Source organism: Aulonocara stuartgranti (genome assembly GCF_965226115.1).
Source record: "Aulonocara stuartgranti genome assembly, chromosome: 8".
Taxonomy (NCBI): domain Eukaryota; kingdom Metazoa; phylum Chordata; class Actinopteri; order Cichliformes; family Cichlidae; genus Aulonocara; species Aulonocara stuartgranti.
The window spans coordinates 26,384,851-26,446,391 of NC_138959.1; the positions used below are offsets into that span (position 1 = coordinate 26,384,851).

Consider the following 61,541-nt stretch of genomic DNA (forward strand, 5'->3'; position numbering starts at 1 on the left):
AATGCAGATGAAATAGACTAAAAATAGAAAGTTATCACTGGAGGTCTAAGTTGTCACCAGTGGGAACCCCAAACCTAATCTCAACTGTAACCTCAGGCAATCGTGATATGACATGCGAATTTTTGCTTTGATTAAACTGTTCTAAGTCTTGATATGATCAGTGAAGAAAGAAAATAATTGTGATTGTATTGTTGGGAAAAACAACAACAATAAACAAAAATTGCTAAAATAAAGTCAAATAAAATCTTCGTTTAATGCAGTATATTGATATAAATAAACATGCTAAATAATAAATGTATCATAAAGATATAAAATTTATATAGCTGCAATATCAGTGTCTTTTATCAGTCCCCAACTAAACTTTAAAGCATTGTCATTCTTTTGATTCGTATCGCTTTTATTTATTTATTTATCATTTTATCATTTTTGCAGCATATTGTAAAGAAAAGTAGCTTTTTTTATTACAGATTTCTCAGGACTGTTTGTTTCATCACTCACACACACACATAGTCGACATCAGTGTCCCAAGACATGCTTCATCTATATCGACTATATCGATTCTTCTTCAGCTGCTGCTCCCGAGCTGCCCTCTTGTTTCCGGAGAGACGCGCATTCATAAATCCTACACTTACACTGTACTCATCGAGTCTTCTTATTTATGCCCCATTAATTAGGTATTACTGCAATAAACTGCCTGTCCCTGATTATAAATTGGTACACTGTTTGTTGTTTACCTGCTAAAGTTTTCAGCATTTTTGCAATAGTGTCATCATGCTAATTTGCTCTTTTTAGTAAATCTCACCCTGAGTAGCACACTCTGTTCTCCATATTTAGCTCACAATAGTTTGAATCATCAGACGGAGAGACTTAGAAAAGGAGCTTCTGGTTCATTCAATGACATTTATGATTCAGTACAGTCAGTTCAGCTGGAGTTCACTAAGAACTGAATGTGTCCTCAGACACCAAACTTTGACAGAGAAACAAAAAGAGACAGTGGGGTTAAACCAACAAACCATTCATCAGTTTATCTGGGTGTAAACTCATGTGTTCATAGACACATAAACTCTCCAGTCTACACTTACAGCAACTCAGAGAGACAAACTTGAATTAGGCTATTTTCTCTTTCCCACATTTTAACACAGCCACACATGAAAGTAAGCGTAAACAAAAATGAAAGAATGAAAAAATCTCATGCATAGTCAGAAGGCAACAAACAAAACACCCATGGGGCCCAAACAAAGGGAAGGCTTTCACTGGCTTGTAACTGCCTGTGCTTGAGGTTATCAAAAGGGTAGAACAAAAGCCTGAAAAGAGAGAAAAAAGTTATGGTTGTTGTTTGCTGTTTTTCTCACATGTGACCTAGGTTCTTGGGGCTTGTTAGGCCTAACTTTGTACTCAGAGCTTGACCCAAAAAAGTTAGGAAGGACCAAAATGCGCCCACATATGAGAACGTCTTGGGGGAGCATAGTTGCCAGTCAGGGATCACTTGGTAATCTTTTACAGTGCTTCTGCACCATCAATTTGTAGCTTACTCACTACTTAGCATAAGAAAATCTTTGGTCGTCCCACGGCTTCTTATAACTGAGGCAAAATCCCACGAAGCAAAAATACTTTCACAAGTTAAAAGCTGAAAAGATATTGACAATGACTTAGGTTGATGTCTAGAGAACATTGAAATTTAGTTAAAGGGTAAAATATATAAACTGATTTTCTTAGGTTGTTGGAAAAAACACAAAAACAAACTTGTTTGCATCTGCATTTAGTTCAAATGTGAAAAGGACACTTTCTTTCATCGCAACCTCAAACGGCCACCAGATTTAAACCTCGAACCTTGTGGCTAATCGCAGCAACACTGCGACACTGACATGTAGGAAATAGTTTTGGCTCACACGGATGCAACAAACAATAACAAAAACTCCTTTAAGAAACACAATTTACACATAGAGGTATAAATTAATGGTCAAAATCTAGAGAAAGTCACTGTTATTGTTGTTTCCTCCCACTGGAATAATCGAACTTCTTTCAGGGCTGTTTTGGGGAGACAAAGACCGTCATCTCTTTGATAGTTTCCTTCTCTTTAATTGAACTATGTTTAGTGAAGTTGTTCAAACATGCTCATCTTACACATATATACGACTACATGTATCTTTTTTGTGGATTTTTGGTTTACAGGGCCCTGTTTCAGAAAGCCGGTTTAGTGCAAACTCTGAGTAAGTATACCCTGAGTTAACGAAAACTCTGGGTTTTCGGTTTCACAAAGCGAGTTTAGATTAATTCTGAGCGAGTTACTATGACGACACACTCCGTGAAGCTAACCTGCCCCCTAGCAGGTTTACTTCAACTAACCCTGACCTTCTCCGCCTCTTTGTCGGAAACCTGACTGTAGGAAGTGTCAGACATGGCGTGCCCCTTCCTTGAAGAGCCAGTAGATGTTGAAGCCCAAATTCTCCGCAGAGCTCTCCGCCGGGAGAGAGTGATTAGAGCGCGTTTGGACATTTTATCATTTCCTGATGATTTTCTGTGTGAACGTTACCGTTTTTCAGCACAATCTCTAATTCATTTGAATAACAACTTCAGGCCTAATATTGCTCATGTGACACATCGCGGACATTCTCTCAGTTCTGTACATATTATTTGTATTGCACTTCGGTTTTTTGCAAACGCGAGCTTTCTGTATAATATTGGTGACGCTGAGCACGTTTCCAAGGCTACCGTCTGTCGGGCAGTCAGGAATGTTACAGTTGCACTGAAACGTCTCCTGTACTCGTCTGTGGTGTTCCCCGGTCATAGACCCACAAGATTTATCAAAGAGGGATTCCACAAAATTGCAGGTAGCAGGATGAACAAAACTTAATGTATGATGTGGTGATACTTGAACTACTACTTAAATTTTACATTTATTGTCAGGGTTCCCAGGCGTGATTGGCTGTACAGATGGCACTCACATTCCAATCATTGCTCCTTCAGTAAATGAAGGAGACTATGTGAACAGGAAGTCTTTCCACAGCATTGATGTACAGGTACATAGCTCCCTGTAGCATTTCAAACTAACAAATTATTTCATCATAGTAATGGATGCTAATTTGTGTTCTCTGCACTGTGAAGATCATATGTGATGCTGCCAACATTATCACAAATGTGGAAGCCAAGTGGCCAGGCTCTGTTCATGACTCTGTACATTCACTTTTTTGTGAATGTACACTGAGCACAAAATTTGGACATGGTGAGTTGAAAATACTTTAAAATATATAAAGACCAATTGCTACAGGGACATTTGAACTGAAGTGTATCCTTCTGTCTTAGGAGAGTTCACTGGCTACTTGCTTGGTGATAGGGGGTATCCATGTTTACCCTATTTGCTTACCCCTTACCCTGACCCTGAACCGGTCCCACAGCAGCGATATAATCTGGCTAATTGCAGGACAAGAGCCAGAGTTGAAATGACTATCGGAACGTTTAAGGCCCGGTTCCAGTGCCTTCAAAGACTCAGGGTCACCCCAGAAAGGGCATGTGACATTATTGTGGCATGTGTGATTCTTCACAACATTGCCACAATTAGAGGAGAACACTGTCCTTCTGAACCAAACATCAGCAGTGATCCAAACCATGAACATCCTGACCCTCCCACGGACATACAAGATGGAAGAGCAGTCAGAGACACCATATGTCACAATCATTTCCTTTGACCCATCACCTCAACATGTTGAAAGAAGAATAAACAGATTTTTTTGTTCAACTGGCTTTATTGGTCGCCTGTATTTCCTGTACGCAAAGTATTAATAAGTATATTATTATGTTGTTCAAACACTGAAATAATTCGTCCATCTCTGACCACTTCACCCACCCTTAACTGATGTTCCAGCAGTAAAATCTCAATCTTGGTCTTTTGGATCTGCTGCTTGAAGTGTTCCATTTCCAAGTCAGATTTTTTTATTTTCTTGATCAAATGGGTCTTGTACAGCTGCTTTACAGGGAGCTATTGAAACACAGAAAATAGCATTGACATTCATAGTACATGCCTACTTAGGTTGGTTGTAAATCAGTGCTGAACATCCTACTGAGGAAAGGTTTGTTGGAGAAGTGGCTGGACCCTCTTCCTCTTCATTTCCATCATCACTCTGTTAGAGACATAGAAAGTCCATGGTTTTATTATAGTACCACATTTTATTCAATTGTTATATTTTCCATTGTAAGATGTAAACCTCATAAAGTGTCTCTGTTGCTTCCTCCTCTGTAACAGCTGTCAATGTTTCTTCATTATTTTCCTGTAGTAAAGAAATTAACAACATTGCTGTTCTACTGCAAACTCATATAATCTGTGGAGTATTAAGAGTACTCACAACTGCATGTTGGTCTGGCTCAACAGGAGGCTGCACCAGATGCAGTACACCATCACCATCAACTGATAGAATATGAGGTTTATACAGGTCACTTATAACTTACAAGGGACCAAATGGCAATTAACAAACATACCAATCACCTTACACTTCATTGTCATTATGCTCTCAAACACAGCCAAGACTGAGGGAAGGCAAAATCAGTAGGAAAATAACTTCACTACAAAATAATTCATTATGGTAAAGAGTTTATCAAATGAATGAGTAGCACTGCAAAGGTGACTGTGAAGAAAGGATGTATGCACATCATGTATTATTTTGAATTTACCTCTTATGTAGGCACTTGTGTCTTGTGGGGTTATTGACTCAGAGGATGTCCCCGCAGAGATGCCTTCAGCCACAGGGTGCCCACTGGTTTGGCTGAGGGCCAACTGCTCAGCCTCTGTGAGTGGTGGTGGTGGAGGACCCCCACCTGTTTTTCGGGCCTCTGCTTTTTTTCTGTTGGCTATAACGGGTCACATTTGAGCATACAGAGTAAGCAAATATGTACTTGTAATGTGCTCAGATAATTTCAATAAGTGCTTACAGAAAGAAAATTAATGTAGCCTCTAACTGCAATTGATTTACATCGGACAAACAGACCAAGCACTATGGCTCATAATACAATTACACCTCACCTGTTTGGACTATATTTTTATATTTCATTTTTACTTGCTGCCAGGAACGTTTGGGGCCTGTTGGGTTGCACCTGCGCTCACATCACATCACAAAATAAAATGTATGAAATAAAAAATAAAATAAAATATAATAAAATAACGTGTTAAATGGGTGGAAATCCCTAGATCAATGTTTAAATTAACACTCACGCATTGACTCTGTCGGCTATGTTTTGCCATGCATGCTCCCTTTCTTTTGCAGCTGAAGCTGTGTTACTTTTTTTCCGCAAAATTTGCATGTTATCGGCATATGCTGCCATCAGAATTTCGGCCTCAAGCGCTGTAAGATATATTGACCGCGCCTTCTTTCCCTCCGTCTCCATGGTGACTCGCTTAATCTGTGCTCCACTAATCAGGGCTTTATGTATCCTCGTGTGCGTGCTTAACTTGGGGTTAAAGCAACTCCGCGTTGACTGAACTAATTGTTATCAGCCTTTCTGAAACCGAATATTCCGAGTTGGACAGTTCGGGGTTACTTGACCCTGAGTATCGTTTTTCACTCTGAGTTTTCTAAATCGGCTTCCTGAAATAGGGCCCAGGTAAAAGTTCTTATTTCTAAAATAATGTGGTCACAGCTCGAGCATTTTACAGAATTGACCATCACTTCATGTCACGCTTGCAAACTTAGTGATTTTGTCAGTAACACCTCTTTCGTAGCTTCAACACCTAACAAAATGGCAAGTTTATTTGAATAGCACATTTCATTATACTCATATAAAATGTGCTCATATAAAAAGTTAACCTACACGCAAACACAAAGACACACACACACTCAGCTGCTGAGTGTAGGCTTGTGATAATGAAAAGGTTTTGAGTCTGTTTTTGAATGCATGTACAGATTTGATTGACTTCAGGACAGCAGGCAGCTTGTTCCAGAGAGCAGGACCACAGTCACTGAAAGCACCCCCCCCTCCCCAACTTGGCTTAAATTCTGGGAACCGTTAAAAAGTCCGTACCTGAAAGGTCTGACTGGGTTACAGACGTTGAGCAAGTCAGAGATGTAGTGGGAGGCCAAGCCATTTAGAGCTTTATGAATAGAAGGATTTTGGAGGTAATTCTATATTAAACTGGGAGCCAATGAAGTGAGTTCAGTCATATTTCTGTGTACATGTAAAGACTCTCGCTGCTGCTGAACAAGCTCAAGCCGTCACATTAATGTTCATTCTCACAGATTTGGTAGAGGTTGAAAATTCAACCTTTCAGTTGGGCTTCCAGTTTCTTTCTGAGTCAAAGAAAGCCGGAGCAGCCAGAAAGAGAGCTGAGTGGTGGCACTGGTGAGATCTAATAGTGCTGCGTTTGTGAAGTGGAATCTGTCTGTGTTTACTGTGCAGGAAGCAACCAAAGGTCGAATCTACAAGGCAGATGACCACTTTCTGGTACGTTAAATGTCAGTTCTCAAAAATCAAAAGTAAGTGGCGAGAAAGTCAGATCTGCATGCAGCCAACAGACAGAAGTCAAAGCATCACATTGCAAAGACATCAGTCACTAAGTAAAAGAGAACATTAGGCCTTTGTGAGGTGCTACTGATTCTGTTTTGCCCTCACAGACTCAAAGTAGCCTCTGGTGCTTCTAACATCTAACTTATTTACTTGTAAATAACACCAAGAGAAACATCATTATCTTTAACATATCCAATCCATGTTGTATCAGATTTCTGCCTATTTGCTAAAACTGGTTATTTTATCTGATGGTGACTTTGTCAGCAGCATCATTTTTACAGCAACAGAAATGACAAACAGCTGTAAGGTTCTCAATTATCCAATATGGTGAAATTGCACTGTTTATGAATTTGAAGCTGCAAATTAAAAGCTGTGAAAATACACTTGTTCACTTATTCCACCATTTCTCCACACCTCCCACACCTACACTACCTCCCACCTTTACAAACCAGTCAGAATTTTTTTCCACTCCCCACATCAAAAATTGATAACCGATAGGTGTCCGGCTGAAAATGCTCATAATTCTGCCTCTCACTGCTCGTGTGTTCCAAGGTGAGGTGGGAGAAACCCATCAAATTCCATCAGATCATTGAATTTGCTGGTATTCCAATGTGATTTAGTTTGTATTTGTTAGCAGAAGTATGAAATGTGCAAAGAAATCCGACGTGGACAGCAAACTGTACCGGCGATAATTAGGGATGAATAAACACACATCTGCCTTGATGAATGAATGAACACGCCCCCGAGAGAGCGCAACTTTATTTACAGCCACCTAATACATACATACATTATGTATCAAGTGAACATCAAAAAGAACACATCCCATTGGCCGTTTCCATCATTTGAGAGCATTTTATTTTCTTCATGTCAACAGTATTACTTTATGATACAAAACACAGTTGGAATTATTGTGTTTTGCCAAGTTTTGGTTAAATGTGCACATGGCCCGAAGGAATTGGAGGCGGTGTTCATGCTTGGTTGGCTTATTAGTTCAGAAGGCTCTGAATTAGTCAGTGCTCTTTAAAGTTTCCCCTTTAACAATGTCATACTGTTACACCTTTCTATGTGTTAACGTCAGAGTTTTTGTTCAAGAATGGGATACATACTGTCACCCACATTTTATCAATCCAAGTGGTGAACTGTAATCCCTCTTTTCGTAAGCGCAATTTTCTCGCCTTTAGGTTTCTGACACTTAATATCACTTGCATTTACAGTGTAGTTTCCCCAAGACATTGTTATATGTTTCTGTCCTTGGTATCAGACGTTTTCAGAATAGCAATGTGCCCAGAGTGCTTTCAGGGGAAAACAGACTAAAATCTATTAATCTTTTTCTTGCCAAAGGTATAAACAGAGTACAGAACATACTTTGTGTTGGCTGATATTTAATTAAAGGCCTACAGCCGCTCCTTAGGGAACACCAGACAACATAAAGAATGCATCTGAATTTATCAAGGTCCATATGAGTATTCACTGTCAAAGAGCAGTGACTTACAGTGATGTGGTCAGAATGCATTAGTTTGTGTTTGTGAATAATCAGAAATCAATAACTCATTTCATTTGAGGAGAGAATAGGTTTGGTTTCTCCAAGTCTGTCAGAAAATAGCGCACAACAGAGCTGAGAACTGTTGCAACATTAGAGGTGCTGATTGGTGAACCAAACATCAAGCATGGGACTGAAAAATGAAACCAGTAAGAATTGTAGTTCTTCCAACTTATTATGGGCTCCCTTGTTAAAATGTCAAAGTAAACAGCATTTAAAAGAAATAATACAGTGCTAGATGTACTGTATATACATAACTTACCCATTTGGATACTTGGCTTCTTTGACTGACATGTATACTGTTACATGTAGATGTAGAGCCAGTCTCAAGTGCATTAGCTGATAACTAAGTATTCCACTTCCTCCAAAAGCAGTAACTTCCAAAACCAATTTCTGTGGATATGTCCATCTTTTATGTTTGTTTGTTTATTTGTTTTGTTGTGAGTATGTTGTGAGTTAGCATCTATAGATTCACAGCTAAAGATCAGAGAGAAGGCCAAGCTATTAATTTTCAAAACATTAAAAAAGCAGGCATATAATAAGGTGAATGGGATGCACATGGCTTTCAACACATCAGGAATAATGCTCTTATGAGATGATGAGGTTAAATAATTGTTGGCCTGTGCTGTAATTTCAGTATCTTTCAGGTGTCTCCTCACAGCCTCCCTTCACCTCTCTGACTTCAGCCAGTAGGTTTAATATGTAAACCACCTCCTGTAATGCACCTTGACATTGTGTGGGTGTACAGCTCATTTTCTCTCTCTGCCCCTGTAACATACTCCTATTTTTATGCTAATCCTTTGGCCAGACGTTCACAAGATCCCCCAGAGAGGATAACGTGCTCCCAGAAACAATACACTGGAAGATAGAAACACACACAAATTTAATTCAATTCAATTCAATTGTATTTATATAGCGCCAAATCACAACAAAAGTCGCCTCAAGGCGCTTCATAGATACAGAGAAAAACCCAACAATCATATGACCCCCTTATGAGCAAGCACTTTGGCGTCAGTGGGAAGGAAAAACTCCCTTTTAACAGGAAGAAACCTCCGGCAGAACCAGGCTCAGGGAGGGGCGGGGCCATCTGCGGCGACTGGTTGGGGTGAGAGAAGGAAGACAGGATAAAAGACATGCTGTGGAAGAGAGACAGAGGTTAATAACAGATATGATTCGATGCAGAGAGGTCTGTTAATACATAGTGAGTGAGAAAGGTGACTGGAAAGGAAAAACTCAATGCATCATGGGAATCCCCCGGCAGCCTATGTCTATTGCAGCATAACTAAGGGAGGATTCAGGGTCACCTGGTCCAGCCCTAACTATATGCTTTAGCAAAAAGGAAAGTTTTAAGCCTAATCTTAAAAGTAGAGATAGTGTCTGTCTCCCGAATCCAAACTGGAAGCTGGTTCCACAGAAGAGGGGCCTGAAAACTGAAGGCTCTGCCTCCCATTCTACTTTTAAATACTCTAGGAACAACAAGTAGGCCTGCAGAGCGAGAGGGAAGTGCTCTAACAGGGTGATCTGGTACTACAAGGTCATTAAGATAAGATGGGGCCTGATTATTTAAGACCTTGTATGTGAGGAGCAGGATTTTGAATTCAATTCTGGATTTAACAGGAAGCCAATGAAGGGAAGCAAAAACAGGAGAAATATGCTCTCTCTTTCTAGTCCCTGTCAGGACTCTTGCTGCAGCATTTTGGATCAGCTGAAGGCTTTTCAGTGAGTTTTTAGGACATCCTGATAATAATGAATTACAGTCGTCCAGCCTGGAAGTAATAAATGCATGAACTAGATTTTCAGCATCACTCTGAGACAGGATATTTCTAATTTTAGAGATGTTGAACAAATGGAGGAACACAGTCTTACATATTTGTTTAATATGTGCGTTGAAGGACATATCCTGGTCAAAAATGACTCCAAGGTTCCTCACAGTGTTACTGGAGGCCAAGGTAATGCCATCCAGAGTAAGAATCTGCTTAGATACCATATTTCTAAGCTTTTCAGGGCCGAGTACAATAACCTCAGTTTTATCTGAATTAAGAAGCAGAAAGTTAGCGGCCATCCAGGTCTTTATGTCTTTAAGACATTCCTGCAGTTTAACTAATTGGTGTGTGTTATCTGGCTTCATGGACAGATAGAGCTGGGTGTCATCTGCAAAGCAGTGAAAATGTATGCTATGTCTTCTAATGATAAAAATTTTATTTGTGAAGAAGTTCATGAAGTCATTACTAGTTAACGTTAAAGGGATGGTTGGCTCAAAAGAGCTCTGACTTTTTGTCAGCCTGGCTACAGTGCTGAAGAGAAACCTGGGGTTGTTCTTATTTTCTTCAATCAGTGATGAATAGTAAGATGTTCTGGCTTTGCGGAGGGCTTTCTTATAAAGCAGCAAACTATTTCTCCAGGCTAAATGATGATCCTCTAAATTTGTGACACGCCATTTCCTCTCCATCTTACGAGTCATCTGCTTTAGGCTACGTGTTTGAGAATTATACCACGGAGTCAGGTACTTCTGATTAGAAACCTTAGTTTTCACAGGAGCTACAGTATCCAGAGTCGTACGTAGTGAGGAGGTAAAATTATTAACAAGATAATCGACCTCTGTTGGAGTAGCGTTCAGGTAGCTGCTCTGCTCTATGTTGGTACAGGGCATTGAAGATGATAACAGTGGGTGGATTATATTATTCTTAAACTTAGTTACAGCGCTTTCAGAAAGACATCTACTTTGATAAAGTCTACTCTCCACCGCTGTGTAATCAATTATTGTAAATGTAAATGTTATCAGGAAATGATCAGACAGGGGAGGGTTTTCAGGAAACACTGTTAAATGCTCAGTTTCTATGCCATATGTTAAAACAAGATCTAGAGTGTGATTAAAGTGGTGGGTGGATTATTTTTACATTTAAACACGTCATACTACAACACCTGCAGTCAAAGGAGCTTGCAAAGAAAAGAGTCTGGACTTCTTTAAGTTGCTTGAAGACGTTTCACCTCTCATCCAAGAAGCTTCTTCAGTTCTAAGGTCAAATGGTGGGGAGTCCCAGATTTAAACCTAGTGGGAGTAACCCCCCACAGAGGGACAAAAGGACCCCCGATGATCCTCTAATCGCCTGAGCCAAGGTGTGAAACTGGGTGTGGGTCCCAATCAGCCAAGGATTGGGACCCACACCCACCCACACTTAATGTTTTATTGTATTTCAGATTATAGCTTCATAATAATTACAGGACATTAGACTACTTGTTCTTGTTGCTTAATAATACAGAATTATCATATAGAAATAAAAAACCTGAAGTTGTGCACTATTTCAACACGCTGCCTGCCTGCAGCACTAAAGGACTCCGTGAGAGACGTCTGTCTCGCCCTAGCAGCACCTGTCCCTCTCCTCCTCTTCAGTTTGCTTCAACATAAGCTCGTCATATTCTGTGATATGATTTACTGTGAGGTGTTTGACAAGGTTAGTGGTGTTGCCACAACACCTCACTGTCTTGCCACATGTATCGCAAACTGCATCTTGGCTGTTTGTGGAGGTAAAATATGTCCACACATGACTCAGCTTATGCTCAGCCATTGTTGTGAGTGCGCACACCAAGGGCCTGCGACACATTTATACAGCCGTATTTCGCACATGACTATGAAAGGCGGAAGAGGAAGTAGTTCCTTCCAAGTTACATGATCCCAATGATTACCTCAAATTACTAAAATATCAATATTTTAATTTGAGAATCGATTCTAGAACATAAATTACTTGTATCGAAAGAATCAATATTTCAATATCGATCCGCCCACCACTAAGAAACACCAAAGGAATTTTCAAAATTCTTTTAAAAGAGAGTTTTCAAACACAAGCAAGGCAGTCTGAGATTACTTGACAACATTAAGGCCCAAGGCCAAAGACACCAGCAAGGCTCAGACTTTAGCCACTCAACGCGTAGGTCCAGATAAAATCACAGAAAGAAACTTGACTAAAATCAGTCTCATTTTGCTGCTGACCACAGAAAGACCGTGTTGTGACTACCAAAGTCCGATCACAGAAACTTGCTCTGGCAACAGTATGTCAAGGGCTCACGTTTTTCAGTTTTCACAGCTGGTTGCACTGTGGTTTACAATTCCATCTTGCATCCTATTGCAGATATGCAAAGGTAACGATGCAGATAATACAATACACACAGATGCTTTCATACTATTTTACTATTTTTCAGTTGTAGGAAAAATGTTGTAATACTTTTAAAACAGTTATGCCAGAAATGAAAGATAATGTAAGTTATCGACTGCAAAATAAATGCATGTGTGTGTTCTGGATCATACAGACCCTGTTTGCAGAAAGTTGTTTGTATGATAAACTTTTCACCTCAGTAATTCTTAGCCGTTCAGATGAATGTTCAAAGCTGCAGGATGTTAAAGCCATTCCCACATGTTTCTCTAAGACTTATCAGCAAGGATGCAGTTACTTTCATATCAAGCCAGCAGAACACGGGTCACTGCCTCTGAATGGAGAAACTGCAATCTACTGAGAATCTACTGAATGATAAATGAACAAATTCCTTTTATGACTGAAATATGATTGTTTGTATGTGAATTTCATTACATATCATACCAAGTCAGTCCACACTGATGACTTGGTATGATAATTCTTGTATTTATTTCTCCATTATTAACCTTTTCTGTTCTTTTTTACAACATGAAATTATGATGGAAAATATACAAAATATTCACATAAATATTCAAGTTTAAAGATTAAAACAGCTTAACGTTTTTTCCTGTTAGTTGCACTGAGTATAAAGTGACTCAGAAAAGTTGATCCACACATTTTCACATTAAAAGCTAGTTTATAATATCTGGATTATGATTATCACAGCTAGAAATACAGTCTCAACAGTTGAGGTCAGTTGGAGCAGCTCAAATGAAACAATGAATAAACAGAGTTTAGTCAAGCAATGTCTTGGACTTGCACTGTAACTGCCTACAAACCAGTTCTCTTGTGTAAAGTTATATAATTAAGCAAACAGAGGCAAAAACACATTTAGGACAAGTGATCAAGTTATGAAATAAACTCTTTCAAAGGTAGGAGACAAGATTTTTACATTAATTATTTTAAAATATTCGAGTCTTACAGAACATCAGCATACCTGGAACAGTTATTTATTAACTCAATTAGGGTTCTTCGTCTGGGGAAAATAACCTGTTGAGCTGCGTCTCCTTCAGATTCAACCACAAACATGCATCCCTCTTTTTGCCCCGTTCTATATACACTGTTTTTATGCAACTCCTCTTTTCATAGGTTTTACAATGCATTCATTACATTGACTTGCTCTTAAATTATTTTTAACTTTTCACTATTTTTTCAAGCTGTTTTAACAAAAACAAAACAAAAAAAGCCCAAAAACCCCTCAATCCACAACCCTTAATTGGATAAGCAGAAAAAAATGGATGGATGGACAAGACCCAGCTGTACATTTGCATCTAAAGGGCAAAGGTCACTTTCGAAGATGCCATTGTCCACATTTTGGACAGAGAAGACAGATGGTTTGACAGAGGAGTAAAAGAAGCCATCAATGTCCACTGTGAAGGACCATTTTGAGATCCGTTCCCAGGCGCCCACTCACATCATCTGTCACATCTCAACAGGTCACATGATAGGGTGAGGCTGATAATGACCCCCACCCTTTTTCATACCTTTGCTCATTTGATGAGGCACATGATCAATAGTGGGTCAACAAACCTTTTAGGGGACAATTCCCACTAAGGCTAGATAGCTGGGACCATTGGGCTTAGAACTGAAGAAGCGTCTCTGATAAGAGAAATTTTTATTCAACGCTTTATTATTTTTGTTACATCTGATTGTTTTGGTATTCCAGCCTTAATAAAAGGTATAATTGATTTAAACAAAAACGTAAGCTTCTCCTGTGAGATTTGATGATTAAGCAGGATAGCGTTGAACAGTACAGTAACCATGACGTTTAACGATGAGCTGATGATTTTTGTCCTTTTGTTGCTTTTTTATTTAACCGTTGGTTTGTTCAGACAGATGACAGAAAGACAATACCTTCAGAATTTCATTGATGATCAGCTGATCCAACCCAATCCAGCTCCCACTGAGTGTGGTAGGAACGAACAGATTGCTCTTTTTTGCCCTTTTTCCCATACAGAAACATAAGCGATGAACTAAATTCTACATTCAGAAATCTGAAGAAGTGAGAAACATGTTTTCATATTTTGCACTTACATCATGTTTTCTATTGCAATGGCTATGTATTCTTTGCATCATCTTTGTGTCACGTATTTATGAACTAAATTAATTGAAAACTACAGAAAAACTACAAAAATTATAAGTTGAGATTTTCTTTTGTAATTTTTGAATTAATTGTGAAAAGGTTCTTTTATTGCTGCACCCCTAAGTGGTCACACCTACATCCAAACCCACTAAGACTTAAACATTGCCTCCATACAAAAGTAATAACATTAAATACAGAGACTGGAATGTGGATCTGATCAGAACTGACAAAAGTTGGAGCACAGCTCAGGATTTATAATTCACATTCACTGCATTAAATTGTATGAAGCAAAAACATCAATTAATGATGCAATATTAAGAGGAGTTTCAGAAGTAGCAACAGCTTGAGGAACGCCATTTCCAATCTACATAACATTTTATAATCTCCTATTCAAAGACTACAGCTGACATGAATAATTTCCTCATGTCAAATATGTCAAAACATGCCACAATTTTCTGTGTAGAATGTCAAGAGCAGACACAGTCATGAACATACACAGCTCTGACTCATCTTGCCTTATTCATAAACCCCACACTTTGATTGCAAACACGTTGTGGTTTAATATATGAAAAAGCTAGATGATATATGACTGACCCATTTTCCAGTCTAGCCTGAGTAAGTCATCTAATTCATTCATAAAAAATTCCTGCTTGGAAAATAGGGCAGCTTTTTGCATCACATTATTTTGTAGACTCGGCAAGACCAGACTCTATATAAACGACTTTTTTGCAAAGCAAAGTCAGTATTGAAGCCTTTTTTCTTTTAATGACCTGCTTTCACATTTTTTTTAAAATTGTTATATTTTATATAATTTGTATCTTGTATTTTACATATTAATTGCTTTAAGTGGCACTTGTTGTGCTGTGTTGGGAGAAACACAAACAGTAATAACTAAATCACTGCCTCTAAGTATGTGTTTTGGCTAGCAGTGATTATGGCCACTGCAAAACAAGACAATGTAAATGTGAGAACCCAAAAACATGCAGAACCCAAAGCTCACAAAGGAACAAAAAGTCAAGCTTAAAAAAAAATCAAAAATACGAGGCGCAAAAAGGCATATAGAAAAACAAAACCAACAGGGAAACAACTAATATTTTGACATATTTAAAAGTTTCTGGACACCGGCCCTTTAAAAAAAAGAAGTAAGTTATAATTTAAGGGGTTTTTGTAACTTCGAAATAGTGAAGGTATGTACTACCAGCAAAAGCTTTTGTGTTTCTGTGCATGGAGTGAAACTGTGGAACAGTTTGAATATGGAATTGAAGCAATGTCCAAACATAAAGCCGTTCAAAAAGAGTTAAAAAGATATGATCTTTTATCGAGTGGAAAAAAGTTAGCGTTCATCCTCCAGCTTCACTGTGCTAATGTGTTTATATTATGCTAACCATAGCTGTGTAGCTAGCCACCACATTATTATATACCAATTAGCCCAACTTCAGTAACCCTATAAATGTCACTACTGTTTAGTTTTCTGTCTTCATTTATGTACAGAGTGATAGCAGAGCTGCACTTTTTAATTTTTTAGAAATTTCTCAGTCAGAACATGGTGTATAATATAATCCTTTCTGTCATCGTTGTATTTTTACTCAGTTGTATATAGTATTTGTATTTGTATTCTATTTTTATCTTATTGTATATTTATTTTATTTTATTCTACTGTATATAGCATTTTATTTTATTCTATTCTGTACAGTTGTGTACTGTATTTATTCTTATTGTATTCTAATTTTTGCCTCATAACTTTTGCACTGTCCACTCCTGCTGTGACAAAACAAATTTCCCACGTGTGGGACTAATAAAGGTTATCTTATCTTATCTTATCTTATCTTCAGATGGAAACTAGTGAACTCCCCCACCTCCAATTGCCGTCTCACAGAGAATCTACTTTGGAAATCACTATCTAAACTGCAAGCTTTTATAATACAATATAAACCACACTTGCTATTAACTGTTGTATCACTCAAAACCGATTAAATCCAGCTTCAGGTTTTAAACTATGAAAAAAGACTATATGACTATATTCATATACAAGTAAATGATGGATGTAGCCAATGTTGATGGCTTGTGAAGTCACCCTGTGAATAAGAAGATACTAGCTAATGAATAACCCCTGGTTTTTTCTCATTTCTGTAAACACTAATGATCGCAATTAATGATATAACCTTACTTTTTCATCCGAGACATGTAAACAACTGTCAACAAAAGTGTTGTTGTTTTTCGGTCAGAGGCGATGGCCTCCGTTGCTGATGACAAAGGATGCAGCAGTAAAGTCTGCACTGACTTCACTTGTTAGCTTCCGTGTGTCCATCTTTTATATACAGTCTGAAACTCAGGTGACTGTTTCCTCGCGGCTGCGTGCAGCGGGGCTAGGGGAGGGTCTGTGCTGACGGACGTGGGTTACTGACCTGGTAGCCTGGCTGCCCCTGGGTGGGTCCGGGATGGGCGTGAGGTTCTGGGGGCGCTCCGTCTCTGGGCTGGGACCCGGACCGGGCCTCGGGGGCTTGGGTCCTGGTTGGTGTGTTGCCGGGGTTGTGGGCGGGTGGGTGCATGGGGGCCCAGCCCTGGAGCAGGGTGCCGCCGGTGCGTCGAGCCACCTGGGGGGCTCTTCAACTGGTGGGGGAGATTGTCACATCTTGCAGGAGCTTTCCTCTCCTCAGGAGCTGCCTCTGCAGGAGGGGGAGATACAGGAGAGGTGGAGGAAGATCTCAGCCTGGGTGTTTATTGTCTTATGTAGTCTGGAAGATGAGTGGATGGTGGGGTGGGTGCAGTTTTCTCTGTGGTGGGGTTGGGTGGACTGTCCCGGGCTCTGTGGGGCCGGGCGGCGCTGCTGCACTGGGCCCGGTCTGGATGGGCCTGGGCCCCCTTTCCCTGGCGGGTCGCGGAGTATGGGGGTGCCTACTGGGGTCAGCGGGGGAGCTGGCCCCAGGGAGGGGTCACCTGCCCCTCCCTTCCTTCCCTCCCCATCTCCAGCTGCCTCCCTCTTCCCGCTCCACCACAACCACCCACACATGCAGGGCCTTGGAGTAGGGGTATGTCACCAGGGTGCAGAGGAGGCTACCCCCCCCCCCCCCCCCCCTGTCCCCTTCTGGCTGCCTCTGCCTCAATTTTATCCCACAACTTAGACATTCACATTACTCACACTCTCATTACACATACATATAGGATCTTGGGGGTGGGCACGATACACGGAGTCCAAAGTACCATCAGGGTGTACACCCCACCCCTGGCATCGTTGCCCACCTCTCAATTTTAAATACACGTAGACATTGAGGGCTAGCAGGAGGGACCATGCGCTTACCTGCTGCTCTCTGGCAGGTAGCTCCAAGCCCTCCTGGGTTTTAAATGCACCTTAGAACACACATGCATCAACACTACAATGAGCGGGTGGAGGGAGGTTCGGAGTCTTCTCTCACCCCCGTTCTCTGCGACCTGCTGGAGCAGGGGGGCTAGGACTAGGAGGAGGAGTTGGCCGTCCGACTGCGGTCTGGAGTGTGGAGCCTTCCTGCTGCTGCGGACCCACCTGGGTCTGGGTGCAGTTCCCCCCTCCAGGGGCGGGGGCACCTAGACCCGGTTTGTAGAGTACGCTTGGGGAGTGTGATCGTGTGTACAACGTCTCTTTATGTCTGTCTCCACGTTGGTTGAGTGTGGAGTAAGTGCATATGAGAGCATGAGGGTGGGAATGGATGTTTGTATCTGTGTGTGCCTGTATGTCTGTGTCTATATGTCAGGTTGGGTGTCAGGCGCCACCTCTCTGGGGACATCTCAGGCCCTCCAAGGTTTGGAGGCCTATCTCCCCCTACCACCACTTCCCCTGCCAGTGGCGGACTCCCTCAGACATCGGTGCGTTGGTGGTTCTTTGTGTCCGGGGATGGGCGTCCAGGTACACACCGGCTCACTCCTTGGCGGCCGCTTATCGGGGCCTGGAGCCTGGGGCTCGCTCGGGCCACTTCGGAGGTGGGGTGCCCCCGGCCTCTCGGCCTGGGGCTCGGTCACTCAGGCGCAGCTGGCTGCCGGCGGAGCTCACGGGCGCGTCACTGCAACTCCCCCTGGCTTCTGCTCCACGGCTGCTGAGTGATCCCTCATCTGGGACTCTCCTCAGCTCTTTCCGGGACAGTGGCGCAGCTGCCCCTCTGTTGGTCTTCCTTGGTCTCTTGTGTTCTGGGGGCCTCTGGATGTCTGGAGTTTTGATCTCCTCCACACCTGCTTCACGCCCTGGAGGACGGGGCTGTGGCCCCCCCACACCCTCTAGCAGATTATTACATGAAGGAACCTTTTAAAAAACAAAAAACAAGCACGTCCATGCTCACAGGTGTACACACGGGTGATCACACCCACAAACTACACCCTTTTTGGCTCCTACCTCAAAGCACACTGTGTTCTGTTGATCTTATGTGCTGCACAATAATGTTTAACATTTAGTATTTACTGTCATATTCCCATATATCATTGTGATGTTGTTTATTCTATTACTCTTGTTCTCTTCTGCTTGCTTTCTTTTTTCTTTCTCAGCAGGTGATCCAGGTGATTGATATATGCATTTTTTTTTCTCTGCCCGTTCTGTTGGTTTTTGTTTTTTGCCCTTCTCCCCCGTCCCTCTTCTCAGCTGTTTCTCTTTCCCTCTTTCTTTCTCCCCTTCTTTCCCCCAGTCAAGTCTGTCCCGTATTCAGTAAGTGAAAATAAAATAAACAATAAAAGGTGAATCAAATGGACCATTACGGCAAGGCTGGGATGGTCAGTTTGGTAAAGTAAATCCGTTGGGCATCTTTCTTTGCCTTTAGACAACAATTCTGATGGCAAAAGAGCCAAACGGGACAGGCCAAAAAAAAAAAATATATATATATATATATATATATATATATATATACAGTCTGAAACACAATACAAAATGAAATTCAGCAATTGTTAATATTTATGTGTGAGAAATGTTTTCTATGACAAGCCCCATTAAATCACATCTGACTAAGAAGGCTGAAAGTAAGACAGGATTATATGCACATATTTTTTTTGGTGAGATCAAATACATTGATCCATTCTACCCATAATTCACCATAATTTGTTTTTCTTTACACCTTATTGGTCTTAATCTGACTTTCATCTTTTTGCAGCTCTTTCTCAGGTTGAATAAGATTCCAGCCTTTTCTCCTAAACTTTTGCACCTGACCTTCAGTTAGAAGGTCTTTCGGTTGTTTAGCTCTCAAGTGCTGAGTTTTAATTTTCATCTTGAAGCAAAAGCAGCACTGATTTCTGTACACTAATCAAGTGTGCGCTGGACTCTCTTCCAAAATCCCGAATAAGTAAAAATAACTGTGAACTCTTCTACGCTAATAAACCAGAAGAATACTTTTTGTCACACTTCCTCCAGAGATCAAGTAACTGTGCCTCCAGGCCAATATGTTAACACCTCTCCATGCACATCATACCTCAAGCTCAGCTTATTCATCAAGTGTTAACCCTCAACTCTATATTAGGGGTCTGACCTTCTTAGATTCATAGATCTTGCATGTGACTATTAATTTACTTTACACACACACACACACACACACACACACACACACACACACACACTACTTAATACCTTTCGTTCTAATCTGCTATTCACTTTACTGTATGTATGTTTATTTAGTCATCAAGTCTATTTTAGAAGTCCTCAAGATGTGTTCTTTGCTGCTAATTGTAATGACTACAATTAAATTCACAGACACATAAACTCACAGACTGTGTGTGGTGCTGAAGATATTACCTTTGATAACTTTCAGAAGCTGCGTATAATTACTCATTAAACTGGATAATTAGGACATAATCGAGTGTGGGCAATTTAAATGTCAAAAAAATAAGGGCCGGGTTATAGATCATTCTATTTTTATAGGACTGATGAAGTGACGTTACATGCGGTGGTGACACACATGCCGAGATTTGAGGATGTTACAGCGACACACTGCAGCTCTACAGCCCAGAGCCAGTGAGTGGGGTAACACTGCCCCCTTCAGGTGACATCACCATCCAAACAGAAATAGGGTTTTTCGGTGGACTGTTTAAGTTGCATCACTTATGTTTTTTTCCCCCCACATTGACTTGTTGGTCTTAGATACTAAATGGGCAATAAAAAAAGAAGGAAAACAGTAAAAACAGAGATACACAGAAAAAATGCATTTCAGTTTCCCAGCAGAAGGTTCCTTTATCCATCTATTTGCTAAAATTGCTTATTCGTTCAGCCAAATGTTGATCTGGATCCCTTGTAGAGAATGAAGATGGGACTTTGCTAATTTCTCTGTTTTGTTTTTCATCTTATTTTTCCTCCTGTGGCTACAAAATCCATGTCAGAATCACTTCAACTCCTTAAATGCATCTGGAGGAGGAAGAAAAGCTATATTCAAGAATGTACAAGTGTTTCCAATGTGAAAATACTTTTACTCATCAGGCATGAAAGACTGGTGGAATATACAAAGCATAGCTGGAGGAAGTCTCTACAAACAACTATGAGCAACTGAACGAATGAGTTAAAAAAAAATAAAGAAAAAAGATGCAATTGTCATGAATATGAGAGAAAATATGGTGGAACGCAAAAAAATATTTTATCCAATCAGTTTCAATACAGCCCCGCACATCTCATCAGTATATGGCGTGAGCATGTGTGTGTTTCTTACTGGAAAAAACAAATTCTACAGACTCAAAACCTTTAAATTATTTCAAAATATATGTTCCATGGAATCATGTCACAATATCTGAGCCATAAATTTATTCTGAATGGGTTTTTTTTTTTTTTATTTAAAAGCACATAAAAACATAATAAAATATCACCATTATCTCTTATAAATAGTGGCAATTGACAGAAGTGCATGAAATGTTCAGAGAGTTCATGATATTAGCTAAATGGCTGCAGCAAATATTTAGAAAAAGCTGATTCTGCTGAGTTTTTAGCAGAGGATTGGAAACCAGCATATGGTGAAGCTCATACTCAGACAGTGAATCTACATTTCAAATTAAAGGTTTACCCAAAATATCATGCCCTCCTGTTTTGTATTCAGAAGAAGGTAATCTTTTTCTTTTCTTTTTTTGTTTTAAAGGCAAAAAATAAAATCGTTTTGGCATTTACAGACTGTTCAAAGTAAGAATAAAAGGGAGAGTAATTTATGACTAATTATTGTTGTTTTTCTTCAGTTATGTGCTCGGCACGCAGTCCTAGAGCAAAAATATTCCCAGTGCTTTAAAATTCAAAATTCTAATACAAGCTACCATATACATATACACCGTATAATACCAGTGACTACATTGATAATTAATTCTGAAATGTAATTCTTTTCTTACCAGCTAATCTATTTTAGGTCACCAATTTTATGATTTGAGAATAAAATTATGCTCTGGAAGGAAACTATATTCTGCATTCAGTCGCTATATTAACCCAACTGAAATCTTTTTTATCAGACAATGCATTCTGTTTTGTCTGAAGTACATTAGGGGGCACTGTGGCCCCTGATATAACCAAAACAGATGTCATCATGGAGAGTTTCAGAGCTGCGTGAAATAAACAAACTGAGTGCAGCTGACCTTTAAGTGATGCCATGGGAGAAATCTGTCAGTTGATGTTAAGCCCTCACGGCTTCCTGTGAAGTTTTTGTTTGGAAACAGGAATTTTCCACTCGAGCAGTAAGGTGTGAAAGACGAGAGCACGAAGAAACGCTGCTCTTAACTAAATTGACATGGCTAATTCAGTGCAGCAGCAAAGGAGCGTTTGAGAGGGTTAAACACTGATATATGAAACCACTACAGGTCTGCACATCATCTCCTTTAACGTGGCTGCTGGTGTGGGATCTTATCTTCTGTCATTATGTAATGGGAAGGAGCTCTTCACAGGATCTGTAATCCTTCTACAAGAAAGCAGAGCTCAGCTCCACCGACCAGTCTAAATGGAGGGATTCCTGCGAGTAGACACGTCCTTAGTCACATCTATAGTCGGGGTCATGTTCTGGGACAAACTGAGTCTAGTAAGAAGGATGAGAGAAAGAAAAAGAAGCAGCTTTCCTGTTTCTAAGTGGAAGACACTTGTGGCCAAATGTGGGCAGGATCGGAGAAACGATACAAACATATCTTGAGCATGGAGTTTGGACTCAGGCCGAGAACAGGGAGAAAATTGATAGTGTTTATGTTTGGGAATTCTGAAGGGATGTAGAATGTGTGTTGATTTCTGTCAGCGCTGTTCATTGCACATTTTTTGCAGGCATCTCAGTGAAGTTTAATGGAGAACATATAAGATGTTGCAAGTCTGTGTTGGAATCAGACAGTTGGCTAAAATCTATTTTGTCCAATGTTAAAAACCTGCTTTCCTTTTAGAACATGTGCAGAGCAAGTTGCAGTGTAAATGGAAAAGAGATGATCTTTTTTCATTTTCTCAGTTTTTGTGCATGATTTTAAATGTCATAAAATGAGATGTGAAAAATTTTAAATGTATAAAGTGTAATTGTGCAGCTTGGTTTTTAATCACGCCATAACATTTTCAGTCTTGTTGTTCCAATTCCTGCTCTTTTAAAGCAATTTTCTGATGTCAAAAACAAAACAATATTCATTTTTGTTTTTGTTTTTTCATTTGTAAAAAAGTTGCTCTCAACTATTTGTATGAAAGTTGGACTTTAACAGGACGATTATGGGCAAGTGCCTGTGACAAAAAGAAGTAAACCAGAATACACTGGTTTGATCCACAAGCAAGGCCTTGCTTCAAAAATACAGCATCTGGATCAGAGCATATTTTGCTCCAATACGTCCAATATAAGGTTTAGCATTAATGGTGCCTTCGGATGTTGTCACAGTTGTGGTTGGACGGGTCATGGGTATGAATGCCATGGCAATTTTGGGCTTGAACTGGTCTTTTTCCAGGATGTAATCACTGTTCAGAAAACCCTGTTCTAATTTCTAACATTTGTAAACAACTGCTGATTCCAAGATCATCATTTCAAACTGTTTTAGCACAAGTTACTACCAAGGTCTAAAAAAGGCTCCAAACAATCACCCCCAGATAAAAGGAAATTGGTTAAAACAATTTGAAAACTGCTGGAACACTAGTGTGACTGTCCACAGCGAAGCCAGATTTATATTGCCGAGAGGATGTCACACACAAAAGGAGTCCTTGCTTCAAAACTGACAAAAAATTGCAGCTAGACAAGGCAAATACCTTCTGGAGAGAGGTTTTATGGTCACATTAAACAAATATGTAAGACTGGTTTCTTCCATTTGAACAATATTTCTAAAATTAATTCAATTCAATTCAATTTTATTTATATAGCGCCAAATCACAACATAAGTCGCCTCAAGGCGCTTCATAGATACAGAAAAAAACCCAACAATCATATGACCCCCCTATGAGCAAGCACTTTGGCGACAGTGGGAAGGAAAAACTCCCTTTTAACAGGAAGAAACCTCCGGCAGAACCAGGCTCAGGGAGGGGCGGGGCCATCTGCTGCGACCGGTTGGGGTGAGAGAAGGAAGACAGGATAAAAGACATGCTGTGGAAGAGAGACAGAGGTTAATAACAGATATGATTCAATGCAGAGAGGTCTGTTAATACATAGTGAGTGAGTAAAGGTGACTGGAAAGGAAAAACTCAATGCATCATGGGAATCCCCCGGCAGCCTACGTCTATTGCAGCATAACTAAGGGAGGATTCAGGGTCACCTGGTCCAGCCCTAACTATATGCTTTAGCAAAAAGGAAAGTTTTAAGCCTAATCTTGAAAGTAGAGATAGTGTCTGTCTCCCGAATCCAAACTGGAAGCTGGTTCCACAGAAGAGGGGCCTGAAAGCTGAAGGCTCTGCCTCCCATTCTACTTTTAAATACTCTAGGAACAACAAGTAGGCCTGCAGAGCGAGAGCAAAGTGCTCTAATAGGGTGATATGGTACTACAAGGTCATTAAGATAAGATGGGGCCTGATTATTTAAGACCTTGTATGTGAGGAGCAGGATTTTGAATTCAATTCTGGATTTAACAGGAAGCCAATGAAGGGAAGCCAAAACAGAAGAAACATGCTCTCTCTTTCTAGTCCCTGTCAGGACTCTTGCTGCAGCATTTTGGATTAGCTGAAGGCTTTTCAGTGAGTTTTTAGGACATCCTGATAATAATGAATTACAGTAGTCCAGCCTGGAAGTAATAAATGCATGAACTAGTTTTTCAGCATCACTCTGAGACAGGATATTTCTAATTTTAGAGATGTTGCGCAAATGTATATAAGTATATAAGTGCATATGAGAGCATGAGGGTGGGAATGGATGTTTGTATCTGTGTGCGCCTGTATTTCTGTGTCTATATGTCAGGTTGGGTGTCAGGCGCCACCTCTCTGGGGACATCTTAGGCCCTCCAAGGTTTGGAGGCCTATCTCCCCCTACCACCACTTCCCTGCCAGTGGCGGACTCCCTCAGACATCGGTGCGTTGGTGGTTCTTTGTGTCTGGGGATGGGCGTCCAGGTACACACCGGCTCACTCCTTGGCGGCCGCTTATCGGGGCCTGGAGCCTGGGGCTCGCTCGGGCCACTTCAGAGGTGGGGTGCCCCCGGCCTCTCGGCCTGGGGCTCGGTCACTCAGGCACGGCTGGCTGCCGGCGGAGCACACGGGCGCGTCACTGCAACTCCCCCTGGCTTCTGCTCCGCGGCTGCTGAGTGAGCCCTCATCTGGGACTCTCCTCAGCTCTTTCTGGGACAGTGGCGCGGCTGCCCCTCTGTTGGTCTTCCTTGGTCTGTTGTGTTCTGGGGGCCTCTGGATGTCTGGAGTTTTGATCTCCTCCATACCTGCTTCATGCCCTGGAGGACGGGGCTGTGGCCCCCCCACACCCTCTAGCAGATCATTACATGAAGGAACCTTTTTTTAAAAAAAAAACAAGCGCGTGGACAGATAGAGCTGGGTGTCATCTGCATAGCAGTGAAAATGTATGCTATGTCTTCTAATGATGCTGCCTAAGGGAAGCATGTATAATGTAAACAGAATTGGTCCTAGCACTGAACCCTGTGGAACTCCATAATTAACCTCAGTGTGTGAAGAGGACTCTCCATTTACATGAACAAACTGGAGTCTATTAGATAGATATGATACAAACCACTGCAGTGCAGTACCTGTAATACCTACAGCATGTTCTAATCGCTCTAATAGGATATTATGGTCAACAGTATCGAATGCTGCACTAAGGTCTAGCAGGACAAGCACAGAGATGAGTCCACTGTCAGAGGCCATAAGAAGATCATTTGTAACCTTCACTAAAGCTGTTTCTGTGCTGTGATGAGCTCTGAAACCTGACTGAAACTCTTCAAATAAGCCATTCCTCTGCAGATGATCTGTTAGCTGTTTGACAACTACTCTTTCAAGGATGTTTGATATGAAAGGAAGGTTGGAGATTGGCCTATAATTAGCTAAGACTGCTGGGTCTAGAGATGCTTTTTGAGTAAAGGTTTAACTACACCCAGCTTGAAGGCCTGAGGTACATAGCCGATCATTAGAGATAGGTTGATCATATTTAAGATCGAAGAATTAATTAATGGCAGGACTTCTTTGAGCAGTTTTGTAGGAATGGGGTCTAAAAGACACGTTGATGGTTTGGAGGAAGTAATTATTGAAGTTAACTCAGAAAGATCAATTAGAGAAAAAGAGTCTAACTTAACATCAATGGTACTAAAGTAGCTGTAGATAATATTACATCTGTGGGATGATTACTGGTAATTTTTTCTCTAATGATAAAAATTTTATTTGTGAAGAAGTTCATGAAGTCATTACTGGTTAACGTTAAAGGGATTGTTGGCTCAAAAGAGCTCTGACTTTTTGTCAGCCTGGCTACAGTGCTGAAGAGAAACCTGGGGTTGTTCTTATTTACTTCAATCAGTGACGAATAGTAAGATGTTCTGGCTTTGCGGAGGGCTTTCTTATAAAGCAGCAAACTATTTCTCCAGGCTAAATGATGATCCTCTAAATTTGTGACACGCCATTTCCTCTCCAGATTACGAGTCATCTGCTTTAGGCTACGTGTTTGAGAATTATACCACGGAGTCAGGTACTTCTGATTAGAGACCTTAGTTTTCAGAGGAGCTACAGTATCCAGAGTCGTAGATTAGGCAAGGCAAGGCAAGGCAAGTTTATTTGTATAGCACAATTCAACAACAAGGTGATTCAAAGTGCTTTTGATTAGAAACATCCTGTCTCAAAGTGATGGTAAAAAAGTAGTTCCAGCATTTGTTACTTCTTGGTTGGACTATTGTAATTCATTATTATCAGGTTGTCCTAAAAGTTTCCCTGAAAAGGCTTCAGTTAATCCAAAAGTGTATTGACAGGGACTATAAAAAAAGATCACATTTACGTCTCTTAATTGGCTCACTGTTAAATCTAGAATTTGATTTAAAATCTTTTATCTCATGCAAAGGTTCTTTGAATACTAGGCCCCATATTTATAAGAAAGAAAAAAAGAGGAGAAAAAGTGGAGAAAAAATGAAGTTTTGAAGATTTTGAAAATGTGAAGTTTTCAATGTGTTACTATTGACAAGACTCAGGAGAACAGTGTAATGAAAACAGAAAAAGACATATTCTAATCAAGGTCAGTTAAGATCATGGTTAGAGTTGACGCTGTCACCAATAATGACTTAGACCTCAAAGGGTTAATGCAGTTCATCTATTTTAATTGTATTTATATCTAAACCATCAGCTTGCCTTAAACACAACAAAAGTGTTTCTTTACACAGACAAAAGTCTGGATGCAAACCTCAAGTCTTTGGATCGAGGGTTTCATGTTTTCTACAAGGATCTAGCCAAAACACAACTGACATGACAAATATTCTGACACTGAGGTCAAAACTTCACTAATCCCCTCTTTTACAAAGTTGTAATTTGTGTACGACTGCCTCCATGCCAGAACAAAGAGGAGTGTGGAATATTGTTAGTGAGACTAACAGCACTGAAAAATTGCATTTCTCAAATTCAGTTTCCATTTGCCTTTCCGGAGAAATATCTTTGTTCTCCTGGATGATCCGCAGACCTCACTGTAAAAGGGTTTTGTTGGAAGTACTTTCTATTAGAAATATAGTCCTATCAACACTGCTGACAGCTAAGTAACCAGAAGCTTTTTTTGTAAAGGAATCGTGGCACAGTCACATTTCATCACAAACAAAATTCCACTCACATTTATTGTACTCACAACAACATTTCATTAAAATAGTAATTTGGGTTGTGCTTTTTCATCAGTCTGTTTTATGTGAAGTTACAGTATGCGAACAAATATAGAAAATAACCACAATAAAGGTTTTGAGCATTCAGTGTCATGTTTGTTGTGACAATTTGGTATTGAAACAGTTTTGATATCTCTTTCAAAAGCCATTATTCTCTTGTAGCATTTTTCCCCCCAGTCGTTTATTGGCATCCAACTGGAGAATTAATACCACCAACAGGGTCTTGAATAATCAGGTCCCATCTTATCTTAAAGAACTCACAAAACAACAGAGCACTTTGATCTCGGACTGCAGACTTATTTGTGGTTCCTAGAGTGTTTACAAGTAGAATGGGAGGTAGAGCCTCCAGCTTCCAGGCCCCTCTTCTGCTCCCAGTTTGGATTCCCTCCCCTTTTAAGATTAGGCTTAAAACATTCCTTTTGATAAAGCTTATGATAAAAGCTGGATCAGGTGACCCTGAACCCTCCCCTAGTTATCCTGCAATAAGCATAGGTTGCTGGGGCTTTGCCATTTTTCAGTCACCTGTTTTCACTCCATCTTTTACACCATGTTGCATTTAATCATTAGTTATTAATAATCTTTGGCTCGCCTGTCCCTGAGCCTGGATCTGACTGAGATTTCTTCCTGTAAAAAAAGAGTGTTTTTCCTTTCCTGTTGCCAGATGCTTGCTCTTAAGGGGTCGTTGTTGGGATTTTCTTAAAATTCTTGCAGGGTCTTTACCTTACAATAAAAGCATGTTGAGGTGACATTTTACGTAGGTAGGTAGGTAGATAATTAATTCTAGCACTGCCAGAGTTTTTAAAAACTAATTCTGTAAACTCTGCACATCAAATATTAGGTGTCACTTTCTCCTTGCACCAGCATCCAAGGCTTGGATGCGTTCCTTCGACATTTTAGTTACCCCTCTCTGATTCCCATGTTTGACAGAGTTTCTGGTCTCTCTCACTGTTAAACTGGACTCCAGGCTGACACTTCACCATCACTCTCCACGCTAAACCCACCGAGGTTGACAAGTTCTGGAGTTTATCAGCCACACAAGCAAGGATGGTGGTAATTATTAGCTTTAATATTTAAAGGCCCTGTGTATATACTATTTGTTGGATTGATACAGTAGCATGAATGTTACTAAAATGCTATATGTTGATCAGAATATGTTCACTTATGAAGTCAGGGACTTTTAGTGGCTCTAATCAAAATAGACATTGGTTGTTTTGTGACGCTATGAGTCTATGTTTCAGAGTTACTTACAGATTTCCATTCATCGATCCCTTTTCTTGTTTGCTTAACCAAAGCTGGTTGAGTGAGTCTCTCAGTCCAAACCATCTCACCTGGCTCCATTTGAGGCGAAGGGCAGCGGCTCAATTCCAAACTCCCTCTGAATGTCCAAGCTCCTCATCCCAGCTCTAATGCCCAGCCACATTATGGAGGGAATTAATTTCAGTCACTTTTATCCATTTCAGCCAAACATCTTTAAACCAACTACTTTTTTAGCACGACCTCGGTGGATGGATTATTTAAAAAAAATGAATTATTTTGGAACCTATAAGAACAGCAGTTCCCGTTGGAGGAGGAGGTCGTGGTACAGTTCCAAACAAACTCCAGAGCGACTCATTTATGGTTCGCTTGAAGTTGAATTGGATTTTTCTCTTTGTGAAAACAAACCAAATGATGGGGAAAGCTAAGTTTATAAACTCATCAATTACAAGAGTAAATGAACTATAAGTGTGAAAAAGCCTGAACTCTTAAATTTCACTGGGAACTCTTGCCATACTTCAAAACATGAGTGATTGAGGGATTGTGAGATTGATTGTGGGTTGAAAAGGGGTACTGTCTTGTGTCTACTACCATTCAACTGGTTATCACCAGTCAACCCCTTTCTTTTGTCAGTGCCCCTGACAAAAAGGGGGGAGGTACTGTCTTTTTCAGGGGTACTAACAAAGTTGACTGGTTATCACTAAATATTTCTTGGACTCTGACTCACACCCTGGGATTTGCCAATAAGTGTGTAAGTGGTACGAGACGCAATGCGCAAAGAAATGGAAAAACCCACAGCACATTTTAGCTCCTTAGCACTTAAAGCCAGCATTGAATAGATTGATACTTGCATTCATAGAACTTGAAATACAACAAATAATTATCATTATAGCTCAGATCTGACCACAGTGACCTTGCAGCTGCATTGAATCAATTATACCTTAATGACTTGTTTGCTTCATGTGTTTGACATTCTCCTCCAGAAGCAGCATTGAGTTGCATCTCCAAGCTTTGCTATGAGTGTTGTTAGGTCTGGCCTCAGCTTACAGAACAAACAAAACAGAGGAACATTTCTGCACTGAAACAGCGGGCCAAGAAGTGTCCGGCAATGTTGAGTGTGTGTACATAAAGCTGCCATGAGAAGCAGATAAACGTTTAAAATATTAATTATTTGATCGTTATCTCCCGGCTGGAGCAAAACAGAATGCAGTCTAAGAGTGCAAAAGTATGTGAAAGATATTTTCTGGCAAATACACAAAACAGATAACCAGTCTCAGAAATGTAGAGAACTAACTACTAGTATCAGAGGTTATGTAATTTTTTATTTAATATTCCACATGGAGGCCTCTTCTTACCCAAACTAAAGCTTTCACCGGCCTGAATATGTCCTAGTTATCACTCCATGTCTCCATGTCAACAACTTTTTATGAACCCTCTTCTAAATATAAACTACACTCATGAATAAACATGTCTGATTACAATATTTACTCTGCTAATAAATAATCCTTAATGATTTTTAATCTACAACTTTCTTTCTAAATAACTTGCTCATAAAAACATATCCAAGTGTATGCATTAATTCATGCATGAGCACGAGTAATTAATAGTGGTAAAGTTCTATTGTGAATGCCACAGTGTGAGGTTTTATTTAAGGACTCTTTGTCTGGTGCTGAGACTGTGTTTTGGGAGAATGTAAATGGATGATAAATCTTTGAAGTACAGAGCTGACAACCTTCCCAAAACCCTCCTCCTCTCTGTTTTCCTAAACCAGAGCTAATCTCTCCTTTCATCTCGAGCATGGGGGCGCTGACAAAAACATATATTACTAACAGAGCATGTGTGAACAGTAAATGTATGAATCTATGGGGGATTGGGGAGGGAGAAGATGATATGAAGAAATAACAGGTATTTTTCATTTTGCCAGCTTAAGGACATATAGAGCTGCTGAAAAGGAATTAGAGGGTTGAGTCCTGTGTCACAGACCTGTTAACAGCGTCAATGGCCAATATTATGTCCCACCGCAGGATCCTGGCTACTATTGAAAAGCGCCTTCAGCTATTAGAAAAAACAAATCTGTCCATGAGCTATTAAGTAAGCTAGCACTGTTAGAGAAAACAGAAACCATCAGTTTCCATCAGTGTAGGAAAAGTACCAGCTGATCTGAGATGTATATTTAGATCCCCCTTGTTCCTCCTACAGTATCCTCGGCCTTATATTTACTTACTCCGTGTGTAACAGGTAATGAGTCAGAACAGGAAGTGTGGTGTCATGACTACCTAAGTCAAGGATTTCTCTGTTAGCTTAGTCATTCATCTTCATTAGCTCATTCCAATGAAACTCAACAACTGAAATTATGCGCTGCATGTTTCTATACTAGGACCAAAACACAAGCACTTAAAGGGCCAGTACTCTGCTAAGTGGTAAGCCATTTTCACATGGGAACTTAGGGTAAAATCAGGAGAATTCGTTTAGGTTAGGTCACTGCTCAAAGATGCCCTTTCCCAAAACACACACTGATTCTATTCATGCTTATTATGGAAAGAATTTATAGGCGTAGCCAGGTGCCTTCTAATTGGTTGGTCACAGAATCTCATCTCTGCTTTTCATGTATGATATGTTTCTGTTGGCTTCATCAGGTGGTGGCCTCCAGCTCACACTGTAGTGGTTCACAACCAAGTGTGAAAGAAATTAGAATCGGCACCTCCAAGTCTGATGCCATCGTCCACAGCCGTAAAAGGGTGATGTCCACTCCAGGTCAGGGCCGAGTTACCTGCCCCAAGTGGAGGAGTTTAAGTGAAGGGAGCTTTGGGTGGTGACCAAAAGAACAAGAGTGTGGATGTAAGCTGCGGACATGAGCTTTCTCCGAAGGGTAGCTGGCCTCTCCCTTAGCGATAAGGTGAGGAGTTTAGCCATCCTTGAGGGGCTCAGAGTAGAGCCGCTACTTCTCCACATCCAAAGGAGCCAGCTGAGGTAGTTCGGGCATCCTACAAGGATGCCTCCTGGGTGAGGCCCCAGGGGAAGAGCCAGGACACGCTAGAGAGATTATATCTCTCAGAATGCCTTGGTGTTCCTCTGGACAGGCTGGAGATGGTGGCTGGGGAGAGGGTGGTCTGGGCTTCTCTGCTTAAGCTGCTGCCCCTGGATAAGCAGAAGAAGATGGATGTAACAATGATGGATAGAATATAATGTATTAATTTTGGGGTGAAACTGTATAGCAAGACTTAATCATTTTGGTGAACTGGTTGGTTAAATATAATTGAAAGAAAGAAAAAAAGGTTCATAATTTTATTTTAAGGGTCTTCCTGCATGTTTGCATTTTTTCTTTTCAAAATAATAACAGTGAAACACACCAGATTTTCCACTAATTATCAATATATACCAATATAGCTCTATCTACACCAAACAGTTTTCTTTAAAATAAAAGTGATTTACTTTGCTTCTGGCTCATATAAGTAAAAGAAATAATGAACAAATGGGTTTCTGAGACTAGAATCAGATCAAAAACTTCCTTTTTCTGCGAACTTGACCGTCGGGGTTGGCTATTACCTTGATGCGGTTCTAATGCTGTTTTCCGGCTACCAAATGATGCAGTGCCTGTAGCTGTGTGGAGTGTTGACCCAGGCAAACCCATAGACAGGATGTTCTAGAGCATCCCCGGGCTACAGCGGGCTCTTTTGCTGCAGCCTCACCCTATTTGTTTTTCCAGTTGAGAGCTACCATTTGCTCCCACCATCTATCCCTCTCTGCCCAGCCATCACTCTGGATTAGCAAGAATGTAAATGCAAGGAGGATGTGTGCACATGTTCTGTACATGGGTTTGGACATTTACAAGCTGAGTACTTCAAATACATAATATTTAACATAGGTAATATTTCAAATATTCCCTGCATTAAAGTATCACAACCGATACAGTATATGAAAAGTAATATAAAAATAATTATATTCAGTTAATGAGCACATGACTTAACAGGTTATGTGCTGTATTCACATATATCTATAATTTTCTGCCTCAGGGCTTTTAAATAAGTGTCTTTAAAGCATCCTAACACTATGCTGCCTCCTTACTAAGAAATGTTTGTACTCTTTACCTGAAAAAAGACCAGATCTCCAACTCCCGAGCACAGTACTGCAGGCACTCAGGCTTTAGAGATCCAAACAGTTTATGCGGCAGCACTGCAACCTGTTTAAGCTTCCACATAGCACCTGTCCTGTCTGGTAAACCATTTGCAGGAGAGCGTAAACATTTGCAGGGCTGTGTTTGCCTAATACGTGTAAGAATGACACCCATCTCCATCTCTACCTCACCCCGCTACTATGTTTCTAAAAGGCGAGCTTCAGCTGAGGTGCTGGTGTGGAGAGATACATTAATCACCGTGCCTGACCTCCTTCAACCTTCTCTTGAAATTCACTCCGTGAATTTATGGCTGCTTGTTTGGGACTGAAAGTCAAATTTATCAAAAATGTTGTTAACATAAGGTCAGTTTGATTCATGGGAAAACAGGATATGTTGTGTAATTATATTTCTTTCTCAACCTTTTTAGCTTATTTTAAATGTTTAAATGAGGTTTTAAGGAATAATATAAATGACTATTTACGTTATGACAGTATAACTTGGAATCCTTGGAAAGTGCAACACAGTCAGAAGATAAATGGCATTTCTTAGGAGCTGAGAAAATAGTCAGATCATTTATATATCCCCAAAGTCAAAGTCTGTGATTGAAAATAGCGTGTTTCCAACACTGCTGTAAGAGTTGTTAAAACACTTTTGGGAAGTAATTAATCAAATTCTAAACTAACTGACAATGATCCTGAGGATACTGTAAAGTACGGTGGCCCTGAGAGGCCAAACAGACTGCAACTTAAGAAAACACCAGCAATAAGAAAAATGCTGCAAAAGCACACAAAACACAACGGAAATAGGAAAAAAGAAAACAGAAATAGGAAAAAAGAGATTTCCAAAAGCACAAGGGAAGTGTTTCTGGGGAGACAATAACCCGACGGACCAGCTGCAGGAACCAAAATATGCTAAGAATTGCACTGGGAGACACTTAAAAGAAGCTGAGGATCTATCAGTTTTGTGAGGAAAGAAAAGATGAGAGGTAAGTGTGTTAGACTAAAAATCCATCATCAGCGTTATATGATAAAACACGCCTACCATGTTTTGGGTTCCTGCAACTGGTCTGTCCGGTTATTGTCTCCCCAGAAACACTTCCCTTGTGTTTTTTCCTATTTCCGTTGTCATGTTTCCTATTTTGTTTTGTGTGCTTTTGCAGGGTTTTTCTTATTGCTGGTGTTTCCTTAAGTTGCAGTCCGTTTGGCCTCTCAGGGCCACTGTAGTAAAGAGGACCAACTTCCTGAAAGTTTATGTCAGCATGGTGCCACACATGCATTCATTTATGCAGCACACTCACTATAACTGACAGAAATTTCACATGAATGTTTTTCACACCTTATGACACAAAGAAATTTAAAGCTAGTCTGGCCAGTGTTAAAATATACTGAAACTCTGAGAATTAGCACCTAAATCCGTTCCTCACAGTTTTGTTGAGCATTTTATCATTTTTCAGTTAAATTACTTTGGTTTTATGACTCTGGCATTTATATTTTTTTGATAATTAGTAAGACAAGAATTGGACTTCGAATGATATAATCAGATGAAACATATCTTTCAAATGAATATTTCTGTTGCTCTTTGTCTGCTGAATGAAGAAAACGGAATTTGCTAGCACTTTAGCCGTAATGCCTATAGATATAGTATAGATAGATAACATGCTTTAACTTAGTCTGTTACCACAAACTGGACAATTGAATTAATAAATGAAACTTTCTTTGTACTTTTAATTCAGCTTTTATATTTTTATGAATACTTTTTACTTTTTTATGAGTTCATAATTTGTTTCATTTATTATTGGCTTGTACCAGCATAAGAATGCGATGATACTCATAGATAACATAGACTGTGACATCACCCACTAGTTTTTGAAGCCCCGTTTAGAAGCATCAGTTTAGGCCTCTAAATGTTGAGAATGTAAAATTCTCGCAAATATTTTGTTAGTTGAAAATTACTGTGTCATTTCACAGGAGAATTTTGCATGGGCTTTTTGGTAGCTCAAAATGAACACAGATACTGAATATACAGTGAATAATACTGTTTTACCTCAGACACACAGCTAGACGCTGCTCTGGGTCAATCAGCTCTTTAAAATTTTTCCTCTGCCTCCATAGATGTGGTCCCAACTCTGCCAACAGGAGCTCAAGCCCCCCCCCCCCACTGAAAATCTCCTTGCTGCTGAGCTGTTGTTTGGAAACAACCAACCAAGCTCATCATCGCTTGATGTCTCCCTATTTTTTTTCATTGTGCAGGATGTTTTTGCAGAAATGCTATGGATGCAGTGTTTATACATATTCCATGACAAGTTTGCATCCAAAAATATTCAGAATTTCATGTTGTTTTTTTCACAAAACATAAATAATATGACAGTGTAATATAAATAGTATTAACCTATATATTTCCCATTGTTAGCATCTTGGTGTTTTGGTGGTGGAGGCGATGAGAGAAAGTTGAAAATGTCGGCCAAACAAGAAACACATTTGTTTATTTAAAAATCTCCTCCAGTCACTTTCTCATGTCCTGTTGTTCTTTACTGTGCAGTAATTGACAGGTGCCATGGTTACCTGGAGCCCTGTACACCGCCCCTCTAATTTTGCTCTCGCTTTCTCTCTCTCTTCTGCGCCCAGGTCTTTGTGTGATTGGGCTTTGAGAGCAGGTGTGATCGGGGGCTGCAGCAACTGCATCATCACACCTGTGTGTCATTGCCTCTGCCTAACTGGCTTTTGAGCTATTCGTTGTCAGGCTGTTCAGCTTGGCTTTGTGGTAATTTAGGGCTTGTAAGTCTAAATATTCAGAATTGTTGTTTTCCGGGTGATTCACACTCTCATCTCCCAGGAATCCCTGATTGTGCGTCCCTTCAGTTTGCTGCCTTTGTCAGAACCTCATCTCATGGATTTACTTCAGTTTGGACTTTGAACTATGTAATTCACCCTTCCAGCTTCATTGTCTCAAGGGAGCCAGAGACTGTGCTCCTCAGTTGACTCACTGAAACTGCAGGTATATTGACTTTCTTATTCAAACCAGAGTTTGTGAATTAAACCTTTGAACTGTCCTGTGACTATCATGACAACAGCAGTCACTGCTGACCACCACAACCACATCTAACACCTTCACATACACACCTAACCTCTGTTTTCAAATGTCTAGAAAAGAGTGTCCTGTTGCAATCAGTCGTAAATCCTTAACAGATCATTTAGCATGCATTTACACTATCAATATGTTTGTGTTTTATGGGTAAATGTATGCATGGTTTGTATTTTACTGATTTCAATTCTGGATATGTAACCAGCAGTGTATTTCCTAAAACTAAAATAGAAAATTGGACTTACTAGAATGGGATTTATACAGTTATTTTATCCATTTTACTCCACTGCCTTTACTAGTAGATCGCTATCTCACAATCACTTTCTTGGTAAAAGACTCAAAGTGGCTCTCAGGTTTAGTGAAGCTCTCATAAATGGAACCAGAGCACAAACCATGGGAGAGGTTTCGACCATTAAGTGGGTTTGAAATGGCCACATTTGAACTCTCACATTACCTCTTCAACAGCCTCTTCTCTTCCTGCTGTCCAGCTATAAATGAGAATCCCTCCACACCAGTACCCTAAGGCCATACGTCTGCTGCTTGAGACCGCACACTGCTATTTAAATCTTTCAAATTGCACTGAAAATTCTGATGTATTTTTCCTCTAGTCTAAACCTAATCTCTACTGTCTGCAGGCACATAGTGTGCACATTCAGCCACAGCTCTGTATTGCCAAGCTTACAAAGCTGGAATAAAAGGATCTTACTGTTAGTTTGCATGTCATGATCATAAATAATGCAAAGCTTGGTGCACTATGTCATCCTGAAAGAATACACACAGATAGATAGATAGATAGATAGATAGATAGATAGATAACTCGATATATATATCCCGATAGATGTATAAGTATTTTCTCTAAAATGGATTCTGTCACGTTCATATTACAGTAAAATTCTAAAGTAACATGTAACAAATACACAAATCTGAGGTTTTTCCTTGAAGTTGAAAATAGGTAAATATCCCATTCTGAGTCACTTTGCTGCCTGGGATATCTCTTGATTTCACCTTCCTTTTGTTAGATAATTTTGGTGATTATATTTGTATATGTGTGGTGTGAGATTACATACACACTCAAACGGCCTGTAAACGGCCGTTGAAGATCGTCCTAAAGCATCTCAATAGGATTTAAGTCCAGACTTCAACTAAGCCGCTCCAAAACCTTTTTGTTTGTTTGTTTGTTTGTTTGTTTGTTTGTTTGTTTGTTTGTTTGTTTTAGCTATTCAGAGGTGGACCTGCTGGTCTGTTTTCTATCATCGTCCTGCTGCATAACCCAAGTGCACTTGCTCTTCAGGACAGAAAGTGATGGCTGGAAAATTCTCCTTCAGGATTTTGTGGTAATAAACAGAATTCATGATCCCATCAGTTGCAGCAAGTTGTTCAGCAAAGTGCTGCAGACATCACACTACCTATTATTTTAAATGTCAATAATCATCTTATTTTTTATTTTTTAAATATTTTTTATTTATTTTATATTTTTTTTTTTTATTTATTATTTTTTAACATGTTCAATGTATCATTTCTGGCATGTCAAGTGTACAGCACTTTGTGTTCAGCTGGGGGCTGATCTGAAAGTGCTTTATAAATAAATTGCTTGCTTGCTACCTCCACCATGTTTGGTGCTCTTGGTCTCTTTTTCTGAAAGGCTGTAAAAGTTTTATGCCAGATGTAACAGGACTCAAACCTTCCAAAAGGTAACTTTTGTCTTATCAGTTCACAAAATATTTTTCCTAAAATCTTAGGGAAAATCATAGCCTCTTTCTTGTGGTTGTGTCATGATTACTGGCCTCAACTGAGACAAGTGGCATCTGCAGCTCTTTAGATGTTCTCCATAGTTCTTTTGTGACCTCGTGGATGAGTCATTCATGCGCTCTTGTAGTAATTTTAGTAGGCCGGCTGCTCCTGGGAAGGTTCACCACTGTTCCAAGTTTTCTCCAAGTTTGTGAATAATCACTCTTACTGTGGAGTAAACTGAAGTCTTTGTTGCGTAGCTGTTTCTTTAGATTGTGGCTTTTAGCCTGGTTCCCTTGTCAGACAGTAATCTCTCCTAGGTGTGGCTAGTGAAATTGAGCTTTCCAACAAATGTGGTTAATCACAGTTAATCTATGATTGGTCACAACTTTTTTTACTTCAGTCTGGCAGGTTTGGATAGCTTTTTTCCCTTAATAAATGAAATCAGATTTTTAAAACTGCATTTCTTCGTTTAAAATCAAAATGTTCTGAAACATGTAACTGCTTCTAAAATACAATTAACTAAGAGGTCACAAAAGAGCAACTGCTTTTTCACAGGACTGTACGTGCATGCGTACATACAGCTTTAATACATCATCAAGCGCCTTGAGGCAGCTGTTGTTGTAAATTGGTGCTATTAAATAAAATCAAATTGAACTGAACTGAAATGGAATTTATTTGTCAGTGAGAAAATTCAGAATGCAATTATTAGGTTATGAAATAAGAATTCATCATATGCAAGGTTTTTTGTGATCCGTGTGATGTAATAAAATTTTATCTCTCGTTTTGTTTAAGTTTTTTCTATCTGCTGTAAAAAGTCATGAGAAAGTTGTGGCTTAATTAGCTAATTGGTTAGTCAACTAATACTGTTACTACTTCCTTTCTGATTGTGAAATTAGCTTTTGTCAAGTAAAAATAAATTACGCAAGGCGATTTATTCTTAATGATATACTGAGATGGGTTTTTAATGCACCAACCCTGGCTCTTTGCTCTCTAATTTGCTCGTCTGTGTTTGGCTTCTGTGGATGTTAGTTTACACTAGATCCCCATTAGTGTCAGAAATGCTGGGTGATGCCCAGTTACTGTTTGAGCTAGTTAGACAGAAGGGAGCAGTTGTGTCTTCTCTTTTTGTCACAAGTTAAGGTGGTATTTGCTTGTGCTTGTATGTGCATTGTGATTTTTTTCAGTGCATATGCGCATGAAATCCCAGTGAATGCTGGTACAACAGTGTGTGACCAGTTTACTCCTGTGTGATCAGTTTTCCTGGACAACAAAGTTAGTTCATTTATACTCTTCTGGGGCCTTATCTTCATTGGTTAGGGGAGGACTGGGTGGGAGAGGCAATCTGTCGGTGAGGATCCACAGGCGTGTTCAGCTGCTCTGTATCTATAGGGAGCACAGACAGATCCACCTCAGTCCCAGAGCTCTTCGTGAACAGATGAGAACTTGGTTTTACCCTCCATGAAATCTGTTATTAAAAAGTAATATAGTAGCTAATTGAAGAACTAGAGTGGAAGCATTTGCTGGATCTAAGGAACTCTAAGGATAACTGGTATAGGTGGGAGACCAGCTTTGAGCACAATTCTTTCAAATCATCCTTCCGTCGTAACAAAATTTTCGGAGTTTCTTGGAAGGAGGTCAGGTTCAAATCCACTCTTTTTGATGCAGTGAAGCTGGAACAGCAGTGCAAAAAAGGAAGTACGGCGCTAAAGCAAGGATGAGTGAGAGGCCCGACAAGCCAAAGCGAAAGGCATGAGGTGGCAGGAAAGCCAAGAGACCAGACACCAATTGATTTCAATGTGAACACAGAGCCATGCCGGCTCCAATGCCAGCCTGGAACAAGAGGACCAAACTCCTGCTCACACTGCTCTTTATCATCTACAGCCATCAGGTAAACTGTACATACACACACATTTGAGGCTTTTCTGTGAAATTATAACCAGACAGAAAAGCAGTATTTATCACTGAGTGTGAGAGCTGCGTCACACTTAATGGAAACGTCTTCTATATTTGATTCAAACGATCATTTTGCAGCACAAAATAACAGTAACAATGACAGCTAACAGTTGTCTGTGGAGACATCTATAATGCATTGTGTGATCCGTCGGGCTTTTATGTATTTTCTGCAGCGTTTACTTGCCTTTAGCAACGTGCTCAACCAACTTGCTATTCTTGAAAGGATAATCTAGATTTATTGTTGTTGTTGTTGTTGTTGTTGAAAGAACTTAAAGCAAAGCTAACATCTGAGTCCTTGAAAGGTTTTGGGTTTTTTAGGGGGGTTGGAGCCTTTGTTTGAGTTTAAAGGAGGTTTAGGCCCACAGGAGACAAGAGAGAAGACAGTGAGACAGCTATTCCTTATATTCCTCTGGATGGGTTTTTGACAAGACAACCCTCAGAGAGTCAAAACGCTCTCTATCAGCTGGCTCACATGGGACATTCTGAGCGGCACAGGCGGTTGCCTAGTTCAGCTGTTGCTCTCATTTTGATGTGAAGCTTGGAAGTGTTCAACCAAGATAAGATAGGTGAGCTAGATATCATCTATAAAAGACGGGGTCTCAAATACAGGAAATGCTGACGTCTCACTAATGAAAGCAAATTAAGGGGGAATTATAATTCACTCTGTATATGTCACTGAGGCCGGAATAAATACACAGGTGTGTGTTTGCATTGCTGAAGGCATGGCACTAATGCAGTGAGCCAGGTTGATAAATTGCATGTATCAATTGAAGATTAAACTAAGATGAAAATGTTCCCTCAGTCACAGATGCTGCTCCTGATTAAATACTCCCACCAAGTGGATAAAAAAGGATACTGCAACAGTGCCTTCATCTGCAGGCTGCAGATACTGTGAAAGATTCAATCTTGCAATCATTAAATTAAATAGACAATTCAATTAAATGACTGTAGCTAACTGTAAATCGCTTTAATTTAATCAGCAATGAACGAATGAATAAATAAACTTTCATAATATTGAACAACTGATTGAATTTTCACTTAATTTGAAGCAAAATTAATTAGCAAAAACTTAAAATTAAACTGTGCTCCTTTCATAAACTCCTTCTGAATAACTTAATATGGTAAATATGCAATGATTACACAGGATACTAAGCATTCACTTAAATACATAAATGAATCATATGATGATGACGCCTCAGATCAGGAAACATTTTTCCAATCATCGGTTGTCGTTGCCTTCTCGTTGACTGGAGTGGTACACTGGGTGGTCTTCAGGTGTTGCAGCCGTTTTAAGGATCAATGCATTGTGTGTGCTCTTTGGCATACAGTCCTGTCAGCTCAATGCACGCTAGCCATTCTCCTCTGGCATCAATAAGGCGTTTTTGCACAGAGAACTACTGCTTACTAAATATTTTCTTGAGATGATTATGCAGGAACGTCTCAGCAGATCAAAAGTTCTTTTCACCAACAACCATGGCACATTCAGAGTCCCTAATTTGCCTTTGTCCACGTTCTGATGCTGGGTTTGACCTTCAGCAGGTTCTGTTTTCCATGTCTACATGTTTAAAAGCATTGATGTGCTGCAGTGTAATCGACTGATTAGATATTTGTATTAACAAACTTGGCTCATCCCAGTGTCAGCTGAAAAACATATGCAATATATAGTACGTCACATGGTTGCTTGGAAATAGCCTCCAGGCTGGTCCATGCAGACCAGACAGTAGTTTCACCCCTCTGGTCTCCTAATGGGGTTTTTTGGTGGACAATTTATACTAAGTTTACTCATAGAAAACCCATGTAGACACCTCAAAACGATTGTTGGACCTGTAGGCACACACAGTCATGTTTGCTGGCACATTATTAATAATAAGAAAATGCCACTAACAAAACACGATTGTTGTAAAGGACATGAAAACAAAGAAAATGTTTGTGTCACAGAAGGTGTTTCAAACCTCATTAAAATGAAGATTAAACTGAATCTTATTGATGCACTTTTATACATGTTATCCCTGTTGGCCTTCCTGAGCTTGGTTAGAGGTTCTTTTTTAAAATGCTGCACTTAAAAATATTTAAAACCTCCGAAATTGAACTACAACAATCTGAAGAAACAACACCATAACTTCATGTTCTAGACATCTACATTTGGTATTGTGTTGAACTAATATCTTAAGTTTAAAACTCATCTTTACTTTCATGTAACACAAGTGTGTGCCATAAGATGGTGCAGTTAGTCAGTTAGAGAAGTCATTAGGAAAACATCCTTATGTGTAAGCGTGCCTTGGTAAAAGAAAAAGACAGCGTCTCACATCTGGGCACACCCATAATTAAACAATTTTAGTAAATGGCCTGTATTTGTATAGCGCTTTACACATCCATTCACACACACACACACACACACACTGGTGATGGCAGCTACATTGTAGCCACAGCCGCCCTGGGGAGCACTGACAGAGGCGAGGCTGCCGGACACTGGCTGCCACCGGGCCCTCTGACCACCACCAGTAGGCAGTGTCTTGCCCAAGGACACAATGACCGAGACTGTCCAAGCCGGGGCTCGAACCGGCAACCTTCCGATTACAAGGCGAACTCCCAACTCTTGAGTCACAAATCGCCCCTAACTGAAAGTTACTTTTAAAATGATGGGTTGTCTTTTCTTCTCGTGATTAACTATATTCCAAAATGTTATTCACACAACCTGTCTGTTAGACTTTTAATTAAATTTTAACTGTTATTTTTTAATTTTTGTTGTAGTGGGCAAATTTGAGAGAGTTTGGAGTCCATGAATTTCATTACCAATAAAGATGTTCCCCTGATAAAAACCAATAAGTCAAATGATCAGCGTTTTGTACGATGTACTGTTTATGTGGTCTTTTATATAAGCATCTTAAACAATTCTTTCCCAGATATCATCCTGAGCGAAAACATATCAAATAACAGTTTTTCTCTCACTTCTTTCTCCATCTGAATGGAAGGTAACAGGTTCACTGCTTGAAAGTCTGATTGCTAAGCGGAATGAATACTCGAAGAACTGCAATAAAACTCTGGTAGCGAGTGCACTCTCAATAACTGGTAAGCCTTCTGCAAGTCTTCATATTTGTCATTTTTTATTACCTTTACAAAATCCTCAAGCATTATTTTTATTGCAGGAAACTACTGCAAAGGAGCGTTTGACATGTTTGTGTGTTGGCCCCACTCTTCTCCTGGAAATGTGTCCGTCCCCTGTCCGTCTTTCTTACCGTGGATCAGTGACGGTAATGTTGTTTTATCCGAAACAAATCACATACACATTACAGTGCATTTAAATGTCAAAATCAAAACAGCTAATTACACAGTCACACTTTAAACGTGAAAAAGAAGAAACATAGTCACAGTATTATTGCCTAATGGTCATAATAAACTCTTGGAACTCTGTCCTGAGCTGTAACCCACTGTTACACAATTTAAAATGCTTCTTCTCTTAAATATACACTGAAATAACATTTTTCATGTTTTTGCCAATAGTTGTAGGTTAATAAAGAATTCTTGTATTCTTTATTAACCATGGAAAAAAGCACAGGTTGCATTTAGGGCTGTCATAATGCCACAATTTCACTTCACAATGATCGGAGTAAATTTGTCGTTATTTTATGTTTGTGTGTATGTGTGTGTTTAAAGTGCATGTATTTTTTTTGTGCAATCTCAAGTCAGTTTTATTCAAGTTGAATTTTCCATGGAATTATTTTCTCGATAGTAAGACAGGGGGAACTATACATGCAGAAGTAATTCAAAATCACCCAGCTTCAAATAACCATTGTTATAACTCAGCACGATTCAATTTTGATATAATTTCATGCTAAATTGTTGAACTGTAAGTGACACAGTCCCTTAGGGGAAAATAAATGTTAGCATAGACTGCTACCCCTCTAATTTTGGACATCAGATGACATTTTTCCAGTATGTCCCTCATATTTAGAAACTTTATGAAAGACTGAATATAAAGATGTGCCCTGAAGTACTTTAACATTTCACATTTCTTAAATCTACCACCAGAAAATGATACAGAATATATCACAATGAAGTTTGAATTCTTGACCTCTTCTTCCAAGGAGAAGAACTGCCTACCCAGAATAAATACAAAACAATAAACGTAAAGTAATTATCTCCCCTCCAAGTCAGCCTTTTTTCTCACTGAGCTGTCAGAGGAAATAATGCCCATCCATGTTTCTTCCATTTACCTCCAGACAATTCTAGGAGCGCACATAGAGAATGCTTGGAAAATGGGAGATGGCGACAAATGGAGAACTCCTCCGAGCCCTGGAGGGATGTCTCAGAGTGTGAGGAGCACCATTACTTTAAAGACAAGGTGAGGGAAAGGGTGTGTATTACATAGTTTCCCTTTAGGTTTTAACGCTGAAAGCGAGGTCTCTATTTTGCAATTTGTTTCTTTCTCTAGGCGTAAAAGTTCTAGAAAGACTATAAGGGATTATTTTCTTGATTGTCCTTAATCAGAATTTTTGTGCTAAAGAAGTGTAGCATTGCCTCCGTCAGTTTTATTGTGTAATTATATCTTTTTCCAGGAGGATGAAATGCTGCGCCATACAGCCCTCAGGCTCATCTCTGTCATTGGCTACTCCTTGTCTTTGGTGTCTCTCATATTAGCCACTCTGCTAATGGGCATGCTAAGGTTTGAAACAATTTTTTAATGTTCAGAAAAATAAAGTTTATAAAGATTTATGACAACTTTGGTATTAACTTTGAACCTTTGGTCATCAGATCTTGTGTATGATTACATGATAACATTTTTTACTAGATCATTATAGAGTCGAGCTGCCAACTGTAGACCGTAGTTCACATGTATAGAGCTGCCATATTTAGTAAACCTGGCATGCTTGCTTTATGTAAAGGAAACAAAAGCTGGAAGTTTTTTAACAGATCTCCACAGACTTCAGTTGCAATATGGATGCTACATTTTGGCACTACATTTGGATGGTAACTGAAGATATCCTTTAGGCCTAAAAACATCTACAACATTCTGCTTCCACTCGGCAGGATACAGCTTCTATAATTCTGTTATACCACTAGCAAAATATAGGATGGACTTATTAACTTCAACTGCATTGATTTTATGCAGAGGATTACAGGACTTGACAGTTACCCACTAGGAAGAGATATTTACAAGCCTGTGGAGACAAGTTATCATTTTTAATTACATTAAAAGCCACAAACATTTCCATGTACCTGTGAGAACCAAGAGCATTTTTCATTTCCACTTATGTTATGTCATGTGCCCTCAGTAATGCTTTTACAGTTGCACAAGAAGGATCAATGGCTTTTTCAAATTGCTTCTGTATCTTCTTACCAGGAAGCTCCACTGTACCAGGAACTACATCCATATGAATCTGTTTGTGTCATTCATCCTGAGAGCTGCAGCTATCCTTTCTAAGGAGATCATAATGCACATCATGTATTCCAACCTACCAAAGGACGACCCTGGATGGAACACCTACTCGAGCTCTCCGGTACACTAACCATGGTGTTTTTTCTAAAGACTGTTAATAATGTCTTCTTATTTGTTTCTGGTTTTCAGTGGATACAGTTCTGAGACTAATCTACCTGAAACTTACACTTTAACAGATAGTGATAATGTGCAGATTGTCCAAGGTGTGCATGGAGTACTTTGTGGCCTGTAACTACTTCTGGCTTTTGGTGGAGGCCATTTTCCTTCATACGCTGCTCTTCACTGCTGTGCTGACCAAGAGGTGTCTGCTGAAGAAATACATGCTGCTAGGATGGGGTGAGTCAGACATGAACTATTTGTGTGTATGCTTTTATATTAGGAAGTAACCTGAGCCCAAAGCTCACTTTTGTCCAGATAAGTCAAGGACGTGGCCATATTAACATGTTCACACAAGAATGAACAAACAAATGAACATGGTAGCATGGAGAGAGGTTAGCCAACTATGGCTCGTGGATCTGAGAGCAGACCACAGCAACCTCCCTGAACAGGGTCCATAAACCATCACAGTGACAGACATCCAAGAAAGGTTTGCCAGTATGAAGAGTTGGACAGCACCAGGCCCTGACATGGGTCACACTTATGGCTGAAGAAGCTGACTGGGGTTACATGAAGGGACCGATGGAATCTTCGATACCAAACATCCACATTGACGGCGAAATAATGTAGCTCAGTGCTCCAACTTTCGGAAGAAGGGAATGCTCTCATAGCTAGAGATTGATGAGGTACAACACACATGCTACAGCAAGGGGGAGCCAGGATGGCAGGTCAGGGGAGAGATAGCATCACCCCCACCCGAGATTGGGTACCAAGCCCAAAGTGTGAATGAAGAAGGATTGTTGAGTATGAGAGGAACTGACCTGAAAGACAGAATCATGGCAAAGCTTGAAACGTGGATCCTCCAAGACTACGTGAAGTACCCTCAGAAGACCTACTAGATGGTGTGAATGCAGCACGATGGACAACTAACAAGCTGATCTACACTACGGCAGCAGTGATCAGTGAGATGCTTGGCTACAAGTTGAACAGCCACAAGGAGCAATACCCTCCATGGAGAATGCGACTAGAGGCTAAGATCAAGGTAGCACGGGGGGAGATTAGCCAACTATGGCTCGTGGATCTGAGACAAGACCACATCAACCTCCCAGAACAGGGTCCAGTAACCATTACAGTCACAGATATCCAAGAAAGGGTTGCCAGTATAAAGAACTGGATCAAGGCAGTATATGGTTGAATTAAATGTTAAGTTAGGTATTTCATCATGTTAACTCCACAATGGTGCAGTGGTTAACTAAGGTTCTGGGTTTGAGTCTGCTTGCTCTCTGTGGAGTTAGCATGTTGTCTCTGTGGTTGCATCGGTTCTCTCCATGTGGGTAAAAACTGAATGGGTTTCATCTGTTAGCAGGATTATTTGTCCAAGTCAGAAACATTTCCCGTGGCAGTGAAGGTTTCATGCACTTGTAGTGCTTCAAAACTGTGAGCAATAGCGTCTTCTTGTGTAGTTTGATTCATGTGCACTTAAGTGTGATCTGTTAATCTGAAATGCTCCAGTTTCAACTACCATCTCATGTCATTGGTGTTTCAGGAACTCCGGCCTTGTTTGTGACACCATGGACAGTGGTCAAGATTTTATATGAAAACACAGAGTAAGTCTCTCAATACATGTTTTATATTAAAATAATCAGTTTAACAGACTGCTGCTTGACTCGTAAACCCTTTATTCCTTAGATGCTGGTCCATTATTAACAGAGGGTTCTGGTGGATCATAAAGGGCCCGATCACTTTATCAGTGTTAGTAAGTCAAGTTTCTCAACAACCTCTACACACTTTTCAAAGAACCATAGCACAGTCACATTGGTTACAGATATGTCATGTGGCTCCAGTGGTGCTTAATTAATTAGTTACTTTCCCCCTAATTTTCTCCATGTAATGGTTTATGCCTCGTGTTGGCATGTGATATGATGCTACTATAGTCACAAGTATGAATGATATTAGCCATCTTCTTACTTTGAAGCATTTCCAACACACTTTTAGTCTTTTTTAATGTGCATTTCATTTAAACCTGCTTTTGTTGTATATTGCAGGTTATTTTCTTTATCTTCATTAAGATTCTGATGTTGCTGCTGTCCAAGCTGAAAGCAGATCAGGTGAAATTTACCGACTACAGATACAGGTATTTAAGATTTTACTGCTTCCCTGTCTAAATGTCAGGAAACAAGCTTGACCTTGAGAACTGTTTCCAAAGTCTTATTCTTAAACTGGTACAGCAGACTCCTGGCTTACCATTTAAATGTTAATCACTCACCATGTGCAGCACAAATTCAAATGTCACCCCCACAGCTCTGACCATAAATGTCACACCACGAGGGAAAATCATGCATATAAATGTACACACAGGTTATATAATGTTTCTTATTCCCTTAGATTTAAAAAGAGCAAAGGATAACTCCACTCTAAAAATGCTCATACTCATTCTCAATGATAAATGTATTTGTTTATGGACTTTAGCTTGGCCAGAGCAACACTGGTGCTGATTCCTCTGCTTGGAATCCATGAAGTAGTCTTCACTGTGCTGATAGACGAGTGTGTAGATGGAAGCAGTCGCTATGCTCGGAACTTTGTCAACCTCACCCTCAGCTCATTCCAGGTAACACCACTAATACAAATTATCCACCTGATGAGAATTTTATTTTGTTCTAAAACTGCATTATAACTGCTATTTGTTGCGTACAATCTTTTTTAGGGGTTCTTGGTAGCTGTTCTGTACTGCTTTGCTAATGGAGAGGTATGTTTTTCTTTTGTCAGTTACAATAAATGCAGTTTTGATATCAGGAAAATTGTATAGTAAGAACTGAAAACTTAACAAAAAAATAAATTTAAAATGCACAAGTTCTTGCTTTGTTGCCTGAAAGCTTTAAAGCTTCTTTCTTCAGTTTCTGCAGTTTAGCAGACCACATACCTGCTTGTACTTCATAATATAACCCCAGCTTGTAGTAGGCTACATTAGCCTCTATGGTCTGAGGTTCTCTGAGCTTCTATAGTGACATATCACTGAACAAGGTAAAGACTGACAAGATAGTATCCTCATTAAAAAAAATCATGAGGCGCACAACTAATCAAAATAACACCAAAGTGGAGCGTGCAAGAACAATTGTTCACAAGGGAAAGTGGTGACCATAAACCGTGAACTACCACAGCCCCCTCGCCCCAACTAATAACACTTGAAACCAACAAATGAGATAATTGGCCGGTCAGAGGAGTGTAACGGATGCATATAAGAAATACATGGGCCATTTTTAAATTATACTAAATGTCTGTGAAGGTTCTCAGTCATCCAGGTCATCGTAGTCTAAGGTGCTTGGAAAAAAAGTGTCTGGACTTCTTTAAGTTTCTTGAAGACATTTCATCCGAGAAGCTTCTTCAGTTCTAAGAGCAACAGTCCCACAGTTTAAGCCCTATGAGAGTGTCCCCCAACAGGGTCATGGACCCCCTATTGATCCTCTACCTAATCACACAAGGTGTGAAAACAGATGTGGGTCACAATCAGCCGAGGTTTCGGGTGAACCCATTGTGAAACCTAGCCCCACCCTATCATGTGATTTATTGAGGTCAAATGGCCCAAGACACACAAAAATTTGTAGCCCAACTTTGGTTAGAGGTTTCTAAAAAATCTTGTGAATGTGACAGCTCAAGAATTAAGTCGCCTAAGATTTTCAACTTGATGCTATTGGTGCATCTAATAAAAAATGTTGGACAAGATTAAATTGCAGTGACATTGATCTCAAGGCCAGAAATCAGAGGTTACGTTTTCTGAAAATCTTGTGATTTTAAAAAAACTTGCGTACAAGGCAGTCAGTAACTTGCAGCAACTCCAAAAAGTATAAATCCGAAGCTACGTGCCATTATGTACATGTATGTAAATATATGCCTAATGGACTGCTATAACTGGGAACCTTTATCTTTAGGTACAAGCTGAACTAAAAAAGCGCTGGCAGCTCTTCTTGTTCACCAACCACTTCAAGGTCAGGACCTGTTTTCGGGGAATGCCCCTGAAGCACCTGTGGAAATGTACTCGAGGACATCATCCGCGGTGCTCTCGGCAAAGTGACTCCTATGACGAGGGCGGCATTTCAACAATGCACCCCCACCTGCTCCAGGTGGCTGTGCACGGCAGAGGCAGAGTACTCGGAAAAGGAGACGTTAAGGGTCAAGCGCTGAATGGCTATGATGTGACAGGACTTGAGTTCCTCACCAGGAAGAGTCTATCCAGTAGCGATGGTGAGATGACGCTTGGGGAAACCATGGAAGAGATTCTGGAAGAGAGTGAATTCTGATATACATACGTTTTCAAGATTGGATCACCAACCAGAAAACTTGTTTGTTTCAGAGCAGTGGTCCAAATCCTCAGTCCCCAGGCCTTCGCTGACTAAGGGGACACCAAGGTAGACATAACTGCACAATGGGCAGGAAGTTTAAATGTATGGAGAAGAGGTTAACAGACACCCTGTGAGAAAACGTTTGCATTGAGATTGTAATTCGAGCATTCTTCGAAATAAAATAGATTTTTTTTCATTCAGGGTGAATTTTACAAACTTGCAGTATAGAACGTGTTTACTCTAAATTCACCAGAAGACAATTTATCCTGCTGCATTCCCAGCCACTAAGATACACAAGCTTCATCCATGGCTATAAATCCATTAATCAGATTCTTATGTACTTACAGTATTCAGTGAATTCCACACAATTGCAGGCACGTAATGTTCACCTTTGATATTAGTACTCGCACAGTTAAAGTTATCCTATACACAAACAGCAGTGTTAAGCATTTCTCTGTTTTATTTACACAATATAATATGTCAGGCCAGTTATAAATATCCATATGATACATTTGGATTGAATTGTGTGTATAAATACAATGTATTTGTTGTTTTAATGTGAATATGTGCAGAATGTTTTGCAGGCTTTTCATGTTTTCTATTCTTGTGAAGCTCAAAATGTATCAAAGGTGATGTACAGGTACAGTAAAACTATAAGATGATTTGTACATGTAGTGTCACAAAATATGATACTGATCATATATAGAAATAAAACGGCAGTTAAAGTGTAGTTGTGTGCTTCTTCTCTCACTATCTGGGCCTGAGACACTGCGGTTACATTTTCCAAACAGATTCAGTTACACTGAAATGGAATTTCATGCATGTGCTTGAAGAGTCATGTGAAGTGACACAGAGAGTGCACAGTCTCATAGTTTCATTTATTGATTTATGTTCATGGACACAAATTTTCCTTTTTCCCGTGTACACTTACATGGTAAAGGGCTGCCATGGAGACTAAAGTCAGTTTGTGAGATATAAACAAAATTATTTTTATCATGTTCACAGACATGAACTGTAGTGCTTCAAGTCTGAAAGAGCCGCACAGTCCACCCCAGGAGTCGGGAGGAGCGGTAGCAGCTTGAATCACACACAGGACCACACTTGGGGTTCTTATACTTGAACTTTATTTAGATTGGAATGAAGTGGTGACTGAAAGTAACTACATAATATGACATCAAAGCAAAGTAACCATAGAAGGATTCAAAACAACAACAAAGAAGTTAAAATTGACAAAAATGATTTTATGACGGGAGTATTCACGGTGTGCTGCATTCACAAGTCACTGAATTCATATAAGCTACAAACTCACAGCTGACACTTGTTCCTGTGTGACGTTCCTCAAATAAGTCAGAACTGACCTGGCCTTGGCTTTTGTGTTCTGATGTGGTAAGGCACTGATAAAACACACATTCCCAGACACAAACCCAGAGAATAGGTTGATCAGTGTGTTTGAATACCTACTGTATATGTAACAGGTTTGGATTTTTCCCCCTAAATAATAAATACCTTCATTTAGAAACTGCATATTGTGTTTACTTGTGTTATCTTTGTCTAATATTCAAATTTGTTTAATGGTCTCAAACATTTAAGTGTGACCAACATGCAAAAAAAAAGAGGGAAAGCAGCAAATACTTTGTCAGTGTTTGTACAGTAACATGTAGCTTGGCATTAGTGTCTGTGGCCACTCATTGTGAGAACGAAAATTCCCAGCCTACTGTCAGAATTACCCTTTTCCAACACTGTTACTTGCACTACTACCATTACTTGACCAACACCTAGTTTTAACCATAAAGATGGAAGAATAGAAGCTAGTTATTTTGGCTCTTGTCTATTATATTTCTCCCTTCCTTTCTTTTATGTGCCTTTTTTCACTCTTATGTGTATCCATTCAGTCTGAGCCCAGATTTAGGCCTCTTACCACCAATAAATGTTGCTGACAGCCAACATAAGTGGCATTTCTTTTAGTAGTTCTAGCTGTTAATTACATCGCCCTCAGCACAAAATCCAATTTGCACCAAATTTCATACAGTTCTACTCCAACAGTTATAAAACAGCCAGCACTCAGCATCGGTTCAGCACCATCTACGTTTAAGTGGTTTCAGATCGTTCCTTCCAGCTATAATTTCCATCTGATTTTAATCATAAAGAATGACGGTGCTACACCTGATTTACACCTACTTTCCTATAAATCTTGACACACCTTCACTTTGCCTGTAGCATCGCCCTCCATGGTGCAACCATTTTCATCAGAGGTTTATCATTCCATAAACTAGCATTACAAACATGTCTGCAGAAATAGCTTTCTGTTCATTCACAAGCGTTCCTGTGGGCTGAGAACATAAAAAGCAACAACAAAAAAACATTAACAACAGAGAAGGCCCAGCAAGAGCCATGGTATACATACAGGTTACCCAAAATAGTTAAAGCCGGAAAAGTCGTCATGAACTGGGCATAGCAAAGTGACAACTTTGCTATAGGAAGAGGAATCTTGCAGATTTTGTCAACCTGCGATTAGTCTGACACCAATGACTGACAGTTTGTTCATCTAAATACACCCCAGTACATTTGGGCACAGTTCAGTGCATAAGTCTTGCACCATGGCTAAATCAATAGCCCTGGATGCATAACGCCCCCAACGAAAAAAATTCCCTTCCCTCTGGTAAAGTCTGTGTAGGTTTGACTAGATGGTTTTGGATACCCTGGAAATGCTCTCTAGGCTTCTGGTACAGGTTCATGTGCTTGTAAAATTGCACTCTTCAAGTTTTTGTAAATTAGACCTTGGGAAACAGGGGAAAGCAAGCCCCCTGAGCCTTACTTGCTAACTGTAACTGCAACATTAGTAGCAGTTTAGTAGCTTTACGCTCAAACCTAGCAAAGTAAATATCAACATCTGCCTCAGAAAACACAAGAGTCACATTGCTATTTTTAATGAAGTTAAATGGTTATAAACACCCTGGTGCACCAGGAATCATAGCATCAGAGGCTTTAACCACTTAAGTGCCAACTTTCTCCCTCTTGTCTTTCTGAAGACATGCTAAACACACTCTCAGTCTAGCATCCACCCAGGCAGCTAAGATAGAGCTTTTACCCTCTGATGCTCATTAGCAAACACAATGACTGGTTAGTGGCATTAAATGACTGGAGAATCCTACAGGTGGCAGTAATGCATCGTTCTGGATGTTAGCTGCTGTTAAGCATCAAAGAAGAACTGCACGCTAAGCTACAAGCACAAAATCAGATTGTTATATGCACACAAATTAAAATGCAACAACACCTTTCCACAGACCTACCTGTCTTCCGGAGCAGGCTTGAGACATCTTTATAGACAATTTCAGCTTGTTGAGAATAGATTCCTTAATATACATCAGAGTTAAAGAGAATATAGTTTGGGATTGCTTTTAATATTACAATATGGCGGTTAATGGGTATACAAAATAGAAAATAGGCCTGGAATGGGAACAAAGAACTGGGGTACAGGGCAGAAGGACGATCAACCCCCACCCCCAGGGCAGGAAGCAAGAGTTACTGAGGGTGAGGAGCAGACCATTGCCAATGGACACTACCTTAAAAGGAGATGGGGGTCAGCACCCCTGGCCACTGTACCTGTGTATTTTCATTGTGGGGGTGTTTACTGTAGGAGTAGGTGACCAGAGGTTATACCTGCAACTGCTGTGTGGAATTCTTTAGATCAGCCTTTAGAATAGGACTGCCGTGTGCTGATCTCCAGATGCATCTGTAAGGAAAATGGGTCATAAAAGGATTGTGTAAAACATGGAAACATCTCTGCGTGATTTCTACCAAGACAAAAAGAATTGGAGAGAGAGACCGGCGTTGTCCCTTTTCACAAGCTTTACATCATGTTCATTTTTTTCGTCTTGTGAAGGTTTGCCAGTTTAATGATTAGTCAGGGGTAACTATTAAATATATACGTTATATTTATTGAAAACAACTTTTTACCACATTTACCATACATACCAATGTTCTGAATTATAGGCGCTTGAAGTACACAAGAGGGGTTGTGTACTTTAAGTGCCTATTAAATATACTAAAGTAATGGTGTAAAAAAAAAATCTGGCTGATTTTGAGGGGGTCAGATAGCAGGCCACCACAGGGTGCTGCTCACTTTAAAACATATAAAGCAGAAATGATGGTTCTGAAACTCATAATTTTAAAACCAACTGTAAAGTTTCCATCAGAATAAAATATTACAGCTTCTACAGTAATATTTCAGAGGTCAGGGTTATTGTACTTCCTGTTTCTGTTGATTATCTATTTCCTGGATTAGACAGAGTAAGCAGTAAACAGTGTCTCATTAACCATTGCGGATTAGTTGAAGCAGAGCACGCTCACTACACTGGGATTAGATGCTGGAATTAATCACACAGCTTTAAGGCAATCTGGTTGAGGAACCCACACATATATACATAATGATGGTTTTAAGATCACCACAATGCAAAGAAGGAATCACAGGGCTTCAGTGTGGCACTCACATCACAGAGTCATGCAGGACTTATAAAGCGGAAGCAGCTACACACACTAATGACACTGTGGCAAAGTAATCCTACTCCAGAAGGAAACCAAACACAGCATTACACTGCAGTATGTGATTAAAACAGCTTTCCCTATTAAATCAGTCGAAATGAAGCAAACAAATGAAGCATTTAGAAGTTTTCTCAGGGGGATGTTGTTTCACAATTAAACTAAATGACACAGCCAGGAGAAACTGCAAGACCACTCTAAAATTGTTGTAAGACAAAGTTCTTAATATATAACAACAGAGACCAAATATTTCTCAGCATTTCCTTCCATAGTTTAGAAGAACATGTAGGTTAGCTTTTGAATTGATTCTTTCTCTCTGTGCCTTTGTGACTTTCCTCTTAGTGCTCTAGTTTGCTTCCAGAGTTCAAAGACATGCATGGTATATTAACTGGTGCATGTGAGAGTGTGAATGCTTGTTTGTCTTACTGTGTTCACCCGAGGGGAGAACAGGACGGATGGATGACTTTATGCTCTTGTCTTTGAGTTATTTTCTAAGCCTGCCGTTCGTAATTCATACACTGTATTCCGTGCATGCTTGGTTGTCAGATGATCATTGTTTTTTAAATAACTCCCAGACGTCTTCTTCCTCTTATTCCTGTGTATCTCAGGTAATGCTGACCGCATCCTATTAGTCATTGCTGGCACCAGACATCAACATGGGGGATGATTACGTGAAATAGGGTTTATTTGTGTTTAAGCTTGTGGCTTTATTGACTTTGCTGACAGTGCTATACTGCTATTGGCAGGATGACTGGATACCAGCAACTAAATGTGGGGGAAAGAGTCTTGTTTGTGTTGTAAAGTGTTATATAACATTAGGTTTCATGTTTTCATGATGTCCATTGCACTTTTTCTATTCAAATAACTGTTGATAATATAATAACTTATTGCAGCAGCTGCTCTATTAATAATATTTACGTATCCGAAAGGATGCACCCATAGATCAGCACCACTCTTTTTTTGTTTCCAGTGACTCACGTATATTGACTTTTGTAAATCAATCACAATGTGTAAGCAGGATAAGAAGACTATGGATAAAAATACAGTGTCGTGCATATAAGTTGGACACCTGGTACTACCTGCTGATAAGACCTTCACGTGTAATCATCTATTTATGTGCATCTACAGCATTAAAATGTGTTATATTGATGAGTATTTATGTATTCATGGTCTTCCAAATTTCACCTGAGGGTTTTTGTTGCTTATGTAGATCATGTGACTTATAATAACGCCCCTGATTTGCGCCAATGACCTTACAGCTTGAGTCACGGTTTTATACCTTCTCCTTCCGGTTTATCAGCTGATATAAGCCGCCCCCTTTGTGTTTGTGCCGTGACATCATGGCAGGGTCATCGGCTCAGAGTAGCACAGCGGAGCGCATCGGATACATAAGCAGAATCGAGAGCTTCAGCGCTTGTCACCGTCTTCACAGGTACATCGCCTCCATCCCTCCTCCGTTAGGGAGGGAGCGGGCTGATAGAGAGTCGTCCCGAAAGCGGGTTTATTTCAAACACCTTCTTAAAGCACTCACACAGAAGTGCGCCGAATGAAAGTAGCTTTCACCTGGTGGCGCAGGGTTTGCGTTTGACGTGTACTGAAGTGTGTTTTTACAAGAGCGAGTAAAATCCCGTGTGTCGTGGATGGAGGATCGTGGAGAAGTGAAGCGCGATGATTAGGATACTGAATAAGTGTGATGTGGATTGTTTGGAGCAGGGGGAAGTCACTGACACCCGTGTTCTTGCTCTTTAGCGGATTAAAGCGTTTGTTGCTTGCCACATTCTGCTTAAACTCAGAGAAAGATTCGCGTGAATATCCACTCATGCTGCATTTACGTGCAGTGGGCGCTGTCGAAAACGAGCCTATCCAAAGATTAATTGGAGACGACTTAATTAGATCTAGATCACAGGTGTCAAAACTCCAGGCCTCGAGGGCCGGTGTCCTGCAGGTTTTAGATGTGTCCAGCTGATTTAAATGGCTAAATTATCTCAACATGTTTTGAAGTTCTACAGAGGCCTGGGAATGAACTAATCATTTGATTCAGGTGTGTTGACCCAGGGTGAGATCTAAAACCTGCAGGACACCGGCCCTCGGGCCCTGATCTAGATCAACAGTTTATGCTGTGCTAATAAATGTCTTTTACTATATTGTTTGGTGTACAATTCTGTTGTTGTTAAGCAATAACACATTACCTGGTATACACCTACATAATGTGGCAGTTACACTGTTAAAAATCAAAATACTTTTTGTCATCTCTTTATACTACATGACTGTTAGAAATGCACATTAAAGAGCTTTTGACTATCTTGGCCAAAAGGCTTTCCTGACTATTCCTTCACATCTCATTCAGCATTCACCTGAGTGATGAGGAGAATAAAGAAGTGTACGGAAAGTGCAACAATCCCAACGGTCACGGACACAACTACAAAGGTTTGTCACACTCCTTCCCTTAAACGAACTATATTAGGAGTGTAATGCTCTTCATTCATCGCTCTCGTTTCTCTCCACAGTGGAGGTAACCGTGCGTGGAAAGGTATCTGCAACATTTATGTGAGGAATCCATGTCACCCTAGTAATAAATAGGAAAACCTGTTTCAGGAACAAGTGTGTTTTCTGTATATGTTTTCAGATTGATGCTAAAACTGGTATGGTCATGAATCTGACTGACTTGAAGAAATGTATTGAGGTAACTTTTTTTTCCCTTAATGGAATTTAAAAACTGGCTAATTTTTACTCAAAAAAACAGACTTGTTTTGGACTGTTTAGCTTGATAAAAGCTGTTTTGGATGCAAAGATTAATTTAATTTTTCAGTTTTTATTAACAATTTGACAGTAAATAACTCAATTACTTATGTGCTAATTAAAATTATTATTGTATAGTTTTCTGAGGTTTTAACTGTTGTAAATATTAACGTTTATAGACAGTTTTTATTATGTTAAGTTGGTTTGTGCACTACTTCTACAACATGCAGACTAAAATTGGCATTTGTTAGTTTTACACAGAACATTTAGGATGACATACATTAGCTTTGTATGGAACAAACTGTGAAGTTGGTAACTAACTGCCCAGTTGGTGTACAGTATATTGAAACATTTTAAATTAAAACCAGTGCTTCCCCTGCAGGAAGTAATCATGATTCCACTGGACCATAAAAACCTGGATAAGGATGTTCCATATTTTACTACTGTTGTCAGGTGTGTACCCTTTCAGGCTATTGTCACCGGTCTTATTACAGATTTATTTTATTTATTTTTTTTCCTCACTGAAACTTTTTCATCTGCCCACGTAGCACAACAGAGAACGTGGCTGTTTACATCTGGGACAACATGGTGAAGGTTCTCCCGCCCGGCCTGCTCTATGAGATCAAGATTCATGAGACCGACAAGAACGTGGTTGTGTATCGAGGAGAGTAGTGAAGCAGTGTTTGGTTTAGTAGCCCTAAAGTGCCATTCCTTTCTACTTATTTTAGGCTAATTGTTTACGGACTGATTTCACTCTGGTCACACGTAGTTTGAAAGTCTTTTAGACGTTGTTCCTTTTGCACAGCAAAGATTTCATAGATACTGCCATGTATATTCTTGTAAACAGAATCCTATTTATGATCTCATCATTTTGAGGAAAATTTGCCGTAAAGGAGAGAACAGAAGCCTGAAAAATGTGGTTAGAAAATAAACTGTAAAACATTGTAGACTGAATTCAATTAAATAAAAATTGGTTCTCTCTGGTGGTTTTGGGCCTCGTTAGACATGGTTTACACAAGAGGAGGTCTGACCTCCCTCCAGAGGATGGAGAAATTTAATGAACCAAATTCAAAAGTAATACCGGTGAAGCAGACCTGACCAATCAGAAGCATTCTGTGTTTCATGTTAGTATTAACAAATGGTTAAATTACCAGAAGTCTGATATTTACAAGTCATTTGGCATTTATATGAAAATAAGTTGTGAACAGCCTAATAAGATGTTCTCAGTCCAACAGTGACATCTAGTGGAATAAAATCATCCCTCTCAGCTCGGATTAGACCCAACTTTTTCAGATGAGTAGAGCTTGGATTTTATTTTCAGATGAAGGGTTTGAGTCAAGAGGTACAGAATTCAAGATGTTGGAAATCTGTTTCCACAGTCTGTAAAGTCATCGGTAGCTGTTGGCAGTGGTTGATCTTCTGTTTTGTGAAGTCCAAAGTCAACACAGCAGCTTAGTAGGAGCTTTGAGAGCTCGTCATGTGTGCATCTGTGTGATAGTGAATCCAGCTGAACAAAAGTAATCAGTATCTGGCTGCAATGCTAAAACTACTGCAGGACCAAATGGTTCGCTGACCACATTAATACTGTATGGAACTGGCCAACTGCCTCACCTGACCTGAACCCCATCCCCATGGAGTATTGTCACGACGAAAAGGCCCCAAACAAAAAGATGCAGAAAGAGCTGATGGCAGCTCGCCATAACGAACCACAACGACGCAGTAATTCCTGCTAAAGGAGACTTGACCAAGTACTGAATATTTAAATTTGAATATTTATAAGAAGGTACACATCTGTCATTTTAACCACTTGATGTCAGTAAAGAGCTGCACATTTCTTAGAGGCTATGGCACATTTGCACCGGGATAATAAGTTTACCACAAAAGGTTGGGGAGGGGTGATATGAGCTCATATTTTCTGCTCCCACAAAACTTACCAAAATGAAAGTGGTCGCTGTCCTTTCATCTCAAACAGCATTATTGTCATAAAACCTGGATTGTCTTTATTTACATACCTGCAAAAGTCACACCAAGTCACCGGTTTCAAGTAACGTTTGTGAACTTTTAAGTTGTCTCAGATCAAAGGCATGGAAATTAAAAATGCATATATGCTATATGTTGCTGTGTAATGTTAATGCTTCATATTTGGATGCAGAGAGCTTTCAGATTTGGTTTGTGAATCATAGCTTCAGGCAGCTAAAATATTAACAAGGACGACTTTTTGCTGGTGTGAAAAAGATAACTGTTTGTTCAAACCTGAGTGTCTTGTCTTTTTTAGATCCCATCTGATCCCTGAGGATCAGAGGATTGAGGTGCCGTCAGCTTGTCTGATCTCCTAACTTTATATAGTTGCTATTATGAGTAAGTCATAAATTTAAAGCCATCAGTCAACCTACCAGCAGAAATTGAGACCATGCACTGTTTCTTTGATTTGATGTGCTCAGTCTTTTTTAATTTGTTACTCCAGGATGTCAGGATTCAATAGGACACCACATTTTGGTGACTTTGAGAATGTTATTGAGGAGAGTAATAGGTCAGACTCCTAAATGACCTTTTAAAGCTGATGCTTTTTATTTTTATATTGCTTAAAAATCCAAGAATGTGGAACAATGTGAATTGAGGTTTGTAGCCTTGAAAGAAGTAGTAAAAGTATAGGTGACATTCAGCACTACTGTATCAGGCATTTTTTTTTTTTTTTTAAGTGATCCTGTTTACAAAAATGCTGGACTCTAAAACAATTTGAAACAGAAATATGTACAGTTATATGAAATTTACTGAATGTGTATAGGGTCCAGATAAGCCAGGATGTAAATGAAATCTTCTGTGTGGGCTTTCCAACATTTCTGGAAGCATAGTTGCAAAAGAAAGCAGCCTGGTAGTTCAGGCCTTGCAGGAGGAAATATTAGGGTTAATGTTGTGTGTGCTCTGGTTTGTCCTTTTTTTCCCCAAAAACATGAAAAGTCAAATGGAAGAAGCAAAAAGGGAGGAAAGAAAGTTAATGTTATAAATATGAACCCGTATTAAGTTTTTCTACACATTTTGAAACTCATTAACCATAAATATTTTTAAAATTTGACAGGCCATAGACTAAAATCTACGGATACGGAAGACGATTAGGGCCACAATTTTTTATTTTTTTTCCCCCAGTATTCTGAGAAGAAGAAAAGAAGTTGGATCGACCGTGCGTGCACGGCGCTAATGCGTTAATGAGCTAACCACGCTAACGCGTTGACGCCGTCACCATGCAGCCCCACGCACGGGTTGATCTGCGCTAACTTGCTAACGGAGATTTGCCGCGTTAATGCAGTTATGGCGTTAATGTCATTTTAACGAGATTGACACTGACAGCACTAGTTATGAATACATTTTCTTTTTTTTTGGTTTGGTCTTGTTGTATTTATCCGTGGCACCTTAAAGGCCGGTCCATGAAAATATTGTCGGACAAGAACCGTGGTGCAAAAAAGGTTGGGGATGGCTGGCCTTCAAAGCAGAGAGAGGTTAAGCTGTAAAGTGACTAAAGGACAGTACAGAATTAATTTCCTCTGATCTGTTGCATCATCTGCTGAGCTACGATCACATTAAACCAGCTTTGTCTCACGAAGAACATCGTACCATAAACACCTCGTCTCAGGTTTTCATATTAAAAAACAGAAGTGACAACGGTGGGTGTACAAAGTAGTTTTAACACTCAACCCTCTATTCAGATACGCTAACTTCAGGCTCCAAAAAGCCAACAACCTTCAGGAACCTTGGTGTAACTTTTGACTCAGCTCTGACTTTGGACACTCATGCAAATTTATTGGTTTGCTCCTGTTTTTATCATTTAAAAAATATTGCTAAGCTGAGTCCTGTTGTTTCACGCTCAGAACTAGAAATGGTCATCCATGCATTTGTTTCATCTCGTTTGGATTATTGCAATTCTTTGTTCACTTGTTTAAGTAAAGCCTCTGTGGGTCATTTGCAAGTTGTTCAGGACGCTGCCGCAAAGCTTCTGACCAAATCTTCTAAATCCTCCCACGTTACACCTGCGGATCCAGTTGCACCGGCTCCCCATAAAATTCAGAATCCACTTCAAGATTTTGACTTTGACATTCAGGGCTCTGCATGGACAAGCACCAACCTATATCAGAGATCTTTTACATCAATACATCCCCAGCAGGTCCCTGAGGTCATGTGATCAGGGCTTGCTGGTCGTCCAACATACAAGGCTGAAAACGAAAGGCGATAGAGCGTTTGTAGCTGTAGCCCCCAGACTCTGGAGCTCCCTTCCTTTAAGCCTGAGATCTGTGGACTCAGTGGTTTCATTTAAAAAACAGCTAAAAACCCATCTTTTTAAACTTGCTTTTGGTTGATTTCTGCTTTTATGTTTTCGTTTTTCTGCGAAGCACTTTGTGATTTTTGTCTTGAAAGGTGCTATACAAATAAAATTTTACTTTACTTACTTACTTTACATGGTGGCGACCAAAATGCTAATACTACACGGTGATCGTACCCATCGACACCAATAGTAACAATCCTTTATAAATTGACTATCACTATTACTTAATGTTAAAAGCTTTGAATGGAGCCAGGCTAGCTGTATCCTGTGGTTCCTGTGATTTTGTGCACTAAATCTGTTTCCATGTGCAACACACATTTACCCACACAGATTAAATCCAGTGTCCCACTTTAATGGTTTCTAGTCTGATCCCTTTATTGTGTTTGTGAACTGAGACCACAAAATGTGTGAAGTGTCTCTGGATGAACAGACACAGTTTAAAACAAGGGGCCTCTTCTT

At 39.9% G+C, this 61,541-nt stretch overlaps 2 protein-coding genes and 1 long non-coding RNA gene across 5 annotated transcripts; all 3 read left to right on the forward strand.

Moving 5' to 3' along the window:
• Positions 1–33,720: 33,720 nt before the first annotated feature.
• On the forward strand, positions 33,721–37,206 carry LOC309713332. The gene is made up of 3 exons (XR_014278571.1): positions 33,721–33,839; positions 35,479–35,848; positions 37,152–37,206. It is a non-coding gene; the product is annotated as an uncharacterized lncRNA (long non-coding RNA).
• glp2r (glucagon-like peptide 2 receptor) lies at positions 37,203–50,303 on the forward strand. 3 transcript variants are annotated; one of them, XM_082544888.1, is made up of 14 exons: positions 37,203–37,269; positions 39,332–39,554; positions 42,592–42,688; positions 42,766–42,870; positions 43,840–43,961; positions 44,176–44,282; positions 44,961–45,117; positions 45,233–45,392; positions 46,699–46,759; positions 46,842–46,908; positions 47,198–47,286; positions 47,622–47,760; positions 47,857–47,898; positions 49,079–50,303. In XM_082544888.1, exons 2-14 carry the CDS (start codon positions 39,477–39,479, stop codon positions 49,445–49,447), a joined length of 1,593 nt encoding a protein of 530 aa, XP_082401014.1. In that variant the 5' UTR covers positions 37,203–37,269; positions 39,332–39,476; the 3' UTR covers positions 49,448–50,303. The 3 variants fall into 3 exon arrangements, with proteins under 3 accessions (XP_082401014.1, XP_082401013.1, XP_082401012.1); XM_082544887.1 differs by lacking the exon at positions 37,203–37,269 and adding an exon at positions 39,068–39,221; XM_082544886.1 differs by lacking the exon at positions 37,203–37,269 and having other exon boundaries at positions 39,068–39,554.
• Positions 50,304–55,312: 5,009 nt separating this feature from the next.
• pts (6-pyruvoyltetrahydropterin synthase) lies at positions 55,313–58,034 on the forward strand. The gene is made up of 6 exons (XM_082544141.1): positions 55,313–55,460; positions 56,376–56,455; positions 56,536–56,558; positions 56,655–56,711; positions 57,150–57,220; positions 57,316–58,034. The coding sequence occupies exons 1-6, from the start codon at positions 55,369–55,371 to the stop codon at positions 57,437–57,439; spliced, it is 447 nt and encodes a 148-aa protein (XP_082400267.1). The 5' UTR covers positions 55,313–55,368; the 3' UTR covers positions 57,440–58,034.
• The last annotated feature ends 3,507 nt before the right edge of the window (positions 58,035–61,541 follow it).

Coding starts and splice junctions, on each gene's coding strand:
- pts (XM_082544141.1), top strand. CDS start 55,369: ATGGCAGGGTCATCGGCTCAGAGTAGCACAGCGGAGCGCATCGGATAC. Junction 55,461..56,375: donor GCTTGTCACCGTCTTCACAG/GTACATCGCCTC, acceptor CATCTCATTCAG/CATTCACCTGAGTGATGAGG. Junction 57,221..57,315: donor TATTTTACTACTGTTGTCAG/GTGTGTACCCTT, acceptor CTGCCCACGTAG/CACAACAGAGAACGTGGCTG.
- glp2r (XM_082544888.1), top strand. CDS start 39,477: ATGCCGGCTCCAATGCCAGCCTGGAACAAGAGGACCAAACTCCTGCTC. Junction 42,689..42,765: donor GAGTGCACTCTCAATAACTG/GTAAGCCTTCTG, acceptor TTTTTATTGCAG/GAAACTACTGCAAAGGAGCG. Junction 43,962..44,175: donor ACCATTACTTTAAAGACAAG/GTGAGGGAAAGG, acceptor ATCTTTTTCCAG/GAGGATGAAATGCTGCGCCA.